Source organism: Pollicipes pollicipes, unplaced genomic scaffold (genome assembly GCF_011947565.3).
Source record: "Pollicipes pollicipes isolate AB1234 unplaced genomic scaffold, Ppol_2.1 Scaffold_4219;HRSCAF=4965_pilon_pilon_pilon, whole genome shotgun sequence".
NCBI classification, from domain to species: Eukaryota; Metazoa; Arthropoda; class Thecostraca; order Pollicipedomorpha; family Pollicipedidae; genus Pollicipes; species Pollicipes pollicipes.
In genome coordinates, this window is record NW_023596448.1 from 21361723 (window position 1) to 21429205 (window position 67483).

The 67483-nt window shown below is 53.3% G+C and overlaps 3 protein-coding genes across 3 annotated transcripts; 1 reads left to right on the top strand and 2 right to left on the bottom strand.

The window, feature by feature from the left end:
- The first annotated feature begins 23001 nt into the window (after window positions 1–23001).
- On the top strand, window positions 23002–43661 carry LOC119095988 (major facilitator superfamily domain-containing protein 12). The gene is made up of 10 exons (XM_037218855.1): window positions 23002–23081; window positions 26639–26830; window positions 28675–28776; window positions 29372–29579; window positions 31740–31938; window positions 34807–35040; window positions 36151–36288; window positions 37135–37409; window positions 38111–38238; window positions 43151–43661. Exons 1-10 carry the CDS (start codon window positions 23060–23062, stop codon window positions 43378–43380), a joined length of 1728 nt encoding a protein of 575 aa, XP_037074750.1. The 5' UTR covers window positions 23002–23059; the 3' UTR covers window positions 43381–43661.
- Window positions 43662–46766: 3105 nt separating this feature from the next.
- On the bottom strand, window positions 46767–50369 carry LOC119095537 (protein LLP). Its single transcript, XM_037218390.1, has 3 exons — window positions 50232–50369; window positions 48286–48470; window positions 46767–47163 (listed from the first exon to the last, which is right to left on the bottom strand). The coding sequence occupies exons 2-3, from the start codon at window positions 48443–48445 to the stop codon at window positions 46940–46942; spliced, it is 384 nt and encodes a 127-aa protein (XP_037074285.1). The 5' UTR covers window positions 48446–48470; window positions 50232–50369; the 3' UTR covers window positions 46767–46939.
- A 1780-nt stretch (window positions 50370–52149) lies between these two features.
- LOC119095515 (pyrroline-5-carboxylate reductase 3) lies at window positions 52150–60606 on the bottom strand. The gene is made up of 10 exons (XM_037218362.1): window positions 60333–60606; window positions 58675–58868; window positions 57968–58209; window positions 57134–57239; window positions 56489–56584; window positions 55639–55790; window positions 55135–55222; window positions 54623–54849; window positions 53725–53849; window positions 52150–52890 (listed from the first exon to the last, which is right to left on the bottom strand). Exons 1-10 carry the CDS (start codon window positions 60521–60523, stop codon window positions 52824–52826), a joined length of 1488 nt encoding a protein of 495 aa, XP_037074257.1. The 5' UTR covers window positions 60524–60606; the 3' UTR covers window positions 52150–52823.
- Window positions 60607–67483: the final 6877 nt, after the last annotated feature.

Here is a 67483-nt window from a genome sequence, read left to right on the forward strand (position 1 = left end):
TACGGGAGAGAAGCTTGGCTGGTAATTATCGGCACTGGTTACAAATCCTGGAGCAGGCACATCCCAGCCTTGCGCGGCACGTTAAAACCCCCGCCTTTCTACCTGACGAAAAGGTAGAGGTTAGACATATCCGTTGAACAAAACGGCACGACTTGGGCAGTGGGCTCAGTGTACACGTAACAAGCTACATTCGGCAGGTATTCGTCATCCAAAGCCACACGCGGCCAACCATTCGGAAAAAAGCTAAAAAATGCGGCCAAGTCCGGAGTTTCTGTCTGCCCGTCCACTCGCCCATCTGTGGGGAGCGTGGGTTTGAGTCGCTTTAAGCGCTCTCTATCTGCCTCTGCCTGCAATGGCCCGCCGCCGGTGGCAGCGGCCCGTGCTAAAGGTCAGGTGAAGTGAGAGGGCCGACAAACGGTGCTGGGCAGTGCGGTAGGCTAAGCTTTCGTTGCGGAATCCCGCCGTTGACCCAGAATCTTACGATCGGATGGTATTGTCAAGGTTTAGGCAACAACCACTGCGTGACAAGGGCTCTGATTCCTGAAATCCGTTCAATTAAAAGTTTCAGATTAACTCGTTAAAACGTCCAGGGACACGAACGTGCCAAGTTGCCTTAAAAAGGGATTGATGATCGGCGTAGAACAGAAATTTAGCTTTTCTCATTTGGTATTCATTGCCGGCGCATTCTCCCCGATAGCCCGTCAGCATGATGGCGCCGTTGCTGGCGCCTACCGGTGCTTAGAACTTCCGATTTCCTTGCATTGTGCCGGAGGCCCTCTCAACGTCACTGCCTCCGATCAATAGACTGAGTGCTCACGCGCCTGAAAGCATCCATGCTGAAGAAGATGGTAGGATGGCTGCCCGCAAAATCATTGTAAATATCCGTTTGGCCTGCTCATACGGCGCTTGTTGCCAACGTCGGCCGTGCGTACATAGCCTTATGCGATCAACCATGTACCCGTCTGTGTCACATTTTTGCTGAGTGCAGTGCAGTGCAGTGCGTATCTTAAAAGCAGCTTTCATCGTTTCACACAGGATATTTGTCTCTCGGCCGGTGACTGGGTGTTCTTTTAGACATGCCACGAAATTTTTGTTTGCGTGTTTGAACACTTAGCATACAACTTTCTTGCACATCTGAATATAAGATTTTATTTCAGCTACGGCTGCTCAGATCTGTGAAAGGGATGTCTCACCTATGGGAAATATTTTAAAAATATGCTGCGGTGAAACCTCAGGACCAGTTACGTGTAATGGTAGCGCTGGATAGTGCCAATACAGCACCATCAAGGTATAAATGACAAGATTGATTTAAATTATTTCTAGTCCATAGTACGTTGTCAACGCTTTGCCATAGCACTAGACCTCCCTCTTGGTACCCACAAAGCGTAACACTAGTCGGCGACGACTGCCGTTGTTGCGACCTGTCAAGACAGGTCACGATTGCGGTCGCCATGGCAACAGCTGGATCTACCTATGGCGGGCGTCAGCTGTTGCGGGCCAGAAGTGTCACTTTTGACCTGTTTTAACCCGTGCATTGCGTTCACGCGGGACTAAAAATCACACTTCGATTGGTATTAATAACGTCCTCGCAAATAAACGTTTGCGATGCGCACAGTGGGTGACAAAGGCTATTTTTCGAGAGGCGTATTGGATGACGCTTGAACCAGTGTCTCACTTAAGACCATGTAATACCCTGTTTCCCAAAGCCCAAGTACGCTTCGGAAAGATGCACTGTGCTTAACACCATGCTACGCCATAACGCCATAGGGAAAAGATCAAAGCCATTGTTTAACGTTTCGTTGAGTTCGCGTGATAATGGATTTATGTTTGCATATTTTGTTGTCTAAGCAGGTTTTTTAGCCTTCGTAGCATTTATTACACAAAAATTGTTGACGGAGAGGTGCGTTGCAAACATTATAGGACTCACGCGGTGAGCAAAGCAAGGCAAATGAAGTATACAACTTCCATTGCGGGGAGTCCAATGAGGTTTCTCTCGGGTGAGCGGCTACTTCAAATAGAAACTGTGAATTCAGGAGCATTTCGAGAAAATTGATATTACTGATCAAATCGCACGTGCCTAAACAATGATTGAAAAGTACAAAATGTGACAAGGTTCCTTGTAACCGTGGTTTCTGGATTTAAGCGAAAATGTTGACCCTAAATATGACTTCCATCGCGACGAGCAAGTCGTTCAGGTCAGTGAAAATGCCTGCCCAACCTGTGAAATTATGCTTAAGGAAATTAAGAAACAGAGGTGCAGTATTAGTAGCCTGGCGACTCAAATTATGTGGATTGGGTGAAAAACCGTTCCATATCGATGAACACTTTTTTTGTTTTTGTTTTTTTTGCCAGACACTATGCCACACGGGACAGAACAGGACCTTAGCGCCAATGGAGGTCAGCAGTGGAGAGGAGGATTCAAGGTACGATGAATTAAAGCTGTCCGTCTGCATATCCGTCAGCTTTTGAAACACACAACTGTTGGGAGATCCCCGGGCAGCAGGTAGTTCCAGGACAAGATCGCACTTTAAGACAACATCCTCTGCAACATCGGAAGCCCAGGAGTGCCAAGCTGTGGGGCTCCGGCTGCCTCTGCGTGCCGGCCTCACGCGCAGCGGCGCTAGGGGTGGCCAGTGAGCGTCCCGCGGCTCACCTCGGCTCGTGAACGCGCATGTGCAATCGGCGAGTGACACCGCGTCGCACGCACGCACGCACGCACGCACGCACGCACGCACGCACGCACGCACGCACGCACGCACGCACGCACGCACGCACGCACGCACGCACGCACGCACGCACGCACACACACACACACACACACACACACACACACACACACACACACACACACACACACACACACACACACACACACACACACTTGCGCCAGACCCGTCCTAGGTCACGGTTGAAATGTGGCTTCGGCCCAGCGCCCCGAGGCGACCCAGGTCAGGTCACTCCTGTGACGTGGCGAACGGTGACCCCGCCCCAGACAGAGATGCAGTGCGGAAAGGCATGGCCAGAATGAGAAATCTAACGGTCTTTGGTGCGAACTGGTGACGATTCGCACGCAGCCATGGGGATGCGAGTGCACGGTTTGACTAAGCTGGATATGAGCTCTCCTAGGATTGGTGACGATCAGTACGTGCATGGGCCTGGGGGGCTTTGTCTGGGCCTGGAGGTGTTCGGTGGCAAATGGAATGCTTAGATGGCAGGGTGGGGCTTTCTTAACGGTCCTAGAGTGACGACGAGGAAGTCATTTTTTGGCGCAGTTTGTGTTCAAGGAGCTAGCAGTAAAATTGAAATGGCCGGGGTTTATTTCAAACGTGAGTTACGTTTCATTGTTGTGAAAATGCCGCGTAACTTAGCACATGCCCCGTTTTCCAGCTGTATTTCAGTTCTTACCGTTAGTTACAGTTCAGTTCATTTCATTTCTGACAGTTCTGTATAGTTCAGTGCGGTTTAGTTCTTACAATTCAGTACAGATTAGTTCTTACGGTTCAGTATAGTCCGGTGCAGTTCAGTTTTGACAATTCGGCACAATTCAATTCTTACAGTTGGGTCAGTCTTATTTTTACTGCTCCAGTTACTCCCCTGCTTGCGGAAGATTTAAGCGTGATGTCTTACTGAGTTTGAGGGATACGTTACCATTTCGGAGTTATATTGTACATTCTGCCCGAAATTTTGTTTTCGTTTCAGCGCTGTTTTGTGTAGAGTTCAGTCATCGGATGCATGACGCCGCAGAAGACGTGGGAGGCATTGGAGATTCGCAAAGGGCTCTCGACAGTTTATGGCAACAACATTTAAGGTGTGTAGGTGGGTGCGGGAGTTCGTGGAGGGCAGGTAGAGCATGCGGTCTGCTTCGCTCGAATAACACAGATGGAGGCTGTGATAATGAAGAATCGTGTGACGATCCACCTGACAGCTCAGAATTGCGGAATGACAACAAAACACCATAAAGCAGGCCATGGTATCGTGCATGATCGTGAACACGATGATGAAGCAGCTTACGGGTAAACGTATTTTTCCGACCATCGCCAAGCCCCATCCGGCGAAGACACGCGGCCTGTTCATTCTTCTCCACGACAACGCCCCACTTCATCGGGCCTCTGTTGCGACTGAGACTCTGCCTGACAACATCGAGATGCTGCGACGTGCGACAACCCTGTACTCAACGGACCACATCACCAATTCGGCTTGTGCTTTCAAGTAAAGGCTAGCCATTGGTAGCGCCGCTTTCCATAGTGGTCCACACAGATCGTCGATACTCCATGCAAACATGACCCGTTCAGAGCCTCGCTGAAGCCACGGGACGCCTGGTGCGCCCCTGGGAGTGCCTCATGTTCAAAAGCAGGGAGATGACGTACGAAATTCGGGCGGCGGTAATGCACGCAAGTGAATAAACGCCCTATTTACAAGCAAACGAAGCGTACTTTTGGAACGCTTTGGTATTGACGGTAGGGACGGTCCCACTTGACGGTGTTTCGAGATGGATTGGTGTCGGCTGGAGCAGGTCCGGAGAATTTTAGTTGGCGTATTCCAAATGGTCGTGTGTCGGGGCGCAACTTGAGGGGCGAATGCAATGAAGAGTCCGGTTGGTTGAATGCGCGTGGTCGGGATAATGCAGAAAAAAACGAGATTGGCAATATGATGACTTGCGGGTATGGTCGTAACGGCATGGTCAAAAGCCTGGACGAGGGGGAAGAGGAGGCGACACGGCCCGTGGTGGCAAAGCTTGCTCAAAAATTACATCGCTGGTTTGGGACGTCTTAAGCAGAGCGGGGAAAGAGAGAGGAGAGAGAGAGACGGAGACAGCGACAAACGGTTTACTAGAAAAGCGCGGTCCTGAGCATCAACTCGTATAGCACTCATGTGAGCAGCCACAGGTAAACATTTAACACCCATAAACGTCCTTCACGGATGCAGTGGTACAAGGTTCGCCTCGTTAACAGCATGTTTTGCTATCCGTGTTTGTGATGGCCGTGCTACGTGGTATGCTGGATGTCTGTAGCCCTTGCACCGCTACCACCACGTGGGTGATAATAACTTGTTCGAGCGAGACAGCTCAGACAGGTAGCGTGCAGCCAGATAGAACAAACGGACATGCCATCGTTCTTGATCAGACAGCATTGCACAAATTGTGCATATCACCGACGCCTGCATAATTCACTACCGGACGAATGGATTTTGAAGTTGTTACAGTCCGTTGTACTCGTCGAGGACTGCGCGACGCGTGCACCTTGTCATTGGCGTGGTCTTGTGATGACCAAACTACACGAAGTGTTTACCTCCATGTTAGCAGTGTATCGAGGGTACATTAGGGGATGTTTCAGGCGGGTCCGAACGAGGTATCTGTAAAACTTGCGCAACACAAGGCCACTGGCGAGTGCAAGGGGTTGAAATGCATTCTCCAGACCTCTGTTAAATGAAACGTGACGGAAAATACAAGCGTTGTAACGTACCGCGTCCACTTAAATGTCCGAAAGCGACAGAATACCTGCTCGTTTTCAGAAGCTTTCAGACCATCGTCACGCACGACACGCTGGCGCCTGCTGGGAGGTTCCCCTGTCTCCCGTGGCGCCACCTATTCAGCTGCTGCCGCTCGGGGCTTCGACCTCGTGAAGACCGGGTGTCTGGCCTCTACACCCGGCCGCGTGATTATCGCCCGCGATCAGGGCGGCGCTACCGTCTACGCGCACATCGGTTTGAGAACCACCGTACTTTAATCTGGGGTATTCATAACAAATCCACATGTTTGTGAATTGTACTGCCCTTCAGATGGGGCCCTTGCCGGCGACTGGACAATTGCTATGGAGCATTGCTATTTGGACATTCGCTATTGCAACTGTCGAAATATTCCTAGATGCCATCTGGTCCTTTACTGTCAGCGAATGGAATGAAGTGTTTAAAACTGGCAGCACCCGCGCATACCTACAGACTGGCGCGCCCGAATTGAAAAATTTGATGCTTGTTTCATGAAGCGGACCTACGACGCGGGGGGGCCGCAACGCCGACCCCGGACTTCGCTCTGCACTGGCGACCCGTACCCTCGGACACTGGATAGCACACGCATTGCCAGGGTGTAGAAGTGCAGGTTGCGATGACGTGCTACGGCAATTCCATGACCGTCGTCGTCGTCGCCGTCATTGGCTCGTCTCGCCCTGCCAGGAAGGGCGGGCGCCGCGGGGAATCGAAACCCATACCTTTGGGTTCTCGGGCGCGCCACTACGCCATCGGCATCTTCGAAATTGTCATGGCCATGATCCACGACGTCTTACAACGGATGCATTATTCGTGATAATTTGACCCATGCCAATTGATAAGGAACTGAATTACAATGAAGCAATGCAAAACGCAATGAGCCGTCCAGGCCGCACAGTGTCCATGTCAGTGGTATCTTCATGCCGGCAACCATTCACTGGTAGGGAAATATTACTTGCTATCCAATCCAATCCGATGGTAAATCATTCACGACCGAGCAAATCCTGGTGTGTGTGTGTGTGTGTTTAGTGACGGCTTGACAGAAAACCACAGAACCATATTTGTTTACCCGTATTTACTTGAGCCGCGATGAACATGAGTAAATATACATTATATTTCCAGAAATTTATGTCCTTGGTTGTATGGACTTCCGCATCATTGGGCATGGCTCGAGAGGATAAAAACTAGACGGCGAAATCAAAGGTAGGGCGGATCGACGCAGCGAATTGGCTGGCCACAGCCCAGCAAAAGTGACATCATGTTCGAGGGGTTGTCGACTAATGATGCTGGTAACTTCGATCATCTGTGTGTTCTCTGTCGTGTGTGTGATCAAGATGCCTTGAATTCAGGCTAAGAGGCAGAACTGCAGCAGATATGATTAAAACAAGCACAAAATGCCGCCAAAAAAACGCTACAAGAACGACCGATAATATTGTTATAAGAATTAATTGGGAGTTGTGTGGCATAGTAGGATTTTAATGGCCAAATCAAAACTTTTCATAAACTAAATTTTCCCTCTGGGCTGACTACGCAATGTGTATTTGTAGCACAAGATAATTAGCTGCCAAATTGCAGAGATGAGTAGACTCCTGCTAGCACATTAGGAGTTTCCTTATGCCTACCCGTTGAAATGAAGCAATGGGGACATGGACTATATGCTGTGGCCCAAAGCCCCAAAAAGCAAAGGTGCCACAGGCATGAATGAAGAGGCTCGTAAAGCCGCAAAAAACGAATGTTTTGAAAGTATGATCAATATTGTTGACTTTTGTTTTGTTTTACCAGATTAAAAGCAGGATTTCACTAAGTAATTTCGATAATTTGCCAGTTGCTGATAGAAATAAGCACCGTCTTGACATCTGTGATGACGTATCAGTACCTTTTGTTGGAGGTATTTCGGTTCTATTTCGTAGACGTTTGAGGAGCAAACGCGTTGATTTGTTTCTATTGACAACATTTATATTGTTTCTGTTGACCACATTGCGGTGTAACAGCACTGATTCAACCGCTCCTTATGCGAAGAGAGCGTCCGTTTAGTTGAACTCTGCCCCAGCTTTGGAAAATCTATGAGCTTTTTAATACTTTGGACTCGCTGCGGGACACCCGGCTGACTGAAGCCATCACCTCAACGCAGCATCATCTTCTTGATCACCATCACCATCACCGCCTGGGTCGCATGATCAGAGCGGGTGCCAGCGGATGTCAGCGACAACGACAGTCATCACGGTGAGCTACGCACACCGATGTCTGAGGCACGGTATCAAGCTGCTGGGAGCCACCGCACACGCATGGTATTAACATGTTGGGCCAAGGGCATGATACCAACAAAGCATACAAAGGCGATGTGGTCGTTCAGTCAGCATGGTCTTGTGTCTGTTCCAGCACGTGGCTCACGCATTCAAGCATAGCACACACGTGGCTAGTGCTATGCTTGAATCCGCTCACTCACTCCGTGCTTCCACTCCATTTCCTCTGCCCCAGCATATAACAGTCAGCCAGTCCGCATGAGGCCCGTCCCAACTCGGCTGGTTCGAAGCCGCGTTTTCGTTCCCCGAGCTCTGTGGCGCGCGTCGCTGGATCAACCCCTGACAGAGGCGGCCGGTTTGGAGGCTCTCAAGCGTTAGGGAGCGTTGGGTGCCGGTCTGGGAGCTCTCAAATACTGTTCTGCCCGAAGGCAACGGTGCTGTCTCTGTCTCTGTCTCAACGGTGCGCGACTGCCTATACAGTCCACGCATATCGAACGCAGCCGGCTAAATATGTCATGAAGGTGGCTGAATAAATGTCAAATGTCGCTTTTATTTCTGTTCTCGATAGACAAAAAACCGCATTCCGCACAGCTTCCGCTTATCGGATGTTTTGGGGGCGCTTGGTTGGTCTTTGTGACATGTCACGCGGTTCCGATCCTTTTTTTCGTCCGTTGAGAATGAACTGCATAGCACATGAGTCATAACGACGCAAGTGCTGACACGACTGGCGCGTGCTGCCGACGCGCCATTGTTGCCTTTAAGCAAACCAGCGGGATCACGCCTTTCCGCAAAGGTCGAAGATCCCTGCGCGGCCGTTGAGAACCGACCAGTAGACTACACACTCAACAGCCGCACTCTCTTTTTTCGCGAATTTACTGCATTTCCACCCCGGCGGATTCGTCAAGGACAGTTGGCCATGCGCTGCGCGGGATTTCCAGTTTTGCACGGCTCAGCCTCCGCGGCTCGTACCAGTGCGGCGGCGCCCGGCGGACGTAGTCTGGCCGGCTGCTGGCGGCCGGCGGGCCGACCGCCTGCGTTTTTTGTGTTTGTGCGGCTGCGCGACCGCACGGCTGTGCCAGCCACGCGGCCGCGCGACGGCAGGCGTAGCCGGCAGGAGTGAGTCACGCTCGTGACGGGCGCAGCGGCACGCGGCCGGTGACGCGTGTGACGCGTGCGGCGCTGCAGCGTCGGCTGTCGGCGGGCGCAGTATCCGCGCTGGGCTGGTGAGTGATGGTTTGTCTCAGCGACCACCGACCCCACAGAGGCCGCCCTGGGCACTGGCCGTTCGTGGTGCCGCCGCCGGCCGACACCGCGGCCGCCCGGATGGCGGTCGGCTCGAGTGGGGTGCTTTGAGGGCGCCGCGGTCGTTGTGATACCGCTGCCTCGGAATCCGCGGGTTTGAGTACGCGCTGAGGGTTGCGGCCGTCCCTGGCTTGAACCCCCCATCGTCAGGGACATGGGATGCTGGGTTGGTGCTCTCCTCGCGGCGGAAACGCGCGCCGCCTTGCAAACCTTCGCATGTGTGATGCCCAGTCTGGTGACGGACCGTTTCGGTGATTTGCCCCACCAAACGCACCGTTTCGTCACCTGTTTGTTTTTGTCATATTCCGAGCGTCACTGGTGACTGACACTGACGCGTGCCCGTTACGTTGCTGGCGGCTCAGGCTGGCATATGACGTTCTTGACACATGGACTCTTGCCAACGTTTGCCAACAGCCGTTTTGGCTGTATGCTGACGGCTATGTTTATAGTGGTGAGAGTGGTTTGTGCACGTTGCTTGTAAAAGAGAACGCGAGACGCCTGTGTATCTGCCGGGACCGGTGAGCGATTGTCGCCAGCGTGAGTCTGACCCGAGCCAGTTTGACGTAACCGCAGCGGCAGTGGCGGAAGTGTGGCCTGATCTGTGTCTGTTCCGCCCGCGCGGTGAGGCCTGGTCTCTCCTGCAGCGTTCCGTCCCACCGCCCGTAGCGGCTGAGTGGGGCAGGGTTCCACGGCCCCGGCCGAGCCGTCGCCGCGGCGGTCCGCCCCCGCCCGCCACCGCCGCGGCTCCGGCGGCGGCCCGCCCGGCCGGCGAGATCAGCCGCTGGTCGGGGATCCCCTGCTACTCCCCGCCGGGGATCGGCGGGCCGCGCGGACGGCAGCGATCGCCTCGCTCACGCGCGGCGTCCCGTTGCAGGGCGCCGTGGTGGTGATGTCCGGCCGCAGCTGAGAGCATACCCAGCCACGGTGAATGATGTCTACCCGTGGCTGAAGGGACACCTAGCCACGGTGCGTGACGTCCAGCAGCAGCTGAGGGAACACCCAGCCACGGTGAGTGATGTCCGGCCGCAGCTGAGGGGATACCCAGCCGCGGTGAGTGATGGCCGCCCGCAGCTGAAGGGATACCCAGCCACGGTGAGTGATGTCCGCCCGCAGCTGAGGGAATACCCAGCCACGGTGAGTGATGTCCGGCCGCAGCTGAGGGAACACCCAGCCATGGTGAGTGATGTCATTCGGTGTCGGGAATCCGCCGGCAGCTGCTGCCCGCGAGGCACAGTCGATTCCCGGTTGGCTGCTGCTGTTGCGCCTCCTGCCGGTGTACCGGCACCTCTCCAGGCTAGCCGGAACGAACTAGTCGAGATTAAATCGGCATTAGGAGGGTCGATTTGAAGCTGTAGGAAACACCGTGCCGTAGAGCATGCCCTCTGCCGGCTCCGGCCAGGTTACATGTGAATGTTGGTGTCCTGTAAAAACTGCGGCTTGCCCTTCCAAAAAACAACTGAAAAATCGAGTAGGATCATCGGCAGGCAATTTTGAATTTACTTCTGCTATTTTTTCGAGAAATGCACGTTGCCGGAATATCAACCTAACTATATCTCCATTTTCGTGGTTTTCCTGAGGAATAAGGCTAATAGTACCGTCTTATCTATGTGACTAATGTTCCTCGCTAATGCACTGAACAACTTACGTAAGTTCCAGTTCATGTATGGCTCAACGATACCAAGACGGCATAATTTTGAATTTGCTGAGCCTATGGCTACACAATATTGTTTTGACTGCCTTTGTAGTTGAGATACTATCGCATCGAGCTTGATGTGCTTTTTGTTGACATGTTGGACTGCCATGCAACATACGATAGCTTACAGAGGCGGACGCAAGTAATCAAGGTAGTCGACACGCCGCAAAACCACAAATATAGATAATAATCAAATACCCCGCCCATTTAGTGCAAATCTGGCTGCGTGTGGACTTCCATGTTTCGAGGGTCTCGAAGTTTCTCCACAGGCCCTGCTCCCAGCTGCTCTGAACCAAGACCGACCGTCTATTTCGGAGATACCTTTTTGATGGCAATGCTGCGAGAAGTGCAACGAGTCCTGATCTAGTGGGAAGCTCTGACTTAGTGGAGGGGAGGGGGAGCCTCCACATTACGCACCACTCAGCACGACTTCCGCTCGGTGGTCTCGCCTTACCGGCAGCGATCCCCCGTCAGTACAAGACCCGATACTGGATACAATTGTGGTGTTAAAGATATAGGCAGTGACGGCGGGTTCGTAGGGCGGTGCGCGCAGTCCATGGTCCGGTGCCGACGGGGGCAGCTTGGCGCGCAGCCCACGGTCCTGCCGACGGCACGCGCGTAGACGACTCGGGTTCCGTCGGGCGATAGCAATTGCAGCTACTGGAGTCATTGTAGATTGAGGGTTTCGTCGTCGCGGTGGTTTTTGAGCGTGGGCGGCGTGGTCCGTGGGTCGGTTTTTGAGCTTGGCAAGCGTGGTCCGTGGGTCGGTTTTGAGCTCGGCAAGCGTGGTCCGTGGGTCGGTTTTTGAGCGTGGCAAGCGTGGTCCGTGGGTCGGTTTTTGAGCTCGGCAAGCGTGGTCCGTGGGTCGGTTTTTGAGCTTGGCAAGCGTGGTCCGTCGGTCGGTTTTGAGCGTGGCAAGCGTGGTCCGTGGGTCGGTTTTGAGCTCGGCAAGCGTGGTCCGTGGGTCAGTTTTTTTAGCTTGGCAAGCGTGGTCCGTGGGTCGGTTTTTGAGCTTGGCAAGCGTGGTCCGTCGGTCGGTTTTTGAGCGTGGCAAGCGCGGTCCGCGGGTCGGTTTTTGAGCTTGGCAAGTGTGGGTTCGAGGGTAGGTGGTAGTGGGTGGCCGCCGGGACATGAGAAAATGCATCATGCATTCCACCGCAGCAAAAGCAAAACAAAATGAAGCCGACGATCGATCGATTGGATGGAACTTTTGGGAGGGTTCTAAAGTGGGGGAAATTCAGGGCTATGAGGTTAAGGTCAATCTTATCCGCTCAGCTCCTCCCCCTCAACCGATTTTAGAAAAGTGACACCCCATTTTCCACCCCAGAAAGTGACCCATCCACATTTGTCGCACGACACGTTCAGCACAGCCCTGTTTGCCTATGACCTTCCCTGCGGCAGACTGGGGCATGTCATGTTCCGCTGCGTCCGGATACCCGTCACTCCGCGGGATACGCTGACCGACTCAAGGCTCCGGTTTGACCTGAAGTTCGGGATCAGGTCACGCTAACACCTCCAGCTCTCCCCGTAGGCTGTTTACTGTTGTCTGTGTAGCTGGGAGGGTCACTATGGCCGTCGTCAGCAAACGCGGAACATCAAACATACGGTCGGTGTATGTTAATTAACAACAGCTGGGCCGGCAGCTGTGCATGTTGATTCATGTGCATATGTACATACATGAGTTATGCTGTGTTACCCGTATGTCCGAACGGTGCAGCTTAGCACTCAGCCCTCATACCCTCTGCACACCAAGCCAAACATCTTAATTGGTCATCAGGGTAGTCTAGAATAGCACCTATACCAGGGGTTTATGTGTTACCCCTGTCTTCCAATGGTCGGGTAGGTGGCACGGCTTCGCAGACTGCCATCCTCTTAAGCGTTTGGGATATCGGCTCCATTTCTTTGTTGCAATCGCATGGCCGCCAGCGGAGCTGAAAGTAGAGGTTGTAGGCGAAACATAGCTTTTGGCAGCACCCAAAGCCACGAGACAGAAGGCCACAATTGAAGCCTGTCGCCAACGCAACACTCGTGTTGCGCTATTTGGTGAGGCGCGGTATGTGGTGTTGTCTGGAAACGCAACATTCGTGTTGCGCTATTCGGCGAGGCGTGGTATGTGGTGTTGTCTGGGGATGTCTGGCTCGGAATCAACCGCTGCGAGGTATGGCTCGTCCTGCAAGACATCGAACCCACGGAGCACGCTCATTAGACACACCGACAGGCGAGGTGTCTCGGCAGCACACGCGAGCTCGAGAGGACCCGGCGCATCCTGCTGTCTGTTCTCCTGTGGCGGGTTTTGTCAGTCTGCCTTCTTTGCCCGGCCGTAAGATGGCAGTTCGCTCAATGTGCCGTTTCTTCCCGGCGGACAATCCGCACGCTGTGCCGCGTTGTCCAACTTCAGGAAAAACACCAGCAGGGCGGTTGATGTTTTGCCCGTCGTCATGGTAGATAGTGAAAGCTTTTGTTAAGTCATGTCCGGGGGGGAGGTGAAAAGAAAGTTTTTTAATGGAGCTTTGTGACTCGTAGCGCTGGTGAGCTATGTCGGGTAATATTTGGCCGTAAGCTGGGAGCCGTGAATAAACGCGAGATCCAAGGCCCGCTTAAAGTGACACAAAATTGTACCAATGTCGACAGATCAACCATCACCTGTTTTTTGTTTTCCAACCGGGCAGTTTGAGCCAACGTTGCCCAGTCTACATGAGCCGCTGCTGAGTGGTACGGATGTTATTACCCGGACCGTACTTTTCACAGCAACGCAGAATATGGGCAGCAGGACGTATTTTGCGACGTGGGCCAAGCGGGGGAGATAGCAGACGTGATAACGATACCATGCAGATGGTAGCCGGCGTTTTAACAGCAGCGAGCGGAGCTCATTTCCTTTGGGCACCCAGTCGGAGAGGAGTTATGAAGTGTAAATACATTGGGGCGCATGATCGTTATGAGTTTAGCAGCTAGAGGTGTATACATTCTTAGCCTCCCTACACGAGATATTTATGTCTGTAATCATGCATGTCCAGCCGAAGGCGGTTAAAGGTTGTTTGGGAAGCTAAGACGGGTGAAGTTGCCCTGCACGGAGCTAAATGGCTGAGGCGGAGTGCCGGGCATTGTTCGCTGTCGGGACTTGGCTAGCAGTCTTTCAAACGGAGTTTAGAAACAGGTTTCCGACGTCATGCAGGAGAATGTGTACGTACGTCCAACAACTGCGCTCACGCATCGGTCTGCCCTGAGTTTAATCCTTCTTTGGGTCGGGGCATTGCCAGTCATACATAATATGTCTTGACGTGTGACTCAAATAAATTTAAAAAACGTGCCAAAGGGCGTCACCATGTGTCGGATATCAGTCATTCGTCGGGTTACTGCCGAATATTTGATGCTTCTAAAGCATGCGAACGTAAAATACATAGCACTAACAATTTCCGTTTGCCGAATTTACTGGAATATACCACGCCAGTGAAAAAATATACTGGTACCGCGCAAACTATAAGCACTGAAATGCAAGGCCATTATAATAGTACAGAAGATCTGTGATCGTCAAGTCGATGCCAGGAAACTTGCTATCTCAGAAGAGAAAGGTCGGCTACGCTTTTGTTCATGGCGGGTTCGATCATCCCCAAAGTGCTTCTTTAAGACGTTGTTTGTCATGGTCTTTACACGTACGGGATGTTTTGCTCACCACGTGTACCTTAGGAGGGATGAAAAAGATGATCCCTGTTGAACGTGAAAGTGAAGCCCAACATGATTGCTGATATCCTCCTTGAAGGCGACGCGGCGATGAGTTAGTAACTGCTCTCCCACACGAAGGTGGTGGAGCGCAGGCCGCAGCTGACTCGAAAAATTACGTTGTCGGTCGCGCGGGTTCCATGGCAGCCTGACGTTCAGGGGATGCACACGCCGTGCTGGATGAGCCGGGTTAGAGTCCGCACGTCAGTGTAACCGAGATGTTGTTTTGGTGGCATTTTGCTCACGCTCAACACGTCCACCTTCGTAACGTCAACGTGACTGGTGTGGACAAAAACGAACAAAGACGTTACCAGTTTGTTTCTTCTGAGTCAGGAAATGGTCTGGCATTGGTCCAAAATAGATGTCGCGAACGTTCCGAAATTGTGTTTTGTGCGCATCTCAACGTTCAGGGTGCGCGCAACACGGCGGGTTTTCGAGCAGCAAGAGTGGGTTTTTCTTCAATCTTGGGGGAATATCTTAGTAGATGTGGCATGTGTTAGGTTTTGGCGTGCTTGGTAGCCAGGATTCTTGTACGTTGTTCGCCTCTAATTATTCGAAAGCCACCAGACGAGTGTTTGATATCCGAAATCTAGCGACGTTTCTCCGGCATATTTGGTGTGCCATGCGTTCTACCCGCCCTGATTGTCGAGACCTGGCAACAATCCCTAAAAGCTCCCGAGATCGGGGGAATCAGTAGTTGAATGATCACATGCCTGCGCGTGTTTGCGTGCCGGAGCACATATCGGCTCACACTTACGGCGGTACGACTATCCGTTGTTTCGTCCGTCAGTGTAGGTTAGTCTCATTTCGCAGCTACGCCAGATCGCCATGGTCATTACCTTTTCCGACCTGCGTTCTTTTTTACCTTTTCACGCTTCAAAAAAATTATTTTTCCATATTGATCGAACGTGGGGGTAAAACAGTGGTGATGTTGCACAGTGGAAATACGCTTCCTTATCATACAGTCTGCTCTTCAGAGACTTGAAAATATTGCCGCACAACTGTTAAGAATTTCTCTGTTTGTTGCTAAAAATGTCATGTCGGTGCCATCAGTGGTTGCAATGATAATGGCCGATCACAAGTGTGAGTGGCCAAGCCACGCCGCTGAAGTTACAAAACTGCGGGTTAGCTGACGGTTGTACTGCTGCATTACAGTACACAGCAGCGGAAGAACGCTTTGGACACAGCACCTGTGTTGCATTGCACTTTTAGTACACCCATAAACGCGTGACTGTTATTACACTAATCGCGACGAACTGGGGAACGATATTTTATCAGATAAAATTGGAGTAAATCATACGATAACGGCAAAGGATAAGGCCCTGGATGCAGCCCGCTTAGCAGGAGTAAGGATCGAGGGCGGCTCAGGAACAGCAGTCTGGTGTAGCAGCCTCGCCGCTACGGAGCACGGTGGAAGTCCCAGGAGCGGGACTGAACACGTGTCACGTTCGCACGCCTCTGCTTGGTGACCGGCGCCGCTTGCTTGTGGACCTACCATAGCTCGGTGTGCGGACCTACCACCGGCACTGTCGGTCTGCTTGGGACGGCGGGCGGAACGCGGCGGGTCGGAGCGTGATATGTGCTGGGGGGAGGCTTTGTGCTCACGCTCGGGAAGTGTGGGCTCAGCACCGTCCCAGCAATCTTTCCATGGCCCCGGTTTCACCAAAAGCGATGACTGCAATGAATATCACAGTGACTTAAACCAGAAAGTAACCATACACATAAGACAGTTGTGGTAGCTTTATTGGTCGTAGAAAAATCAGGAGAATGGAGAGATAGATGCGTTGATATTCCTTTCGATAAAGGCATGTTGCCGAAATATCAACGCATCTATCTCTCCATTCCCCTTGTTTGTCTACGAGGAATAAGCCTGTTACTACTGTCTTCCCTACCTGCATAATGTTCCTCGCAAATGCACGTTACGGGTTACAGTAACTAACCACGCGGTGATTATCAGTTACAGGAGAATGCGTCTCGCCGTGGTGACGCCTCTGTGTGGGCAGGCGTCCTCTGCGTCCATTCACAGCGCGCTACGCCGCTGTCGTTCCGGCTACACATGGGTGTATGAAGTGTCATGTGTCGCCGATAGTTGAAAAGGGACAGAAAACCGCCGCCGCTGGCCTCCCGGGCGGATAAAAAGTGACAGATAACGCGCCCGTGGGTCCACAGCGTGACTGGCGAAACCTCCGTGTTGCATTTTGTCGGGAAATCATTATTACATTAAATTTAAGGTTGCTATTTCATAATAAGTAACCTTAACAATGACTGTTCGTTGCATTATTTGTATGTAAAACGCCATACGCAATAATTTTTATCTTAGTTGGTACGCAAATTTTTGTATGCAAAATTTTATGTGGAGAGCTCCGGTGTCGGAGCTGGTACGCAGATATTCGTATCCGCAAAACTCATCACCCACGATTTTTCGTTTTTGCAAAACTTCGTGTATGATATTTTTTGCATCGCATTGCTCTGTTTACTTAATGTCGCAGTACGTTTTTTAATGCTGACGCGAACGCGCAGAGTGATTTTCGGCCAGGAGGTGAGACCTAAGATGAAGTCAGCTGGTCGGAACTGTCGACCTGCCAAGCATTTCATTTTTATTAGACTTTTCTCTCACACATCTTCCGAATGGAGCACCCGGTACTTGTGAACTCTGTCGTAAATTTTGGTCAACTGCCTCACAAACCATAGGCCAAGCACACACTGCGAACAAAATGCGAACGGAATACCAGCTGTATTATCAACTGTCGGAAACAGATCGCAATGAATAAGCTTCGAACTACGGCGTTGGTCTCTTAATGGGACCAAGCGACGCATTTTAAAACCAGTCCCCACCTAGGCCGAAATCGTTTCCGGGACCTCTGCTGAATTTCCCACCTTCCCCGATGCACAGTTTGGGGCAGAAAAAAACGACGACCTCGGTCCTGGAAAATTATGGCACAAGCCCCGGGTGACACGCGTTTTTCGTACCGCATTCTTCGTACAGCGCTTCTTCTTGTACGCACTTCTTTGTATTGCATTTCTTTGTATGCGCTTCTGTATATTGTATTCGACTTCTTCGTAAGTAAGATTTTTATGCTGTCTTGCTTTGTATCGCATTTCTTCGAGTTTGGTTTTCTTCACGTCGCATTCTCGTCGCCTACGACTGTGCAATCCTTTGTGCAAAACGCGTGGTAAATAAGTCCAAACGTCTCTGGTTTTGGACGCAGAAACGTTTGAAACTCGTTAGCACGTACTTTTTCAGAAGGTCATCCATCGTTATCGTCGCGTAAACGTGTTGCGTCGACATGATTTTGTCGCTAGAGGAAGATCCATGCGTTGTGCATGCGTACAAAAGAAAATGGCTCCGTTGCTTTCGGCATCTGTCAGTACGGCGAGTTCATCGAGACAAGTCTTCTCAGGCATAGTGACGACTTTTTGAAAATCCCAATCGGTCCAAGTCATGAAAAGCACATTACTTTCGTCATCTTGGGGTAGCGTTATCAACGGGCTATCATATTTTGAGCAGTTTAGATTAGGGTTGATGTGGTGTTTTTCCAAACGTGTCTACCAGGCCTTATGGAGGTATCAGAGATAACGCCGTTTTTTGTTGTCATTTGAGCACCGCTCAAAAAGTCAGTGTTCATCCGTTATTTACTCAACCTCCCCGTCGTTTCATCATTCTTACTCGTTATCTTTTTTCTCTCCTTTGTCATACAATAACCTCACCTGGAAAGGCTATTCTATCATTCTGAACTTATGTATATGATGTTCCATCTCCTCGCCTAGTCTAGGTAGTGAATGTCCCGCCTCTTCTGGTGCCTCTGTTCCCGCAGCTCAGTGGAAACATGCCAGACTTCACGATTATCTAGAAACAAATTTCCAGGCTAGTGATACTTTGGAGGTTATCTGATCGTGTGGCATGTGAGTGAATCTGAAAATCACCTAAGAGTTAGTGCGTTAAGTTATTATTGCTATCTGATTAAGAGCATCTAGACCATTCTAGTAAAATATTTGCGAATTCAATTGTTTGCGATGACAAAATTGGACGTTGAAAGTAATGGGGTACCAATAATTGTGCATACCAAAAATTGTGATACGAAAAATTGCATACGCCAAGACATGTGACATCAAGAAACGCGCATGGAAAGAATAATTGCTCACGTTGATAATAATATACACCGAAAGGTTTAAAACATCCCAAAAGCTACTTAAAAGCCCGTGCACGAAATTAAGCGAACAATAAGTTTTGGGTTGGGAAGATTTATTGTAACGGACAAATTTGCGTACGGAATTTTGCATTCGCAACGATTAAGGTTGTGTACAACCAAGTTTTGTTCTGAAGCCTGTCCAGAGTCTACACAGCTTGCAGTACGCAGGCAGCTGTGGCTCCGCCGATCCGTGAATCGCATTCCTCTCAGAACCTTAGAATTATCCAGTAACCTCTTGCTCTTGCTCAACCCGCTTGTGACCGTTGCTACCGTCACGCTTTTGCCACGCTTCAACCTTTACTACTTTTGTACACGCCGTGACAGCGTGCGTGGCGTGCCTAATAAAAAAAAAACACTGTTCTCCTTTGTCCCGGGTAGAGACGAGTGCTGAATGGAAGCGGTGGTCGATTGTGACTCCGGGCTGGACTGCAGCATAGATCCGGGGGTCTGGTCTAGTCTAAAGCCTGCATTGGTGATGTGCGAACACGAAGCGTGAGCAACAGCTGTCGCCGTCTGGACATGCACGCACTCCGGAGACCGGCGCGTGTGCGGCAGGTTTGCCTGCTTGGTGGACAGGCAGCGCAAACCGAAGAAAGCCTGACTCTCCAGCGCGGCGACGCCAGAGGGCGGTGCTGACCGGAGTGCGCTGTCGGCCGCGGGCGGCCCGGCGACCCCCGGCCGCCGGTGGCCAGGTTCGGACCGCGTTATCTGGGGGAGGCGCGCGCGCCCGGCCGCCGCCGGCCGCCAGTGCGGCGTTCCCGGCCAGCCGTCTCGGGTGTCGACATCGGATCCCCTCCAGCGCCAGCGGTGAGGCTTCGTCGGGCCGCCCTGGCGGCGGCGGAGGCCGTGGCGGGACCGGCTCGCGCGAGCGCCGACCCTCGCAGACCGGCGCTGCCGATGCACCGGGAGGGCACTCGTGGGGTTTGGGCCGCCAGAGCGCTTCCAGTCTTACCCTTATCGTGACAGGGAAATTCTGTGATCTCAGGAGACGCTGTCAACACCAAGGAACACAGAACAGTGGCAATATTGTCGTCCTGCTCCTCTGGTATTGGCTTAGGGCACCTTGACGCTACGACATTTATTGTTTTTAACGAGCTTCGCACACCGCTCTGGAAGGAGTCATGTCAAATGCGGTGTTAATTATAGACGAAAATAAGGATTTGCATGTAAAAGCTCACTCAAGAAGTGCATGTCATTTCGTTTTGCAGCTTTGCTCATTAAAGTACACTCGCCATTAAACGATGGCACTGAGGTTCTAATATCATATCGAGACTCTCAATTGATCTGGCTTTTATCCTGCCTTTTCACCAGTTGCGCATCGTTCTTTGTTTGTATTGCCAGGTGTGGGACGGTTAAAAAAGGACTGCCTCCTCAAAATGTGTACGAAGCCTGTGAGTCTGGAGATATATTTTGCATACCTCCAGGCTTGGCGGACGCCACCCCGCCCTTGTCCTGGCGTACGGACGGCATCTCCCCCTATGCTCCCAACGTTTTGGAGAATAAGCTACAAACTTCACTAAATGCATGAGGCCCCATGAGCTAACGATAATGCTTCGTCGCGATGTTTGATTATGAACACGCAGGCTTCAAGGCTGCGTGGCCTTCGGCGCAATGCCTGAGTTGGAAGAACCAGTTGCTACATCTGTCTTTTTTTTTTGGGGGGGGGGGGGCGGGGGTTCTGAAGATTTTCTTTGTAAGCTAGGTCTTGTTGTCGAGCATCTGCACTGCGTCCTTGGGGACTTCCAATTTGAGGAGGCACGTGTCAGCGATTGCAAACAGTTTTTTTCTTCATTTGGCAAATGTCAAATGAAAAGACTAAGACATTTCATATTTTGCTGAGCAACATTGGACCCAAGTGTATATTTCGAGAGTGTGTATGTGGCAAGTCTTTTCTTCAACAAGCACCTAATGAAAATAAATCACATGGCACGTTCTACCCTGAAGTCGCACAATTTTCGTGTGGATTTTGCTTTCCCACGTGGATATTGATGCGCATGGAAGGGCAGTATGAGCGTTATAATGTTTGGCAGTGTCCTTCGGAAAAAGGCTCATTTTGACTGTCACGTTTGTAATAATGACAATTTAAAGCTCCACCTTTGTCTGCTCGCTCTCCTAGTTTTTTGGTTTTATTATGAGCGTATTCAATGTGTTTAATGATCGCTCCATTTCGTGACCTGAGATACTCATCCACAAGTCCCCCCCCCTCCCCAAGCCCGTGGCGCCTCCCCTGCACATAAGTGTAGGGGAGGCGCCAATAACATGTATTTGACTATGTATTATATATGGATACATATATATATATATATATATATATATATATATATATATGTATGTATATATGTACATATATAGATAGATAGATAGATAGATAGATAGATAGATATATATATATATATATATATATATATATATATATGTATATATAGGGAATATATACATATATATGCACACGTACATATATATATATATATATATGTATATATGCATTTATTTGTGCCTTGGAGACAGCTGTGAGATGCTGGAGTGCTGCGATATGACAGGAGTGCACCGAAAACAGACCCGCCGCATGACGTCAGTGCCGCAGCTGACTGCTCCCAGAACACGGCGGTGTTTTCCCCGGCCGTCAGCCACTAATGGTGGGGACTGTTCCTCCCGTCATGAACGGTCCGCCGAAACTGTGAGGCCAGGATGGCTTTCCGAACTGTGTTACGCCCAGGACAAGCATGTCCAGGCTTGGTCCCTGGTGGGACGAGCCTGTCCGGGCTTCGTTCCTGTTAGGACAAGCCTGTCCAGGCTTCATTCCTGTTAGGATAGGTCTGTCCAGGCCTTATCCTTGTTAGGACAACTGCCTTCAGGCTACGTTCTGGTGAGCACAGCTCTGTCCAGGCCGTCCTAGTCAGAACAGCTGTTTCCAGACTGCGCCTGGTTAATGCGACGTTTGTTTTTGGAGGTTTTGCAACTACCACAGTCATTTTGCGCTTACGCCTCTGATCCTTATATCCTTATACATTCAGCACATGCGTGGATCACGCGCTACCCATAGGAACTGTTGTGTTATGGGGAGTTTAGAGGACTTTCGCTCCCTTCCTATTAACATTTGGGAAAATCTTCCCTTGACTTTCGGTGCTGCATGCAATGTGTTACAAATCAGAGTTTGCAATTATACAAAAGTGAACTGTATTCAAGTAACTTACATTTGGGACTACAACATATTTCACTGCCAAGAACGCGTGCAAGTATTTTATCTCGCTCTCAGCGCGATGGTTGGCACACGGGTACCTCCTATGAGGTCAATAAGCGACAGCAATAAAAAGTCAGTGACCGACACAACAGATCGGAAGGCCCAAGGTGTTTTCGGGCCCCTCGCCCCCCTCCCGTACCCTCAATCCTGAGCAAATATCTTGCTCCTCCTAGGCCGCCGGCTATCGCCATGACAGACAACGGCGCTGTGCTCTGATGACATCAGCGCCCAGCCTGCGATTCGTGGAAGTTCGGGCCATTCATTATCACGTACTATGAGACGGGCGAGTATGTGATTGCAAAACTGATGTCCTTCGTAATGTCCAAAAACTTTCCATGTCAAATGGATGCGTCCTCGCCAATGGGGGGGGGGAAGGGGGGGGGGGGCGCAGGGACAGTTCGCGCCGTGTTCCACGGTCAAGGCAGCACCGACGTCCAACTGCAGGGTAGCGACCCTGGGGAGCACGTGTGCAACTGATAATGGGTGATGTCAGCAAGAACCTTGAAGCTCGACCTCTGAACAGAAGGAAACCCTGTGCGCCGTACGTGTGGCCGATAACGAGGCGACTGAGATTGACTCAGCACTCATTCCGGCTTGTGCCCCAGCTGAAGCAGCCCGGTCCAGACTGCGCGTATCACGTCTTAGATCCAGTCCCGCATTGTCTCTGAAAGCGAGGACCGAATGTCATGAACTGGACCAAAACGACGAATCGCGCTGGACGCTGCAGCCGCCAGCTGTCAGCTGGTACAGCTGGTACCCCGCTGCAGCCGCCAGCTGTCAGCTGGTACAGCTGGTACCCCGCTGCAGCCGTCAGCTGCCATCGGGGTACGGAGACCCTGGCCGCGGGCGTCCAACGCTGCGCCCCTGATCGGGCCAGATCCAGGTGCCAGGTGCCAGTCGCTGTCCCGACCGGATTTCTCCTCCGGTCGGCCGGGGGACAGAGCCGCGGCGAGCGGGCGGCCGGCGCCGGGCCTCCCGTCAGCTGGCTGCGCTTAGCCCGGCGCCGCACGGCGAGCCGGGCCGCCGGGCTGGCGTGGCGCTACCGGCGGCGGCCCTGGCCGCTCACCAGTTTTTCGTGCTTGTTTTGGGCGGCGGGCGGCGGCGCTGCGAGCAGCTCGGGCAGTCGTGAGCGCGGCGGCGGGCGGCCGCAGTGAGCACCTGCTGCGACCCTCGGGGCTCCGGCGCAGGGAAGATGGCGGGCGGCAAGCCCGGCGGTGAGTGATCTCCTGGGCGGGGATGCGAGACGCTCGGTGACGGCAGAGTGGCCTCATAGGCTGCGTTGCGAGGCGGTTAGTGAGGGCGATCATTCTGGAAGATGGCGGCAGCGCCAATTGATGCGCCTTCGACTCGCTGAGACCGCCTTGGGTCTCTTCCTGTGGCAGGTACAGCTGGCTGAATGCACAGCTCACCTTCGTCCCGTAGAGCAGATCAACGATCAGCACAGGCCACGCGCGTGCAGTTGCAGGCAGACGATGCATATCGCTAATATACCGCTCGTAGTTTCTATGTTCTGCGCCGACATTCTTTGTGCAACTCCGTTGCCCATCGTCGTGATTGGCAGTTGGGTAAGTCCAGACAGCGGCAGACGGCTCTCGAATGCCGGTATTTAAGATCGATTTTCTGGAATACTGAAAACAGCTGCGACCAAAACATGCATGTGTTTTGCAAGCGAGCACGCCCCACTGCCGCTTGGCGTTTGGTTAGCGTGACGTCATCGGCACGTCACCATTGACCCAAGGCGGAGCAGCAGGGCGGGGTCATGCTTCCACTTCGTATGAATTCCAGCAGTAACCCTATCGGTTATTAGTGAAAAGCCTTGAGTTTTAAACAGGCTGTGGCCCCACTTCTTGAGAGGTTGCCAGGCCCCGTGATGAGTGACGGATATCATTGCTGCAGGGCTGCCAGTCCGGCGATAAATTCCCAAGTTGGAGAATTTCTCAAACCAGTTGAGGACGAGTGAACATGCCAGTTGGCGATCGGTGGTCAAATGAATGTCATCGTTGCATACTGATTAAATATGGCTTGTGGTCTCGCGGTTTTCCTCTTAATATTTCACTAGACAAGAATATGTCGCTGGCTTTGCCTTCAGAGTGCATGCTTGCTGTCTTGCTACCTACTCTGAGCCCACTGTTCAGCACTGGAATTCCAGTTCAACCGATAGCTTTTCTTCCGACTTTTGTACCAGACGGGATTTACGAAGGGGTATTTTTTTTATGCCGCACAGCGCTAGCACACGGTCCCATAGTGTCATGATGACCCTCCCTGGGCAAATGCAAGCTGACCACATGTAATGGTTTGGGCCCCAACAGTTTGCTTTACTCATGTAATTGGGGATTCGAACTCGGTGCTGTGGAACTAGAGCTGAGGTTTCGAACCCGGTGCTGTGGGACTAGAGCTGACGACTCGAACCCGGTGCTGTGGGACTAGAGCTGAGGTTTCGAACCCGGTGCTGTGGGACTAGAGCTGACGACTCGAACCCGGTGCCGTGGGATTAGGGCCGAAGATTTGCAGCATTTTGGATTGGAATCATAGGGTAGTAGACTCGGATTCGACAGTCGAAAATATGATTCATGCACAGAAACCTCGAGCTCATACAACATGACAGGGAGAACGGGCGTCCCAGTCGGGTGCAGAAACCGACATATGCATATTGCATCTGGCTTATCCTAAAGAAATGTATTCATCTCGTCATTTTTTTATTCGGATCAGGTGCATCCGCATTCCATGTGGACATGGGGCTCTTAAGTAACTATGTCAGAATCAACAAAAACCTGCTTGTCAGTTGTAGAGAACGGGAAACACAGATAGAGGGTGAGCCGTGAAGATGAAGTCCATTTAATTGCCCGGCTCAGGGCAGAAGCTGACCCCGACAGTCGGGCAGTGTCAGGGCGGGGAGCTGACTCCGACAGCCCGGCAGTGTCAAGGACCGCTGTCCGGCGAAGCTGTGCAAGCTTTTTCGGGAATTTTTTTTCAAGGTCACCCAGGCATCCATGACGCTATAACCATTCGTCATTCGCCATGACGTCATTCAGATTTTGCCAACCCAATAGCCATGGAGTGATCAAGGCCACGCAAAATATAATTGTTGAGTCGGTCATATCTGGTGATTGTGAGCGCGATTTCCAGATATAACGGCCGCCCATTGGCTCTCAATTTATGTTGTGAAAGGTACGATGACACCATCAAACAATGCCGCATCGAGGAGCAAATTTGCGAAATAGAGGAATCGTGTTTTCTAGAGCTGTCTTTTCCACTTGAAGGATGCTGATTATGAGTTATGAGTTTGTATTATGAGTATGAGTTATGAGTGAGCTTATTTCATCACACCTGATGTTTACTTTACTATCTTCAAATGTGGAACATTTCCTTTAAACGCCCACATATGCACGTCCCCGCGTACGAAAGCGTACACAGCTGTCATTTTAAACAGCCACTGAAGTAAAATAGCTCGAGCGGTTGGCGCTGGTGGCCTCTGGGCTGGTATCGCACCATCACTGTCACTGCTCGCTAACATGTACGCGGCTCTCACGGCTGGAGGTGGAGGAAGTGGCGCTTAAATAGTGAATTCATTATTTTAAACACGCTGAAGGCTGAGAATTAAGGTCCAGGATTGTTCAGATGTTTGAGAGACAGGAAAACATTGCTTTGCAGACGCGGGGCTCTACGACGTTTATTGCAGAGGTCTAAAAACTTGCTTATTGGGCAACACCAGTTGGGGCCATTCTGTGACGCTGCAAAAACCCCAAGAGTGTGAGTAGCATTGTCAAGAGCAAGTCCAGCATCGTGAGCTGCATCCTGTGAGTTTTCAACACAGGGGCGCGTTGAAAAAAGTTCTCTTTCCTCTCCGCGGGCGTGATCGAGCCGTGCCGTCGAGTGTTTGAGCGAATCCTCACCCAAACGAATTCGGTGCCCGGTTTCATTTTTCGGAGACAGCAATAACACGATATCACTTCCTACGAGGTCAGTTTAAAACAAATAACATTTAAAAGAGGAAATGGTTATCAAAATTTTTAACAGACCGTTATTGTGTAAATAAGGAAATGAACGGCCCACTTTTGTCACGATGTTGCACACAGCTAGATGAAAAGCGTCAAATATGGCAGTGGACGTCACAATAGTCTCCCGCGAACCTTAGCTCTTGCTCACAACGCGCTCATCCTTAAACCAGATGTGCGTGCGTGCGTGAGGTATGCGCGCCATTGCGCAGCGGGCTTCGTCGGGAGTCGGAGCGCTTGGCGAGGGATATCAGAATGGTAGATAAAAGATCCTGTCCACCCGTGCTTGTTTGTCCATTGATGGGCATGGACAGGATGGATGGATGGTGAAACCAATTGTCGGGAAGGTTAGAAAACCCTCCCAGTAGAAAACAGCTTTTAGGTACTGTGTATGGAATATAACTCAACCATAAACATTCCAAAAGTTAACCTTGAGAGCCTGTTGTCTTGAATGGGCTGTGGAGACAGACTGCGGACCCAAAAAGGAAGCTGGGAGACAGTCCAGTGTACTTTTCGACCTCGTGTTTATTGCATGTTCTGTGTACATGCCTCTCCATTGAAAATATGTATCTTCCCCACCAGCGAGGCCGTGGATCTCCGACGAGGCCGTCCATTCCCAATGAACATCTGACTGTGGCGTCTTCCTCCCCCAATGAAGGCCCAGCCGTGCCTCTCCCTGGTGGGGTGCGCATCAGTGCCCCCCCCCCCTCCCCAGCGAGCGTCTGATGCTGCCATCCCTCTCCGGCGAGCGTGTGTGACTCCGTCTCTCTCGGCAGCCTCGGCGTTGTGGTACGTGCCGGGCTTCATGATGCGGATCCGGGGATGGAAGCTGGCCTACGGCGTGGGCCACTTCCTCAACGACATCTGCGCCACCGTCTGGTTCTCCTATACGCTGCTGTTCTTCCAGCGGGTCCTGTGCTTCCCCAGCAGCCTGGCCGGCATCATCGTCCTCACCGGACAGGTCAGGGGTCACCGACCATAGGTCACCGGTCACAGGTCACTGTTCACAAGCCCCAGGTCCACCAGTCACAAGTCCTAGGTTCACCGGTCACAAGTCTCAGGTCATCGGTTCACAAGTCCCAGTCACCGGTCACAAGTCCTAGATCACGGGGCACGAGTTCCCAGGGTCCACCGGGTCACAAGTCCCAGGTCACCGGTCACAGTCCTAGATCACGGGGCACGAGTCCCAGGTCACCGGTCACAAGTCCCAGGTCACCGGTCACAAGTCCTAGATCACGGGGCACGAGTCCCAGGTCATCGGTCACAAGTCCCAGGTCACCGGTCACAAGTCCTAGATCACGGGGCACGAGTCCCAGGTCAACCGGTCACAAGTCCCAGGTCACCGGTCACAGTCCTAGATCACGGGCACGAGTCCCAGGTCACCGGTCACAAGTCCCAGGTCACCGGTCACAAGTCCTAGATCACGGGGCACGAGTCCAGGTCACCGGTCACAGTCCCAGGTCACCGGTCCACAAGTCCTAGATCACGGGGCACGAGTCCCAGGTCACCGGTCACAAGTCCCAGGTCACCGGTCAACAAGTCCTAGATCACGGGGCACGAGTCCCAGGTCACCGGTCACAAGTTCCCCAGGTCACGGTCACAAGTCCTAGATCACGGGGCACGAGTCCCAGGTCACCGGTCACAAGTCCCAGGTCACCGGTCACAAGTCCTAGATCACGGGGCACGAGTCCCAGGTCAACGGTCACAAGTCCCAGGTCACCGGTCACAAGTCCTAGATCACGGGGCACGAGTCCCAGGTCACCGTCACAAGTCCCAGGTCACCGGTCATAAGTCCATGCTCACCAGTCATATATCTCGGGTCCACGGTCACACAAGTCTTCAGGTCACCGATCACTAGTCACAGGTCACCAGTCACAGGCCATAAGTTACAGGTTACAGGCCGCCGACCACGGGTCACTGGGTCACCGGCCATCGGTGGCGTCGCGGTGAGGTGGGGTCCGTAGGCTGAGGGAGCGCGTGACGCTCATCATCGTCATCAATCATCATCGACACTCACGTGAACGAGTCTTTACCAGACGTTCACTGGCTGTTGACATTGGCTGTACGCCGCAGGCCGGCTTGCCCATTGGAACTGGGTGGTGATGATTGAGTTTTCAGGCTCGCCGACTGCGGTGGTCCGTTTTCGTGATATAAGCAGGCGCGTGGTTAAGCTAGTGTTTCTTCAGCATTATGTTTTTGGAGTTGTCCTGGCAATGATCGCTCCTCCAATGTGGTGCTGTATGTGGTACTGCAGGCGCTGTCCTGTGGTGTATCCTGTGTCACCCGTCTGTGCGCGTACCTGGTCCGACCGACCCGCGTACCCTGTTTGACCAGTTTGACCGTTCCCTGTATGCCGTCCGACCCACCTGCATGTCATGTCCCACCCAGGCTGTATGTCCGGTCTGAATCGTCGATCCGCCTGAGCCGTCTGACCTGCCTGACCCTCGACCCGTGAGAGAGTGAGGGGAAAGAGCGAGGGAAGAGAGGGGGGAGAGAGAGGGTGAAAGAGAGATAGAGAGGTGTAGGATGAAGAGAGAGGAGACAAGAGAGAGGAGAGAGAGAGAGAGAGAGAGAGAGAGAGAGAGCCAAGAGAGAGAGAGAGAGAGAGAGAAGAGAGGACGAGAGAAGAGAGAGAGCTAGACGTATGGCGAGAGAGACGATAGAGAGAGAGCAGAGAGAGATAAGAGCATTGAGAAAGGAAGAGACTCGAGAGAGATAGAGACTCAGACAGAGAGAGAGACGGTATCATTTTTAAAACATGGTATATTTTTTGGAAACCGCCTGACCCGCGCCCGCGTCCGCTGCGCCGCAGTGGCCGACTGCATCTCCACGGTGTTTGTGGGGCTCATGGCCGACAAGGAGATTCAGTGGGCCATCTGCAGATACGGAAAACGGAAAGTCTGGCACATTATCGGTACGTGGCCGCCCCGCTGCGCTCCTGGGAATGATCGGCTCTTGTCTCGGTGCCACGCACACGCACGCGCGCGCGTTATCGGCGGGTATTGGAGAATGCTGGTGCGCGGATTCGGGCCTAGTGTTGTGACAACTCGGGCTGTTATGAAATGCTGGGTGTGATATGCGTGTGCCATGGCGTACGACGTCTCTTATTTACCTACGTGGTGGCGTCTCGTTAATCTGGCCAAGCAGGAATAAATTCCGCCCACGAAGTACAGCAGTGTACCTGCCGTAGAGATAATGACCAAAGGCATATGTTGGACAGCTTGGATCTCTGCATCCTAATCAGAGATCTAAGCACCGGCCTGGGTCGGATTCACTGACAGGGGGCGGTCCAACTTTATGTTGGTAGAACCAGGTTTTCCTATGTGGCTCGTTGCGCATAAGTTGGATACCATTGCGCCGACAAAAGCACTTAGAGGCCTTTCGCAATGTTCAAAGCGTCTTCTGTGTAATACTCGACACCCGGTGTTGCCCGATGGTGCCCGGATGGTTGTATGAAGGGGGTCTCATGTGCGCCTACTACAGCTGATTGTGTCCACCGACTCCTCCAGGTACCGTGTGCGTCATCTGCACCTTTCCCCTCATCTTCAACAAGTGCATGGGCTGCGACGACTCGCCCAAGCTGGTGCAGCTGTGGTACTTCGTGGCGTTCGTGGTGGTGTTCCAGTTCGGCTGGGCGTCTGTGCAGATCTCGCATCTCTCGCTTATTCCATCGCTCACGACCAACCAGCGCGAGCGGACCGAGCTCAACGCGCTGAGGTAAGAGGGGCGACCTGGCGCCCCCCCCCCCCCCTGCCACCCCTCTGACTCCCTGTGGCGGCCGCTTGGTGGGGTTGAACGACCTGAGCACACTGTCATGTGACATTTTTAGTGTTCTAGGCCGTTCTCAATGTGAAAAAGTCCATTTAAGCCAAATCATTCGCCCAGAATTAGGACAGTGCCTGTCAACCACATCCACAGTACAGTGTGTGTTTACTACAAAACCGTGTCCAAACACGGCCGTCATGGCTGCCTTGCGTGCCAGACTCGCAGCCCACGCACCAGATATCCCAGAAAGCACACGCTGCATCTCCAGGAGCGTAGCCACAACCGGGTCGGGCCGCGGCGGTCGCTCTCCGCACTGTGCGTCGGGCAGTTCTTCGACAGACTCGGAGGACGCTCGGCGGGCCCCACTACGCCCCGGCAGTCCCGCCAGGCTGGTCACTGGCATGAGCCAAGCGCTCCGCTCAACGTTGCAAGTCACTCGGTTATGCCATGCCCACCGTCTGCAATTTTTATCTCAGTTGGGCCAAGTGGAATCCTGATTGTCCAATTCACACCCTTGTCGTAGGAAATCCCGGGCAAACCTACCGTGACTTGCTCGAGATACGGGTGCGTGTGTCACACAGGAGGGCATATCACCGCATATCATCACCCACCCCAGGGCATCGAGTGCTATGTGGCCTCACCCTTTTAATCCACCGCGTGCATGCGTCCTTGAACCGACAAAAAAACGCCGGCGAGTGGCCAGGAGTCCACCTCAAACACCATGACACTGAGAAGCTGCCCTTGCACGGTGTTGCGCAATAGGAGGGGCCTCGGCATTGGCGGCCAATCCGCGGTCTCTGTTCCGGCCGGGGCGCTCTGCCGGACCGGAGCCGCCTCGGTGGCGCCCTGTCAGACCAGAGCCACCTTGGTGGCGCCCTGTCGGATCGGAGCCGCCTTGGTGGCGCCCTATCGGACAGGAGCCGCCTCGGTGGCGCCCTGTTTGGTACTGGAGCCGCCTTGGTGGCGCCCTGTCGGACAGGAGCCGCCTCGGTGGCGCTCTGTTTGGTACTGGAGCCCCCTCGGTGGCTCTGCCGGACCGGAGCCACCTTGGTGGCGCCCTGTCGGACCGGAGCCGCCTCGGTGGCGCCCTGTCGGACCAGAGTCGCCTTGGTGGCGCCCTGTCGGACCGGAGCCGCTTCGGTGACGCCCTGCCGGACCGGAGCCACCTTGGTGGCGCTCTGCCGAACCAAAGTCACCTTCGGTGGGGCCCTGTCGGACCGGAGCCACCTTGGTGGCGCTCTGCCGGATCGGAGCCGCCTCGGTGACGCCCCGTCGGACCGGAGCCGCCTCGGTGGCGCAATGTTGGACTGGAGCCGCCTCGGTGGCATTCGGAGCAGCCGGCTGTTATTCCATATGATTGCGGAAAGCAGTACAGCACCTGCGCGGCACGACTGGCACCGTCGTCGTGCAGGGCTGGGAAGCAGGACTAGCGGCAGGGAGGCGGTTCCTTCCAAGCGGTGTCCTGGCCCCTCCGGCGCAATCTATCCGAGAGGTCCCAACGCTAGTGCGCACGGCGCTCCCGCACGTCCTCAGATAATCGAGAGCAGGCGGAATTTAATCAAAGTTATATTTGATGACAAAATGGATAGGAATGAGTTACCATTGATAATTGAATTGACAGGGATATTTGCAGCGGTGGGACCGCCCGGCTGCGGCGTCCACCGGCCGGCCGGTGTCCGTGTACGGGCGCGCACGTCTGCGAGGACTCCTTCTGGTGGGCTGCCTGGGCTCAGCTGACCGCTCTGTCGGCGCGGACAGCTGACTGTGCGGGGCTTGGTCCGGGCCCGGGCTGGGGCCCTTGTAGGCGCGGTCTGCAGCTGATGTTTTGACCGATGGAGGCTGACGTGTGACCTGGTCTGTGAGACACCTCCCCTCGAGGCTCGTGCGCGGTTTGATGCACTGTATGTGCCTAGTCGGTGTTCCTTGTGAGGGTGGCTGTGTACGTGAGGTACATTTTGCGTGAGGCTTGGTCTTTGCCTTCCCCCGACAGGAGGCTCATACCTCTGCTGACCGTAGGTTCGTCCCCTCTCCGTTCCTCGTGTCGCCCCCTCTCCGCGTCTTCCGCTGCCTAGCCTGACCTCCTGACCTCCCAACTTCCTCACCGCGCCGCAGGTACGGGTTCACGGTCACGGCCAACATCCTGGTGTACATCGTGGCCTGGGTAGTGCTCGGCACAGTGGCCGCGGACGACAGCGGCGGTGACGGTCCCAACAGCACCGGCAACGGCACCGCCCCCGCCAACGCCAGCTCGAAGGCCGGCAACAGCACCACCAGCTCCGGCATCGGGCCGAGCGACGCGCCCCATTTCAAGGTGAGCTCGCCCGCAGACGAGGACACTGGCTGGCTGAACGTCCTGCCTCGCCGAGGACGGGAGAGACTGTGTGTGCGTGCGAGCCTACGTCCGTGCGTGCGTGCGTGCGTGCGTGCGTGCGTGCGTGCGTGCGTGCGTGCGTGCGTGCTTGCGTGCGTGCGTGCGTGCGGTGTGGTGTGGTGTGGTGTGTGTGTCCTGCCGGCCGGTACGGTCAGTCACTGCGGCCGTAATTGCGCCAAAATGGTCGCGTATGCCACTGTGCCCCGAAACGCTAAACACAGATGACGGTCACTCCCACTGAGCTAGAGAAATACGATCCCATACCTCGTCCTCGTCCCTGCGGCTGACAGGAAGTATCGTATTGTGTAAACGTTTGATGTGATCGCGATCAAAACATGAACTGATGGCTACGACCGTTTCTGAACAAAATGGTAAGACGCTCGGAAAATATCCGAAAACAAGGCTCCAGAAAATTCCTCAATAAGGCTGTCCTCAGGAGATGGAGGAGTTGTAATCGACTGTGAGTAAGTGTCGTGTTTTGCATAAGAAAAGCCAGACAGGACGCCCGTTTGCCCTTCTGCTGTGACACGATCATGCCTCTCTTTCCTTCAACCGTGCGAAAGGCAAATAAATCATGGCAATGATGGCGCCCCTGGGCCCCCACTTCTGCCTGTCCGGCTCGCATCGGCGGCTCTCGAGCCGGGTGCTCGAGCGTTATCTGCGGAGCGCGGCGCGTCCGCCCCGCTCCCGGACCGAGAGCATGGCAGATTGGGCAGCCGTGACCCTGGCCAGTGAGGGCACCCGCGGAAGGCTTCAGGCGCTGCTGAGGGGCGTCGAGGGGAGGCCGCTGTCGGTGGTTGTCGCACTTCACTGTCGGCGGTTGTCGCACTTCACTGTCGTTCCAGCTGGTAGACGCATGATAATTACCGGTAGTTGTTGTTGGTGCTGTGCCTAACGCATGATAATTACCGGTAGTTGTTGTTGGTGCTGTGCCTAACGCAGGATTGTCTGTGTCAGGACTATCGACCTGAGAAGATTGAATTCACTTCCCATCCACGACGAGGAGTCGCTTTCTTACGTCTTCTCGTAGACGGCATAAAAATCAAAATATTGTTAATGTTCTTCAATCCAGTGCTACTGGGTGAATACCACCGGTTGCTCTCCAGAAATGGGCGTCCATTTTAAAAACGTCACGTTGTGAGTGGAGAGGGAAGCATTTGGCCGTTTGACCTACCAGCATAGATAAAAGTTTCAGTTTTGTGTGAGACGTTTGCCTTCTGTGTGCGTCATGACGTCACTTGCAATGGTGTCGAATCGAGATGGGCCGATGAGATGGAGCCGGTTTCCACTTCATCATGCACCCCTGGAATCCTTGCTGCTGGCAAGCCATTGCCGAACAGTCTCTGCCTAGTCCTAAGTGCACATAGGTGCGGCTGGGGCTGGCGAGGTGTCATGAGGCTGACGCTGTCCGAAACTAACGACGGTGAGCAGCTACTGTCAACGGACAGCGGTAGACACGCTCTCTTTGGACCCCAAGAGGACTTCAAGACGACTGTTGCCCCCGGGCGGCGCTGCCAGTGTTCGATGCCGCTTTTCGATTATTGTTGGAAGTTTTAAACTCTGTACCTGCGTTTTGAGCCGCGCCTGGCACAAAAATACTTCGAGGCGGTGACAAACTACACATTTCCGCCCTTCGCGCCTGACTGGTTGCCTGCCAACCTACTGGGTGGGGCCGCGGGGGCCCCCCCCCCCCCCCAGGCTGAGTGCTGAGATGAGTGTGTCTGCCTGACTAAGAGGACCGAACAAGTAAGCTCTTTGTATCAGTCCATGATATCGTGTTCGAGCGCCACGGCATTTGTCCTTCGTAACAGATTATTATGTCGCCGACTGAGGCGCGCCGGATGTGCCTCATGGCGTCATACCCGACGTAATCTGTTACGTAAGGTGGACCCAGCTAGCGCGTGCGAGCGCGCTGGGTCAGGGTGCAGGCAGACACCGACAGTAAGCCACCATAAGCCGCTATGGGCCGTAAAAGCCGCTCGCTCCCCTGAGTCAGGTGGCTGAAAAGGACGCTTGTCTGGAAGCTACACATATGTAGAGTGTGGGGAGCGGTATGAGTTGTAGTTTTTTGAAACGTGTGTTGTACATTGCAACGTTATGTTTTTGAAAAGACAATTTCGGTAGAGCATTACAATTGTCGTTACAAAATGTATCAATACAAGTGTAAAAGGCACTTGTAATCATCGTGGAATGAATGGGCCATTTGAAACCAGTAGTTCACGGAGAAGGCAATAGTGTCTCTCTAGTTATTACAGCCGTGTGAACAGAACTGTAGTTAATGTTCGCGTCATCGTCTCTTGACTATGTCACAGCGCACTTACATCATCCCACCGGCAACCGCGGCCGATAACGACGCGCGTGTGTTTGATCAGGATATATCTTGTGCGGTTGTGTGGTCAGGTTAGATCTCTAAACCGCAGCGTGTTCAGATTCCGCATTTTACAGCCCGCGGGTTGTGTTAGGGAGGGGATGGGGTTTGAATGTGACTGATTCACCCGGTTCGTCCGGTGACGCAGCCCGCCCTGTGGTGGGTGTTGGAGTGCGAAGTTGCACGGCCCGGTCTCGAGATCATCTACGGGTCAGCACCCACCGCCAGGTCACTCCCACGCTCCGTGATCCAGTGCTCCCCGGAGTGTGACGTCCCAGAAGATGTTGCACTTGAAGATGATGTATGATGTATGAAGATGATGTATGCGATACTCGCCCCCATTGTCCATTCCGCTGGGCGAGGCGGCAGTGTCGCTGCCGAGCATGGCCCCACACCGTGACCGTGCCGCCGCCCTGCTGACGCCGCCTCTCCGCCGCCAGCTGATCGTGCTGTCGACGATGGGGGTGGGCGTGGTGACGTCGCTGCTCTTCCACATCTTCACCAAGGAGCCGGCGTCGCCGGCGCTGGAGCCGGCGCCGACAGCGGGCGCCGGCTCCCTGGAGCCCCACCAGCGGCCCCACCCGTCCACCATCCGCGAGTGGCTGAGACGCACCGAGTTCTGGATGCTCAGCATCGTGTACATGAGCGTCCGGCTCTACGTGAACCTGTCCATGGTGAGTCGGCCTCGGTGCCATGGGCATCGGGCAGGGCGGCTAACTGGTGCGGGGGCTGCCCTCCCCCCCCCCCCACCGACAGCATCGGCAGGCTAAAAGATATGAATATCGTATTGGGGAGGGCAGGTGTTATTTTACGGTTAGTTGTGCGTTGCCAGGATGGAAGCTAAAATCGCATTCCCGCTGTTCGTGAAAAAAAATAGAATAGGTGTGTAAAATTTTGGGATCTGACGTTCGTACGGACGGATTCATTGTTCGGACTGATCGTCTTCATCCTCGTCAGTCTTGACTGTCCTCGTCCTCCTCATTGGTGTTACTCAGCTTTGTCGTCCTCGTCATGTTCTCATTTATTTTCGTCCCCGGCGTTGGTGTAACTGTTCACACGGCGTTTGCGTTGTGCGACGTGTGAACAAAACCATCAGCGACGAGTACAATCGCCTGAGCCCGTGTTTCATCTGCACGCGACAGAAGTTCGGTCGCCCCTGTCTCTGAAGTGATGACTCGACATTGGTGGAGGACGAGGGTTTCACTGTGTACCTAAGATGTGTTGTGTACCCTTTGAAGTGGCCAAGACTGGGTGGGTTATCCTGCAGTGGCTATCCTGTGTAGTACCTGGCCGACAGGGCTAGGGGCGCAGTCAAACACAATGGGAACCTTGCGGCGGGCAATTCGGATGTAGCCTTTCTCCGTTCTCCTGCCGATTGAGGTGGTCGTGCTTCTTTGAGCAGCATATAATATAACATAACATATAACATAATAAAACAGCATACAACATAACATATATATATATATATATATATATATATATATATATATATATATACCACAAAGCATCCACCTCTATGCCAACCAGAGGTCAGTTTTTTGCCCAAAACACTTTTTTGAGGTTGTCACTTTGGACGTCCCGGGAGTTAAATCACTGTAGGTCCTACGCAATGTTTCACGGTCGTTGTTGGATAGCGGAGCTACAAGTGTAGCATCACTGATTATTACCTCAGGTAAGTGCTTTGTTTTTGGAAGAGCGAACCTTTGTCGGGCAAAGCTCTGCACCTACACTGACGACCGCGTTGTTCTCCACCAGATGCATAACCCTGTGCTGTTTTCCACCAGACATACATAACTCTGTATCTGCACGACTACCTGAAGGCCCCGAAAACGTCGGTGGCTATCTTCCCGCTGATCATGTACATCGGCGGCTTCTTCGGTTCCGTGGGCATCAAGCTGCTGAACCACCAGCTGGGCAGACGGGTGAGACAGGCTCCCCTCAGCCCCTGGACCCCTTTTCAGCCTGCTTTAGCTCCATCCCCACCAGCTCCCCTCAGCCCCTGGGTCTCCTTCAACCCACAGCCACTTCACCCGCCAGCTCCCCTCAACCCCCTCGGCCCCCTCAACCCTCCTCGGGCCCCCTACCCCCATCTCCTTTCAGCCTTCGTAGCCCTCTTCAGTCCCCCCACTCCAGCGGTGTCTGTCAGGCAGGTGCGGGATGTCTGCTGAGAATGTTTCACGATAGCATGGCGTTGCTCGTGGTTTTGTTACCCTTTGGGCCGTTTTGGGTCTACGTGGAAGCCGGCGATGGCGTTGCTTTGTTCGTGGCGTTGGCATGCTCTCTAGTGAATCATTTTTGATGTCTTTATTTGCTTTCATCATTTTTGACGTGTTGTTTCGATCTCATCATCGTTGACGCGCTGTTTTGTATGGATTGGCCGCGAGCGTAGCGTAACCAGGGGCTAAAAAATCGTTGACTTACGCGGTGCGTGTGGAGGATATATTGTCAAGGATACTCAGGGTCTGTTAAAGCTGTCGAGCTTTCAGCGGCGGCACCAGCTACCCCTCAGCCGATGTCAGTCCCCCCCCCCCACGTCTTGCTCCACCTCCCTTATCCTTCACCCTCCTCCAACCCCGTTCGCACCTGTCCTCCGGCAGCCCCCTGCCCACATCAGTAACCTCCTTGCAGCTTCTCCGCGCCCGCGTCAGCTATGTCTGCAGTCTGCAGTCTTCTCTGCAGTCTCCCTCTGTGCGCACCTATCTCTCTGCGTCCCTCCCACCTCGCTTCGTCTGGCTCCAGCCTCACCGCTCGGCCGCCGTCGCCGGCAGATATCACTCGGCATCGGCGCCGTGCTGGGCATCATCGCCTGCGCCGGCATCTTCTTCGGCTCGGGCAGCGTATTCGAGCAGTACGTGGTGTACGGCATCGCCGTCATCCTCGGCATGGGCGGCAGCATCATGCTGGTGACGACGCTCGCCGCCACGTCGGACATCATCGGCACCAGCGTCAAGGGCGCCTTCGTCTACGGCGCGCTCAGCTTTTCCGACAAGCTCTCCAACGGCTTGGTGGTCGAGATCATTCAGAACATCATGTCTTGCACGGCGTGAGTGGACATTGGTGTTAACCGTTTCCGTTGCCGTCACTTGCTTCCTGTCCGTCCCTTGCATCTGACTGCCGGCGCGTTAGTTCGGCTGGTAACCTACCTGTGCTTGCCTGATCACCTATGACTGTCCCTGTGCCTCATTAGGCATAGTGTCAAGCAAGCTTTTGTCACCCGCGCACAATAAGCAACATGCAATGGTATGTGCGTTCTTCCGTCCCGGTACTCTGGTGTGTATTTCGCTGCTTGTGTGTCCCTGTGTCCCATTTCCTCCTCGTGCGGGCCATTTCCTGCATTTCCGAGTATGTTCCCTGCTTAATACGATATACTTCCTTGTGCCTAGTCCTGCTTTGCCTGTGATTTTTTTGTATAGCCTTCTCCTCCGTCTCCACTGAGCCACGTGTCGCCGCGCGTCTCTGTATGCTGTCCCCCTCCCTCCCCCCCCCCCCCCCCCCCCAGTTGGCGGATCCGTGCAGACACATGCTCTGACCCGTGCTGACCTCATGTTGACCGCGTGATGACCGCGCGCTAAGTCGTCCCTGGCCTCATGCCACGTCATATCGGCCCCGTGTGGACCCAATGCTAATCTCACACCAACCCCGTGCTGACCCCATGCTGACCCCGTGTTGACCCCACGCTGACCCTGGGTTGACCCCGCGCTGACCCGTCCCTTTGAACCCACGCCGACTCTCCGTTGCCGGCAGTGAGAACGAGGATGCGTGCGGCGAGCTGTACAAGTACGTGCTGGTGGTGATGTGCGGCGGCACCTCCGTCCTCGTGCTGCTCATCATCGTCTTCTACCGCTCGACGGCGCTCTGGCACCCACGCGAGGGTAAGCGTTCGGCCTTGCCCGAGCGGAGGACGGGCAACGGCCGCCCGCCCGAGCGAGGCATACCGTCCAGCCTTCCCGGGTCCGCGCTGGGGTGGTCAGTGTTGAGAACGTCCGCGTTTGTCTGCGCATGCGCCGTCTGGTAGCTACCGTTCGTGGCCGTGGTAGTGCATTAGGCCGGGTCGTCAAAGCATATTTTCAAAAGTCTGGCAGGAACTGAGTTCTGACTCGATGAGGTATCCTTGAAAAAGAATTTAAAGCTTTGATGCCCCTGAAGTTTCGCTGTGATGTCCGTTCAGATTCAAAATAACTTTTTCTTTCCATTTTTGTATTTTGTCTTAAAGTGGTGCCCTTCGTTTCCAGCGTTACAGCCGCACATTAAAACCAGTTTGCGTATGACTCAATATATTTACAATTTTATCATTCAGAACCACACAGATATGCTCTGACATGGATACGCCATGTTAACCTATGTGAGAGCCGCGTGTATACTTGCTCAATGCTTATAATGCAGTGATATACCTGAATATACCTTATACTGATATGCAGTAAATTAAGTTGTTTCACAACATTGTTTCCCTGGCATCAACCTGTAATGTACAGGGTGTATATATATATATATATATATATATATATATATATATATATATATATATATACTCGTTGTGAGTGGTATAATGGGTGCAGTGGGTCTAAAATTATCATTATCAATCAACAATACCTTATACCTCCGGTGAAAAAGGTATGATTCGGTCAGGTCAGTTCAAAACAACGTTACAAACTGTCGGCCGTGGTGGATATTTGACCCCGGCCCCGTTTCATGGTGATGCGCGCGGCTTCGGGGATGCAGGTCACTTGTGAGCCTGCCAGTTTGTGCTGCGAGCTGCCGTGATACCACTCAAAGCCTGGGTTGTCGTAAATGGCGGCACTGAGACGCCAGGAAATCATACGCCGCAAGCGATTCGGGATTTGGAGCCCATCCCATGTTTCCACACATGATAATGCATGACCGTATCCTGCTGCGGGCTCGTAATACATGTCATGAGCTCATTCAATTCAATCTCCAGGCCATCCCAGGATGCGCCAATTGTTTGCAACATCCACTGACTCCGTGCAGGGTGTAGAGTGTAGACATCTCACGCCCGATGACTCCATGTTTCTTTGTGGATTTCCATGTTTAAAGCTCACTGAGTTGCGAGCAGCGTCTGCAAGACGTGCGTATCTGGTCAACCTGGTTACCCGCAGGTTCTTATGTCGACCAGATACGCGCGGTATGTAGATGAAGTTCACAACCTAGTTGCCTTTTGTGAGCTTCATGTTTCCGCCTTGTCGGCTTTGTTGGGCCTCTGTGTTTTGTGTTTGTGTGTGTCTGCCACCTCTACCAGCATTAAGCGCGCGCGTTGTCTCCTTGATGTCGGTCTCCTTCCCCTGCCATGCGCGCGACCTCAGAATGACAGACCCATGGACGCCCAGCCGACTACCCGAGGACACCGGTACCTGAGAGGTCAACCATCCTTATGACATGTCCCGTTCCTTGTGCCGGGTCGTTACTCGTGTGCTGTTCCTTGTCCCGGGTCGTTACCCGTTTCCCGTCGCTTGTCCCGTGTCGTCGCCCGTATGCTGTTCCCTGTCCCGTGTCGCGACGCTTAGCTTCCGTGGCGTCTGTGGGTCGGGCGCGTGTCGGTGGGTGACCGGGCCGGCTGTCCCTCCCGCTAGATGACCCGCTGTTCGGCGGCGGCGACGACGACCGGCCGGCCTCCGAGCGGACGCGCCTCCTCGACAGCAGCAGCGGGTCCAGCAGCCCCTCCTCGCTGGTCTGCTGACCGCCGGCCGGCCGTTGGGTGTCTGCTGGGTCGCCGGGCGCCACCGCACGTAGAGCTCGTGCCGGGCCGCGCCCAGCGCCGCTGTGTCGGCGGCGCCGCCTCGCTGACCGAGGCGCGAGCTGGGGCTTCCCGGTGTGGTGTGACGCCTGAACTCGGTCCCGCTGAGCCGACTGGCCTCGGCCGGCGACTCGCTTCCCCACGGCAGGGCCGCTGCCGGCGCGCTGTGAGGGAGGCCCGTAAACTGTGATAACCTCGTCTTGTCCGGGTGCTACATTCCACAGACCGATTCGTCTGCGTAGCTATGTGCCAGAGTGGTGGATGGTGCCTGTACTTCCTAGCAGTGTGAATGGTGCCCGCCCTGTCGGTGTGGGTGGGCTGGAGCCGAACCGTTGTGTCGCGCTCGGTCGCTGTCGTCCGTCCCCGCAGAAGTGCGCCTTGCCGACCCCCACACCTACGTGGGCGCCACATCCCCGAGCCGGCCGCCAGGCAGCCGGGTATATGTTTATCCAGACTGTCGGGCCGGTTTTGTTCCCGGCTGACCATGAACCCTTAAGTCACTGTACCCTCGCAGGCGTCACCTCGGGCACCTTGTAACGGTGACGCCCTATTGTGTCGCCGATGGTGTTTTACCGCGCTCACCCTGCGTGTTTTACATTGACGCGGGCGCTGGCATGTTCCACGTGTTGTTGCCGTCTAAGTGCGTTTGGCTTTGTGTGCGGCAGGTTCGACTTTTGAATATCTGGTGTTTTTCATGTGATGACTTCTGATGCTTCCCATTAGAGGACGCGCTTTATAATGGCGTCAGAGGCGTGCCTGCCCGGTGTTAGTGGTTATTCGCCAACGGTAATGTATGGTCATGCCCAGTCACGATAGAGACCTGACGTTTGAGTTCATATAACACGGAATACATGGAATTTATGCGTCTGAGGTATTGTGAACGGCGCCCAACGACTGAGTTGTGGGTAGCACGCGTTAAATGTGCGAAGCTCGCCGCATTATGCACGTGAATATGAACCACAACGTCACGGTTAACTGGTCGTGTCATAAGACATTCGTGCCAAATTTTTGGCATAGGACGGGAATCGCAATATGTGTCTGATCGCCAGAGAGAAAACTCGGGGTAGACATAGAGAACCCGTCCTTTGAAAACCGAATCTGATCGCGGGGTAGACTGACGGCAGCGCTGTCATCAAGATATGTCTGTTATAAAGATAACGTCTGCCTCGCTTGTGGCAGCGCTGTGTGGGGGCCAGCTTCCTACTGGTGGCGGCTCCTGGCTGGGCTGCGCGGCCGCTGTGTGTGCTCTCTGCATGTGTGTGCGCGCACGCTGTGCTATCTCTGAAGTGGGGTGGCTCGGCGGCCGGGGTGCCAAGGCCGGCGGATGCCCCGGCTGTCGGCGGCGCGCGGCGTTAGTGGCGCCCATCTGGCGCCTCCCCGGGAGTTGAGCTCAGACGTATCAGTCTCGATGACCTCATGGCGTTGGGCCCCAAGCACTGTTTTTTTCAGCTTTGTTTTTTAATCCGCTTAGATTGGTGTTGTGCGATATCTGTGACCCTGGGGAACGTTTTCTTCGACGGACCACTTCATTCACATTGGTCAGTTCAGACCCACAAGTGGCTTTGGTTTTGTCGTTCGCGTTATCAAAACTGCGCACATCGCTAGTCTGTTTGATTCATTGTCCGCGCAGAGCATAAAGTATTAGTCATCACAGCGTGTCATGCATGTTTGTTCGTCCTGTGATTACAGCGATTACTTCTACGACGCATCAAACTGGGGCCCGGACACCTGTTCAGCAAAGTAATTGCTTGAAATCGGGTTTGCCTGGGTTTTTCGCTTGGGGTTTTAGCTAAGTCGACAAGTAACCGAATACGAGTATGCCGTGCCCCGATTCCATGCTTCTGGAGTGAGTCGTGTTTGCTAAACATTCCCCAAGCATTTGCCCTCGTGCTAACCACACCCAGGCACCTATTTCCCGCTGGTCCTGTCCCTCCCCTTTCCAGTGGTGCCACGTGCCACGAGGTGTCACGAGGTTACGCCACCTTCAGCAGTGTTTTGTGTTTCAAAGAAACTCCCAACAGTGGGATCCTGCTAACAGCATCCCACCACGACAGTTGTGATACTGACTGCATGTTAACCCCCTTGTTCTGCTGACCACACCTCAACCACCCGTGTTCTACTGACGACACCTCTACCATCCGTGTTCTGCTGATGACACCTCAACCCCCTTGTTCTGCTGACCACACCTCAGCCACCCATGATCTGCTGACGACACCTTTACCATCCGTGTTCTGCTGATGACACCTCAACCCCCGTGTTCTGCTGACCACACCTTAACCACGCGTGTTCTGCTTACATGCCCTAACCGTCCGTGTTCTGCTGACCGCGCCTTAACCACCCGTGTTCTGCTTACATGCCCTAACCGTCCGTGTTCTGCTGACCACACCTTAACCAACCGTGATCTGCTGACCTTACCTGAACCCCCATGTTCTGCTGATCACGCTTTAACCCCCGTGTTCTGCCGACCACACCTTAACCCCCGTGCTCTGCTAACCACAACTTAAACCCGTGTTCTGCTAACCACACCTTAACCCCCGTATTCCGCTGACCACACCTTAAACCCCACGTTCTGCTGACCACGCTCTAACCGCCTGTGTTCTGCTAACCACACCCTAACCCCGTGTTTTGCTGACCACACCATAACCCTCCGCTTTCTGCTGGCCACAGATCACACACAGGCCTGACAGTTCCAGCATTGGTTTCCGGCTCTCCCCAACCCGCCAGCCGTGTTTTGCTTACGGCACCTGCAGCAATGATACTCTGCCGATATCACAGCAGAATTGATGTCCTGCTTACTGCACAAGGTGCCGGTAGTGTTCGCTGTCAACCACACAGTAGCAGAGCTCTGCTAATCTTACCCACGGTCATTACCTCGCCATCCCGCTGTCACCGGTATCCCGCTGCCCATACATAATCCGCAAGTCGCGGTGCGCCCCGCCGTACCCCTCACCCAGCTCGGCCCCACGCGATCACCCGCACCGTTAGGCGGTTGACACACCACGTGACCGCCGTGTGACCGGCCGCGTGGGTCGCAGGTGGGAAGAACAAGCGCGGAGCCCTGCCCGACACCAGCAGCCGGCTCTCGCTGACCGAGAAGTGGGAGAGCGCCGGCAGCAGGCGGGTGTCCGCCGTCAGTCGGCGGCGCGCCTCCTCCATCCCCGAGGGCGTGCTCTTCGACGGCCCTCTGCCCGCGCTCGACTTGCACTCGCTGCACGAGGACGAGGGGGAGGCCACAGCCGCGCCTGACTGCACGCAACACATGTGAGGGCCGCGCGCCGGGCTGCGCGGCAGGGACGGCGGCGCCGCTGTCGGCGCGGCGGGAGGTGGACAGTGGCGGTGGAGAGCAGCGCGTGGACTGTTTGTGGGGAGCGGGGTCCATGAGGAAGCGTGCACATGCCGAGCGCTGGCCTCAGCAGTGCGGCGTCGGGGTGCCCAGTGCCTGTGGGCTGGTCCCAGCTGAGTGCTCTGAGCGCTGGCTCAGTCGGCGGCGATGCCGCGTGCTACCTCAGCGCCCCGATGCTCGTCCCAGCGACCGCGCGCCCGCGCGCACCCGGACCGTGGTGCGCGCGGCCCGGGCGCGCGAGGTGCGCGAGCGGCGCCGCTGCCGGCGATGCGCGGCGCCGTCCGGTCGGACGGCCGCAGGGCCCCACAGCCGGGACTTCCGCCACTCGACGCGTGTCGGCTGCGCCAAGAGTGCTGTCAACATGGTGCGCGCATTGCGCCGGCTGGCAGCTGATATAGCGAACCGGCTGACCCCGCCGTCGTGCGTTGGAATTTCAGCGTTATCGGTCGACCACGGGCCCTCGCGCCGCGCCTCGTGAAAGGAATCGTCCCATCAGGTGACCTCCGGAGGTCATACGACTATTTTTTATTAATAAAGCTCGCCTTGCTATTGACCTTTGTGCTGGTCGAGGTCAAGAGGACGCTGATCATCGGTTGGGCCACGACATTACAACGCTGTCTGGCGCCGCGGGTCGAGTGGGTCACGTCTAGCGTTGCCGCGGGCCGGCTCTGTGCAGCTGAGCCATCTTACCGCGGTGATGAAAAGAAACGAGTTGTCTTGCCGAAAATATATGGGGCTCACTATCCCGGGAGTTCACTATCCCGAAGTTCACTAACACCTATTGACGAACATGTCAGGTCATCATTAGACTCTGTTATGAGTATGATCGACGTTTCGAGGTGGTGACCTTGATCACAAGTGGTCAAGGTTGTGCAAAAAGTCGGATACGATGCTAGGACACATGAAGGAGACCACTGAAAAACGCCTCCAGAGACAGCAGCGCGTCCACATGCAAGAACTGACCAACCATATGCGAGCAGGAATACCGCCTGCCTTCAGATTCATCCGCTCGTGCGGGGTGGGTTCGAGTCACTTTAGGCGCTCGTTATTTGCCCTCGACAGGTATGGCCTGCGGCCGGTGGCGGCAGTCGCAGTAAAGGTCAGATGAGGTCAGCGGGCAGGGCGGACCGTGCCGAGCACTGCGGTACGTTCAGCTCTCGCCACCAAATTTTGTCGTTGACATGTAATTGCGTGATCAGATGGTACGGGTCAGAACTAACACAACAAGCATTGCTTAGCGTGGGTTCTGATCCCAGGAATCCATCCATTCAACAACAGGTTCGAATTCAATCTTTGAAAGAAAAAAACCGTTGAGAGGGGCGTGCGCAAGGGCTTAGCGTATACTATTTCTTTTAACACTTCCCCACGCATTCTTTAAGCCAAATTGAGAAAGTCGGATATCCAGTCATTCCGTCAGCCAGAGAAACAGTGCGTGGTATAACTTAACACCCAGAGACACCTGCTCACAGAGAGCATACGCGGCGTGGAAGACAAGCACATGAACGGAGCATGCCCAGTGAACGCCTTTAAACGGTAAATTTTAACGCCGGTTTAAAACAATGCGGCCTCAACATATTACCATCGCGGCACATCCGTGTTCTTCGTACCAGGCTAAACGCACAAACGCCAACGTGGAGCGTGATCCGAGTGGCTTGTAAGCTAAGATGCATTTAAGGCGAGTAGCGTGCTAGTTGTTGATTTGAACACTGATGTCCTGTAAGCAGCTGCCGCCTATCCTTGTACTCGGTATGGGTCATCTTAGCCTTCCCAGTCGCCCATCCGCGGTTCGGAGAGCCCTTAGGACAATGCCGTGTATCGGGCATTAGGGTATGGGAACCTGAATGATTGCACTGATGTCCCCGGTAGGTGTATTTAGGATCCGCGCGGATCGGGTGTTCGAGGCCGTTCCGCTAACCATTCCTGTTTCGAGTAGTTCTCCGCATAGTATTGTATGTTTTGAGTAAGGATTTAGACGTTTGAAGGGCTGATTATTTTAGTATGTTTCTGGGGTAGTCGGCAAAGATGAGAACTACTTTCCAACCTTCATTCCCTCAGATTTTTTATTATTTCTGTGTGATCGTACACTTACGTCAATCAATACTTTCTTGAAATGCCGAGCTTTTTCATTATATATCCTAATTTGATTAGGTTATAGGTAATAGACCATAGCTCTATATCGATAAAGCTAGACCAGATTAGAGTTCTGGATGTCTTTCTTTAGCTAGCATTTTCTGGTATATTCAATGTACATCATTTCTAGCTCTGGATGTCTTTCTTTAGCTAGCATTTCCTGGTATATTTAATGTACATCATTTCTAGCTCTGGATGTTTTTCTTTAGCTAGCATTTCCTGGTATATTTAATGTACATCATTTCTGCATAAGGACCGACAACGCCGAAACACCAGTGCAATGTCTTTCTTGCTTTCATCAGGGACTCTCACACGGCACACTGGGTAACCTAGCGCGAAGAAATACATCAGATCCAGCCCATAGATCCAGACCCAGACCTTGTGGGCGCCCTGCGCTACCGGCACTGGTGAAATCCAGCCTTCAGGCTGACCTGGTGACACCGACCGCGTGCCGTTCAACCAGCAGACCACAGCCAGCATATGTACCCATGCCGTACGGAGCGTGCCAGCCGTGACCAGTGGAATTTCATGCATTTTATAATTATTACGTCATCGACGCACGACGCCACGTCCCTTAGATGGAGCGCCAGCATCTGCATCGGCCATATTACTGCTCAGGGGTCATATCCACCCGGTCATCACGCCTGAACGGTGTACCCAAATGGGTCGAACCTTATTGCGCGGCTTCACCAAACACCGGCCGGTGGCAACGCGGCGAAGCGTCGGGCGCTGCGAAAGCGTGTCGAAGGCAGTATTGCGTAAGTCAAATGTTTTCCCTGTGAGCTGCGGGACTACGCACGAGGTATGAGCCGAGCTAGGTGTCGAAATTTCATATGAAATGTAACCGAAAAATTAGGGATTTGCCATTTTCTTACTGGAAGATGCCGGTTCTTGCAACCTTGCCGGCCACAATCCAGCCTGCTTCAATTTCTGTCAAATAACACTCAAGACACTTTCAGGATTATCGAACAGTGAACATGAATAGCTCCAAAGCAAGGAGAGCGGCCTTTCAAACCACAGTTAACCGTTTGAATGAACTGAGCCGGTGAAAGACTACATGCTTCTTAAAATCACATTCATTGTTTACTCTACATTGGAAGCGAGATTGCCTTTGAAAAGGTGCAAACCACGTTCCCTTTCAGTTCGTCGCGCTGTTGCAGCTCTCCTAGAAAACTACGTGGGACCTGCGGGTTGTATTTGTCCAACATCCTCCACGAATGGCATGACATGGTGAGAAGAGCATCCCCCAGCGGACTGGAAAAACAACTGTAAATGGTCCTATGAAACCAACAACTCTGTCCCTATCCAGCATCAAAAGCAGCGGGTCACATTCAAAAGGAACAGAACACTCCTACAACTTCTTCCGCTTCTTGCCCTTGGTGTAGCCCTCGGCTGCGTTTTTGGAGGTGAGCTTCTTGTGCCGCTTGATTTGTCGCCGGTTCATCCAGACGGGGTAGTTGCCGTGCTCGTTCCGCAGCGTGACCGGATGGAACTGGGGCTTCGCCTTGGTCACCTCCATGGCCTCCTCGCCGTCGGCCAGCGGCGCCGGCCGGCTGGCCGCCTTCCGGGCCTTCACTGCAGAGGGCAGGAACAGAGCGGCGTCATGGACCGGCCTGGTAGCGGGTCGCCGGCGGTGGTGAAGAGCCCCACCAACGGCGGTGAAAAGAGCCCCGCTAGCGGTGGTGAAGTGAAAAGAGCTCCGCCAGCAGTGGTGAAAAGAGCCCCGCCACCGGTGGTAAAGTAAAAAGAGCTCCGCCAGCAGTGGTAAAAAGGGCCCCGCCAGCGGTGGTAAAGTAAAAAGAGCTCCGCCAGCAGTGGCGAAAAGAGCCCCGCCAGCGGTGGTGAAAAGAGTCCGCCTTCACAGACGCGGACATTCCTAGGACGTGTAATCATACATGAGTTTCAAATAGCATTCTACAGAGCTGGTGCTGTGAATGCTATTATCGTTCAACAATAATAATTCTATCCGTGAACGTGTCGATTTTGTCCAGGAAACCGCGCCCTTGTGGGCGTAACAAGCAGATTTGTGGTGCATTTTGTGGAAAAATGCGGTTCTTCAGGTGTTTTGAAAATGTTCACGGACCCTGCCCGCTTTAAAGGCAATGTGAACGGGGTCGGGCACCAAGGTACCTTCGCAGAGGACACCAACGGCATAGTGGCGGAAAAACAAAGGAAGAAACCAATTAAACAATAACGCACGGACTCGTGCCATGACCCCGCAATGCAATGAGTCAAGTCAAAGCAAATGGTATGCAACGCTTCGAACATTCATAGGAGGAAATCACAGGGAAATCGACACATACGCTAGAGTGGCCTGTATAAACGTCGCATGGTTATATCATCCATGAGTGCATCGAAGCAAGCTCACCAATAGCACGCGTCCTTACGTCGTTTAGGAAGGTGCGTTACAAGACCCAGGTATTTTACGACGATGACTTATGCAATGAACCAGAACATGGCGTGGATGAACTCCTTCAAGCCTGCTTCCAATGTGCGTATTTTACGAGCATCATGCGGCCAATGAACATGGCGTGGGTTAGAATATCAAAAGCTTACTTGACGGTTCCATAAAATCACGATACGCAAGAGGAAGAAAAATGCCTCAAATAGCTCAATCCCTCATCTGAACAACACTCCATCATTAGCCCCGCACGGACGATCTGAGGACGATCGCGGCCCCCCAGCCGGCCCTCTTACAGGTTTCGGCGTCGGTCATCACTGCCTCGGTGGTGCCGTCCACGTCCTCTCCCGCCGCGCGCAGCATGTCCTTCAGCCTCTTGACTTCCTTCACTTTGAACTTCTCCTTTCTCTCGCGCTTCAGCTTCTGCTTCCGTTTACTCCGCATGCTCTTCCCCATGGTGATTTAAAAAGTGGGGCTGTGTCTGAAACATGAACACATTTCAAGATGACAGTCTGCATTCTGTTATGAGGAAGTACACAAAAAATCCAGTTTGCTGGCCATGAGCCAACAGTCAACAACTTCTTCATGCTATTTTCACAAGCAAATGCCAGCTTCAGAATGCTGCTGAGCACATAGCTGCCATTTGTACAGAAGGTGCAGCAGTGGCTGCAGAGCAATGGGGAAACATTACTGGATCAAATGATGATGACTTTGATTTTCTACAGCACTTTGAGTGCTGAGGCCATTTCACATTTAATGGATTGAAAGGTGATATACCAACATGGTGCAAAATCGGCCAGGTGCTGCACAGCAGCATTCCAAAATACAGGTAAACATGACCATGGATGGCATATGTACACAGTACCCAGAGGCAGGCCAGTATCCCCTGTCAGCAGCAAAATATGATCTGATGCAAAGACAGTATGATGTATAGATGGTGACCCAAATGTTGCAGAGACCACAGCAACATGTCTCGCAGGTAGCAAAGCAGCCTGTTTCCATGGCATGCATATCATGCAAACCATTAAAACATGTTTCACAGGCAACACCTCGTATGTCATAGAAACCATGTTGACACACTCCACTTATGAGGATCAGTATATGCCTTGCACAAGTCAATGTACATAACTCACATATTCTAAAAGGAGAAAAGGAGTGTTCTGTATAACTGGTAAGTCCCTTTGCTCTCAATGTTTACAGTGATAGGGCCCCCCTAAGAAAATCACTGTTCATGTCAATGTCATACATTTTAGAGCATTTTCCTAATTCTTTAGCTTTTCCAGGCCTTTTTTTGGTTACTATCAAAATATATACCCTGCATCAGAGTAAAATTGTTTATGCAAAGTAACTAATTTAGACCACATAACACAGGCATTAATTAGAGGACAACAAAATTGTGTTATCTTATCCTTTAAATGATATAATTTTCAACTCACTGATGAGCTACTTGGAAGCCACCAATGCCCAAACATTTTCAGGATGGTATACACTGCACTAATTGTGTGACATGATAAAAGTATGATAATTATTGAGTTAAACATGTTATTACAAAAACAAATACCTCCTAGAAAACTTGTGAGGAAAACCACTGTCATTGCAAGAGCAGGCACATGAGTGCTACATATGGTCACTGTCCAACAGCCCATGCTTGACTGGTGCATTAGCACACATTTCCTGTTGTTGACATCAGGCAAGGAATAATGAGTCACTCTGAACAAATAATTAACTAATGCAGATAAGATAATGTCAAAGTCAAATAATTTCTTACCTTCTAATGAAACTGCAAACAAATATATCCATCACAGTGGACTCACTCTCTTCCTTGATGTGTGCTGAGCCGGAGCAGACTTATGATGAACTCGGGCCAGGCCAAATTGTAATGAATTTTCAACATAAATTTACCTGTAAATGCTTGGGAAGTATGTTTTCTTAAAATTACCTAACAACACAATTCACTGAAACATTAGGTCAGTGTGTGCGGAGGCTGATGGCTGTCATGCTCAGTGGTGCCTGCACACCAAGCTTCAACACTCAGAATTATGGATTGCACGCACTGAAATTTTTGCTGTTGTATCGTTGCCACACCGGACAAGACTGGCGCAACACGCCTACTCTTGCAGTCTGGTCTACCAATACAGTGTGTAGTGCTCCCTTCAAACCGCAATAACACTTGATGACTCGTTTCTCACCCAAACTTGTTTCTTTTCCGCATCTGGCGTAAAAAATACACATAGAAACTTACCTGGCAATGGTGCAACTGTTAATGAAGTTCTAGATGGTTGATTTTGAGGGGACCAGACCCCCTCAGTCAAACCCCTAAGGTCTCGGAAACTTAAAGGACAAGCTCACGTGGTTCTGTAGACGATAAGCTGCGCATGATGACCTTGGGTGTCAATAGTCCTAACTGGGATTAAAGTACTGTAAAAAAGAATTGCGCAAACTTCACCAATATAGGTTCAGGACGCTGTTCCCGATGCAGTTCTCTTAAGTTTTCACCTTAGCCTTTCACCATGTTTGTCCGACATGCGATCCAGCAATTTTCCTATGCATGTATGACAACAGGAATGTCCATTACAAGAGAACAAATGTTATCAAAAAGCTGCACTTGGCTTATGTCAGACCACGCCTAGAGTATTGTGTACGGGTTTGGTTCTCATGATTCCAAAAAGGAAGCTTCAGCAGGTAGGCTGGAAAGAGTGCAGCGAAAAGCAACTACGATGATAAATGGGACTCGCAACTTAGAATATAAGGATGCGCTTAGGGCCTTGGATTTGTATTCACTGGAATATCGTTGACTTAGGGGGGATCTGATAGTTATTCAAGATTGTGAAGGAGATAGACAACGTAGATCTGCAAAGAGCATTGGAAATGAGGCCGAGACTTAGAGGAAATCAGCTTCAATAAGAAAAAGGCAGGAGTAGAACTTTGAAGAGGCAGGTATCACTTCGTCAAAGAGTAGTGAATCACTGGATTGAGGTGTCAAACGAAGTCGTCGAAAGTTCCTCTCCAGTGGCATTTAAAAGTCGTTTGGGCAAGTTGTTTCGGTCGAAGGATCTCATGTACGGCTAAATTCAGACAGATCAGGTGGTAAGATCAGAGTCGGAGTATGTTTGGAGCATGATGTTGGCCAAACTCGACAGGCCCTTATGTCTCTTTGTTGGCCTGATTTCTTTATGTGGCTGTGTGTTTCTTGATTTACTGAAAATCCTTGATGATATAATATGATCTCTGGACGAAATATAAAAAAACGCGCAGTCCGGAAGACGTCTTGTTCAGGACAGCTCAGAGCAGCGGACAGCTTTCCGCATCCACAAGGACTGCGGACCCACGTGGATCATGCCTTTATAGCCTTTGTGACAGTAACTATGTGTAGTTTTGACACTGATCCTAAAAGAAACATAGAAACATCTAGCAACAATCAAAGGGTTTGGCCCATGGGGTAGCTACGCTGGAGGTTGGGGAAAAAGTCTCCATTGGGGTGATGGCACAAAAATATTGAGAACGACCTAAACTGAACATGGCATCTTTGAACGGAGACGAGTGATAATGTGCATCGTGTAGACAACATTAGAAGAAACAAGATTACACTGACAAATTGAGTACATGTCCCTTCTGCTCCCTTGCGGTTGCACACATGGTTCAGCCAACAAAGCTTTTGGGGCGCTTGTACGCATGTATACGATATTAAAAGCCTCTGCATTCATTCTAGTTGTTGTCCTTACAACTGGACTGCCTTGGGCTACCAGGACTGTCAGCGCGCCATGCAACGACATGATCCAAAACACCAATGCATGGGCATGGGGTCCGGTGTATCGATGCAAGTAGACGCGTGCCCGGACTCCGAACGTGGATCCAGGATACCATAGGCTTTTATGTTGATCGGATCCCGTGATCTTTTTGAGCTCCAGGCGCATGCCTGGATGTAGTGCGGCCCCGCATTTCCCAACGCTACATTCCTGCTTCGCCATACATGATATCATCCGAAGTCATTACGCAAATGACGACATTATGCCGAATTCTTCAAACCACACCGCTGGCATACCACTAGGAGAGTATTTTAAATGTATTTTTCAGCGAAACTTTCGATGCTTCACCAGCACATGAACATAAGGCTTTCATTTCCGGGGTGCTCCGAAGGCCGGCTCAAAAACTTCCAAGTATATGTCAGGCTCCACCAAACGAAAAAACGCGGTTAATGTCTCCAAGAACCTCAAGCACACATATCGCGCTGCTTGTTGAAATAAGAGGTCACCGATTGCTTTGAGAACACGTTTGGAAGCGCAGTATGAGCCAGAACGTTCCCAAAATAAGCAAATGTGTGTTCACAAGTGCGTTTGCAAATGTGATGTGCTTTAGCAGCACACAGCCGGAAGTGCAAAGCCAAGGCTGCATGAGCGCCAAATGACCGCCCAGACAATTTTTGTGATCAGCCAATCCAACACACGGGCAGCAAACATTCGACACAACCAAACCCATATTTGCAAGTTCATTCATTCCGTCCTTTCCATTTCGACGCCTCCAACGTACAACACCGATTCTCTCTCCCATTTATTTCGTGCATGAAGCAAAAGTGGTCTGGCAACCAGAGGAAACATGAATGGATGGCTCTCGGCTGGAGACAGTCGACAGTGGAACGACCACATCGCCCGCCACGCCCTCGCAGTGGCACGGGACGCGTCAGTGCCGCCCGGACGCTCAGCAGACGTCACGCGCGCGCGCGACGACAAGCGGCGTCCCCGGACCGCGGGCGCCGGGAGCGTGGCCCGAAGCCGGCCGCTGCAGCACCGGCTGGCCGCGGCGGCGACTCCCTCCGTGGCGCAGAGACGGCGGCACGCTACTCGCTGGAGCCCAGCTCCTTGGCCTTCTTGGTCGCCTCGTCCACGGCGGACATGACGGCAAACCTGCCGAACATGGCGGTCCACGTCACAGAAAACACGGACCCGGAGCAGAGATGCTGACCTCGCCACAAACACGGATCAGGAATACAGGTCACCACAAACAGGGCCACCGCCTCAGATGGGCATCACTACAAGCACAGATCTGGGGTAGCGCCACTGGCATCACCAGAACCAGGTGCCAGGGGCACATGGATTAACGTCACTTCAAACACGGGTCATGGAAACATCATGAAAACAGGGAACAGCGTAAAAGCAAGGCCCACAGACGCACGGGTCCAGTGAATACAGGGAACAGCGTTAGAACAAGGCCCAGACAGGGTCCACGTCGTCACGAGACGGGGACTCAGGGACCAATCGCCACCATACACAAAGACCAGGGACACTGCGTCAACATCACCACAAACAGGGCCCACGGAGCCAGGTACCAAAGGAAAACCGACCAAACGCACAACAGTCATCACCACAAAAACGGACCGCTATGAATGACTGCCGTGAAGGTACACCCAGGCGCCGCTTGAACGGCATTAATCAATGGGCCCACACCCGGCTCTGCGGCTCGTGGAGCGCACGTTCGACGTAGTCGGCTGGGATTTGACCGCAAACTGAGACCGTTAGCACGGTGACGTCCGCTCCTTCTCGTGCGTACCGCCAGACCGAGCGCCGCTCAGGTCCGCCAGGTGCCGCGCCTGGGGTGAGCACCTCCGAACGGACCACGTGATCGGCAGCGAGGATTGCGTGCGTGCGGCCCGGCTTCGGCCGCGCGCAGCCCCGGCGTGGCGGTTCAGACACCAGCCAAACCGTCATCACCACCAGAATCCCCCGGCTCGGGCTACTCACTCCATGCCGGCCTTGTGCAGGGCCATCATGCCGGCGATGGTGTTGCCGCCGGGCGCGGCCGCCTCGCGCCGCACCGTGGCCGGCGTCACGCCCTGCGTCAGGATCATGGCCGCCGTCCCCTGCGTCTGCAGACACACCAGCATAGTACACCGCCGCTCATACGCACCAGCGCCGCACACCGCAGCTCAGACACACCAGCGCCAAACACCGCTGCTCAGACACACCAGTGCTGTACACCACCGTTTCGACACACCAGCCTCGTACACTACCGCTCAGACACACCAGCGTCGTACACCGCCGTTCCGACACACCAGCCTCGTACACTACCGCTCAGACACACCAACGCTGTACACCGCCGTTCCGACACACCAGCCTCGTACACTACCGCTCGGACACACCAGCGAGGGGAGGGAGCGGCGAGAAGGTGAGGCATGAAACAACTCGCATTGGCTTCAACGGCATTGTCTACAGCAACTAGAATTGGGCAGCTAGCAATGCATCTTTACATGTATGATTTATCTCAAACATCTTGTGCATCATCACTTCACAGTCTTTTATGCTGCGTTTTAACCATTCGTGTTGACATTTCATGCTCTGGAATACGACAGCATGTTTACTTAAATTGCGCTAATCAACAGACACACAAAACAACAGAAAGGGGAGATAACAATGCCCCCCCCGCCCCCCCTCACACGCACACGCACACGCACACGCACACGCACACGCCCACGCCCACGCACAAAGTCCAGGCACAGAAATTAGATCCATACAGCGTAAATGTCCCGAACCTGATCTTTGTGGTCGCCCTGAGGTCCGATCTCGTGCGCAACCATCCGAACGGCTTCAGCCACCTGGATGGCTTCAGTCCCCTGACCCGAGGTCACCCGAGGTCACTCACCACCTGGGCGGCCATCTGGACGGCGTCCTCCCAGCGCACGCCGTGGTTGGCTGCGCCCGTGGCTAGGGCGTCGATGAAGGCAGCCACGTACGCCGGCCCGCTGCTGAAGGCGCCGCTGTGCACGTTCATGAGGTGCTCGTCCACCCGCTGACACAGCCCCAGCGCCGAGAACATCGTCTCCATGGTGAGAAGCCAGGTGTGCGGGAGGTCGGCCGGCGCGCTGTACACTGCCGGGGCACGCGTGTGTCAGAGGCTGTATTCCTGGTGCCCTGACTTAGGCGTACCACCGGAAAGGCGCCTGGTAGGCCGACCTGACCTCGGCCACACAACGATGTACCAGACGGTATACAGTCCGTGACAGAGGCTTGCGTCATTGGCCAGTTCCGTTGTCAGTGTTCAACAAGTCATCGTAAGCTAGAATCGGCATTGCGACTCAGGAAATCGAGATTTAGACCCGACACAACACAACACGAAGACGGTAAACGACCGGCGGCCACGCGTCTCGGACTCACCGCATACTCCCTCCCCGATGGCCACCGTTCTGGAGGGCACGCAGCGGATCACGTACACGGGCTCGTCCGGCATCACCTCCGAAAGCATCTGCCGGCGCCGGGGGCGGCGGGGCTGTCACGGGCCGCCACAGCCACACAGGCCACTCCCGCACGGATGGTGCAGAGGTGGCGGATGCTGGGACGGGACGGGCCGCGGTGGGCGCGGTACGTGGTCAGCGGTCTCTACGGCGCCATCGTTTTGGACGCCACGAAAGTCAGCCAACATATGACTATCGTTGGCCTTTTCGCAGACGAACGTCATTAGTCATTGACCACACTAAGGTCATCAGCGTTATCACCTTTGGGGTGAAAACCGGGCGAACGCAATATTCCTGCCGCAGAAATATGATCATGATAAAAATCGCCTACCACACAGCCTGCCAGCAACGCACGACCGCATCCTGCCGATGCCGAGGCCGGCAACTTCAGCCAGCGCCGGCGGCTACACTCTCGGCGGCGCCTCACCTGGGTCAGCTTCTCCTGCGAGACGCCGGAGATGGTGGAGATGAAGCAGCGCTCCACGTTGTCGCCGGGCGGCTCGAGGGCGGAGATGACCGCGTCCAGCTCGACCGGCGCCACGGCCAGGAACACCACGTCGCACTGGCGCACCAGCGCACCTGCCGCGCGCCGTCGCACGGCGTTACACACGCCGGCGTGGGATGTTACAGGCTCGCGCGCCTCGGGTGCGCAGCGCCAGCGTGTTGCGGACGCTGGCGCGCCATGTTGCGGACAGTGACACACCACAAGTGTCAGGCAGCACGCCTCACAAAAAGCATAGCACGTAACACGTATTTAAGATCTAGTTCAAACATTTTCACTGGCTGAATTTTGTAATTAGCGGCCACGCCAAGCGGTGTTTGTTGCGTAAGCCCTGACCCCACCATCCGATCGCGACATTCCGGTTTCACGGCAGAACTTTGTGTGGAAAGCTTAACGTGGCAGTGTTCGCCGCAGTGCGTCCGGCCCTGTGACCTCATTCCACCTTAAACACGACCGTTACCACTGCCCACAGACCGTCCCAGTCCGTGGCAAACAGCGAGCGCCTGAAGTGACTCGAACTCATCTCGCCACGAGTGGTTGAATCGGAGCGTAGGCGCTTGAGCCCACCGAGCTAACTGTACGGAGACTGGGCTATCGTGACCAATGCATCCTTCTGTTCGCTCACATCTTCAATGACAGATAACCCATTAAGCTGTGTGACAGAAACGCCGCCTGGTCCTCCAGCGATTCAGACAGGAGATGCAGACTCTGACCCGCCTGACAATGTGTAGGGAAGGGGGAGGAGGGGGCGGGAGGGGGTACTCAGGCCACTCACTGTTGTCGTGCATGGTCTTGCACTTCCAGCGTTTCCAAATGGTCTGGTTGCGGTCGGTGGGAGAGCTCACCATGATACAGCTGGACGACGTGAGACCTGCGGAGGCGTGACAGGTCACGGGTACGGTCACACGCAAGGTTTCCAGAACGACAGGTCAGAGTGCGAGATACACAGCGGCGTCACAACGTCAGGTCACCGTAGGTCACCTGCGGATGTAGGCATTACTGGTATGATGAGATCGAGCCGGGTCGGGTCGGGGGTCGGGGGTCGCGTCGCGCCGTCGTGTCGGTTCGGTTCGGTTCGGTTCGGTTCGGTTCGGTTCGGTTCGGTTCGGTTCGGTTCGGTTCTGTCCGGTCCGGTCCGGTCCGGTTGAGTTGGGATGGGATGGGATGGGATGGGATGGGATGGGATGGGATGGGATGGGATGGGTTGGGTTGGGTTGAGTTTAAGTTGGGTTTGGGTCGTGTCGGGTTGTGTCGCGTCTTGTCGTGTCATGTCGTGTCGGGCCGCATCGTGTCATGTCGTGTCATGTCGGGCCGCGCCGCGTCGTTTCGTCTCCAGCCCTCCCTCCGCAGCCCCCAGCTGACGCAGACCGCCCCAGCGCCGGCCGGCCTGCAGCGCCGCTCTGCCCGCGCCACCGCTTACCCTTGTTCATCATGCCGGTGGCGATGGCCTGCGCGATCTTGCCAGCGCCGATGAAGCCCACCTTCTGGCTGCCGAGCCCGATCGAGTAGGTGACCCGGTCAGTGTCCTGCCAGCGCGCCCACCGGTCAGCGGGCATCAGAGCAGGACGGCACGCGCGCCGGCCGGGTGCCGAACACCGGCCGGGCGACGGCGGATTGGAGTGGAGAGGCGCACGGCAATCTACAGCAGCCGCATTCGCCGAACTCGGGCTGAGGTGATTCAGTGCATATGCAGGCTCGATTGGAGTCGGGGCGATCGATACATGGCTCAGGGCATATGACCCAAGACAGACGCCAGGCGGATCGATTTTCGACCGGGACGACAGACACACAGCTGGGCTGGCGTTCGACTGAAACATGTTGAGTGCCAACGACGAGAGCAGGCTGCGAGGGGTGCAAGACTGGGCCGCGTCACACGAGCTTGGCCTGTGGATCCCGGACGTACGACACGGCCCCTCGCCACACAGTATAGCACTCCGGGACCGGGATGCCCTCTCGCCAACCCTGCACGCGACTACGAACGGCACGTGACGTGGGGCCGTAGAAGTCCGTGAGTTTGCGATCGCCACGACACGGCAATTACGACAGCGCCAACCAATCCAACAATCGCACTCTCTCTGATCCGCAGCCACGCTTGTGGTTGGCGCCAGTGCGGACCCCCGTCGATACCACGCGCAGCTACCCGCTACACCACCTATAAATACCGTTACCGCTGCCATCAGCCGCAACACAGCGCTTGAGCAAAACCTGAGTCACCACAGAAAGTTTCCAGCGCCTGGAATCGAACTTGCCTCACCCCGTATGAGACGTCGAGCTGCTGCTGGGCGTCCCAGGCGGAGCGGCCCCAGGTGCCGGCGGGGCGGGCGCCGGGCCGGCCGGTCGTCTGCGCCGGCGGCTCCACCATGGGCCGCCCCTCGCGGCGCATATGCTTGCGGCACCGGCCGTGGTCCATGAGCACCTTGAGCTGCGTGATGAGCGGACAGCCGCACTGGCGACACCAGGCCCGGTACGGGTTGCCTGGCACCATGGTCAGCCAGTCTGCCGGACGGCGGCGAGCGCGTCAGTGGCGCGCCGCGTCTTTCCGGCGCGAGACGCCTCGGCCTCGCTCACGGAAGAAGCGGAACTACGGTGGCCGTGTAGGAGCCAAGCGGGAATCCAGCTTGCGCCGGACACGAGGAGGTTTGAAGTGCTGCTGGCTGGGCTATTTCACTCTCTCGTGACCGGAGCCTGCTGGCGACGGTCGGGGATGGGGTCGCGCGGTCGGTGCCACAGGTCGACCCCAAGGCAACAGAAGGTAGCGATGATTCATGGGTACAACAGCCAGCTTAGAAAACGGTACCCATGGGGCTACACCTAACTTGATCACCAGCTGATAGGGGTGCCGGTTTGCCATGGGACAGCAAAACATTGGCTAGCACCTCAAATTGAATGAACAGCTTTCTGTGAGACAGTAATAGTACCTTCTAATACACTGTGGCCTTTCCATAGACACAACAGACTCACTTTTCAGGGCTGGATGGCTTTCCCATTGTTCTCTATACTTCTGTGGTTTTTTCGCATAGTTGGTTCGGGGAGTGTCCAGTTCAGTGGATGCGTCATTCTGGGAAGACTCTTCTTCCTCTGCTTTTGGATCCTCATGCTCAATCACAAAGTACTCCTCTTCAGTATCTAGTTTTGCAACCTTGGATGGGCGCTCTCTGCAAAATAACACCATTCACAGACTTATGACTTCCTGCCAAAAGACAACCATGCAATAGCACATCTACTTTCTAGTCTGGCTTTACCTTCAGTATTTCTGTGAATGCAGCAATGATGAGGGTAACAATTAATGTTGATGTGAACTAAATGCCAACCAAACTCCACACTATGCAGGATACTTTTGCCTTGTTTTCATGACCAAAAACAGGTAACAAAAAGTACAATGTTTTGAGATAGAAGCTTTACACTGTTTTTAAAAGCTCCCTGGCAATGACTGAATCATTTTTCATGAATCATAATGAATACTTTGCACAGCTGGACTGGCATCTGTAAATCTCATGTCATTAATAATGCACTCATCACATGCATCCTGCTATGGGTCACTGTTAGAGGTTCATTTTCAATGACATGAATGTATTATCTGGATCTAGGATAAATGGTGCTATCTAGAGAGCATGTGATGCATAATGCCAACCTGATATCAACTATCATCTGTAACATAATTTGCTACAGCATATAACATAGTTAATATGATAATAATATATCATAGCTAATGTGATGTCAATTTCCAGCTGTGGAATGATGCATTGCTAACATGTGATATCTCAGACATGCTTATTTTATCACATATGCCATATAATTATCTTAATAAGACTTGGCATGGCCACAGCTCCAAGACAGAACATGTACACTGCATGGGATAAGCTGTATAGGACAAAGCACTGGATATAATCATAGATATAATTTTAAAGTAGCTTGTCTTTTAAATAATACTGCAATGCTCCCGTACACACATTTCCCAGTGAACTTTAGTGAAGTGAGGTAACTGCAGTCCTTGCAGTCTCTCATTCACACAACTTGTTACACTAACAAATTAAAAATGACCATGCTCTTAAATAATTGCATCATTTTGTCTGCCAAATTCAAAACACTACAAAAACTGTATGTATATATAGTGATGCTGATGGTCCCATGCTGATGATGGACCAGTCTGTAAACCATGGCAGATCTTAACAATATCTTGCTATGAAAAAGATGAGGCACAACTACAAAAGTTGGTCAGTCCACCCAAATCTTCTGGTAGAAATTACTCCATGGGATGTTAAGGCACCATAATTCCCTTCCTCACACAAAACTGGCAAAAACTCTGAAAATGACAAAACCTGGTCACATATCATGTTTTGGGGTAAGAGATGTCAACAAAACCTGCTCCACATGGGGAAACCCTACTATTTTACTTGGGGCAGGATCTTGCATGTTCCAACATATTGTTGGAATGTTTGTCACGGTTTGTACGCTGGATGATGTACATGACATGTTTGATCTGATGATTTGCTGATCCAATGTACAGAGACTTGACTGCTAAGTTAACTGCCTTTGTGCACAATGACTTCCGAAATGTTACCTCAGTTCAGCAAAAGTCCACCAACTGCTAGCGGTTTATAGTTCAAAATTATACTAACCCAGATGCAATAATCTGCACGTGAGAATCCCGCTTGACTTCAACAGCAGATACAGCAGGATCGCCTTCCTCTTGGACGATCTCCTCTTGCACAGTCTCTGTGTCAATGGCTTCCGTCACAACTTCAGAAGGCCGCGTCTGGTCCTTTTCCTTAGACCTCGCGTGACGGGTCTGAATAATACTTGCAGACATCACACTTGAACAGGGGGAAAACAACCGGTGAGAATTTCGGCAATGCACCCCGGCAGATAGAACAGAAAAACCTTCAAAATGGAGGAGAGGTGGAAAGGGAAAATCATGGATGTGGTATCCATATTAATGCTTAAATACGGTTAGGTTTCAGTTTGATGATGTCATGAAAATATATAAGAATGAAAAGTACAAGGTTTATCCAATTGCTCTAAAAAAAGATTAAAATATTTGATTATTTAATAATGAATATCAATAATGCTTTTTTCTCTGAAAAACTGCAACTTATTTCTTATTACGTCATCAAATGATCAAAGTGAGTTTGCGCCAAAACCGTGAGTAGACACCAGCATTGCTCGCCGTTGCGCAGTGTTTTGTTTGCCTTCTGTATGCAATACGGTACGTGCGTGGTAGTTTCCTGTGCAATCAAGTATTACAATCATAGTTGTAGCAATACCATTGCATGCCAACGTTCTGATTGCCAATCACTGCGGTCCATGTCGCCATTCGCTTATCCGTGCTGTCCATTGCCTGCGATCTTTAGTGCCCTCTGACGGCTGTTATCAAAGTTAGATTTCGTGCATTCGCTACTAGGGTCCGGCTGGTAATAAACTTTATATCAAATGGCCAAATGAAGCTGGGGGGTGGCTCGCCGCTACGCCGGAAGTATCCCGAAGTCGTCCGCAGTTTGATCACAAAGGGGCGCCGGTGTGTCTTTGCTACCCATCCTACAGAAGTTTACATGTTCTTAACAGTGCTGATAACAGACACTGCCGGCTCTCGCGCATGGTGCGGACGTCCCGCACGTTTGGTATTTGGGGATCACCAGGGGCATACGCAGGATTACATGATGGTGGAGGGGTGGGATAGTCCGGGCAAAAACTCGCATAGAAAAAGTCTGGCGAGAAAACTCGACAAGGATGGAAGTCGACTGGAATGAATGTCGAATCGGAGAAAAATCGGAAAACATTAAGTCCAAACGATTGAAGTCAACAAGAAAAAGTCGAAGCAAAAAAGGCTGGCGCACAGAAAATTTGACGGGGTTAAAAGTGAAAATATTTAAGAGGTCGAATCCAAAAGAATCCAAGGGCAGCACATCGATGGGCTTTAAAAGGAGTGTGCAACCTTTTGTACTTTTCGGTTGTTATTAGATAAGACGTGTCATATTTGATATCACCAGTTTGCTCGAAACCCCTCTAAATATCTGAGCGTTTCGATTTCAAGTAGGTGTTTCTGCAGGGAAAATATCATCAATCTCCCTGCTTACCACTTTGAAAGAAGCACATCTAAAGTGCTTTGCTGTTTCCAACGGATGTGTTCTGTTATGCTTGTAGCACATTAATTTGTCAAAATGCTTGTGTAATGAATACTACGAAAGCCTGAAACACTACTTGGAGAAATATGTATGCAGTCATAAGGCTATTATCCCGCGAATTTAAGGAAACTTAATACTATGACTTCGATTTATCTGTATGGTGCTTACCATAATGGCTCTTTTCGAAGTACACTTTAGTTTGGTGAATGGGAGTATCTCATGGTTCACAGTAACGAACTGGTTCAAATATCAGTCATAAATGCTCATTTATACTGCTGTCGTCATGACGACGGCCATTGTCATGATGACGATGGACGCGACAAGTTTCCAAGGAAGAACTGTGGTGCTCTTACAAAGCGTTGACAACGTAATTTGGACTCGAAAATAACTAAAATTTTCATCCTTACTACATCTTGATGGTGATTTAGGGGCACTGGGCAGTACACAGTGCTTTTTTAGACGTAACTGGTCCTGACTTCCGCCAGAGCACGTTTTTGAAATATGCCCTAAAGGTGGGACACTCTTTAACACGATTCGCGTGTGGGGTCAATTTGACTCTCCGCCGAAGGTTTTTCTGGTATGATTTTAGGACGGTGTGGCGTAGCCGCGCTAAATTTTGCATAGCTGTAGACAATTGAAAAGCGGATCGTTTGGTATCAAAAAGTTGGATGCGCCTTGTAAGGTGCTGACCTGCGACAGGTCAAAGTCAGGTCATGAACTCGGCAGACAATTTCCAGGGAATTCCTTAATCTCATGCAACAGCGGAGTGTTAGTGTGGTAAGCAGCTAGCGGATCTCCAAAATGCTATGCATTTGAGCCACGCAGCACGTCACTCCTGCTGGCCTCCACCAACGTGCACAGCTCGGTACCCTGCCCTTCAAGCTACGCGCCCCCTCGCTGTTTTTCCCTGCCCACCACTGCTGTCGCAAAAAAAAAAACGCTTCTTTTTCGCTGTACCTCGTCCCTTGCACCCACTTCGCCGCTTCCGCCGAGCACCAGATGAAGGTTTCCCTTCACACTCCCCCCTGATCTCCGATCACAAACTCAATCATCAGCTCACACTCTCCCCAGATCCTGCGCGAAAGCCGCAGAGTGGATCAACGCTCGTCGCACAAGTCGCAAACGCGTGGTCTGACCAGCCGGCGACTCCTCCTGGGCTCTCCGACGGGAGTGCCCTCTCTTTCCTCTTCCCTGTAAATCTCTCTGCTTCCTCGGGAGACCGCCCGCTGCCTCCTCCTGTATCTCGTCGCGGACTGCTCTGTCCGCCGCAGCCGGCGGCGCTTCGAGTTGGCCGTCGCTTCCCCGCCGTACCAGCCAGCAGCCTCAGTCGTCAGCGTCTTCATCGCCCACCTGAGTACTCGGTCCGGTCTCCTCAGCTGGCGTTACACGCGTCGGGGCGCCGCCCGCTCGCAAGTCACGCACGTGATGCGGCACCCTGTCCACTTCTACAGATTGAGGCGATACCACGCGGGTCACGGTTCCAGTCGCGCTAGGGGCTCGCTTTTGCGACTTGGGTGGTGAATCCACACCTGATCGCCGGCACTGAATCGACGGCGCCGTACCGGCGCTCACGTCGTCCTTAGGCGTGACGCTATATCAGTACACGGCGTCCAGCACGGGGCAGCTGGTGCGGGTCACTATCCGCTTCACCGTGCGGTGACAGAGCTCCACTACGCCGTTCCCGGATGGCTGATGCGGACTTCGGAGCCGCATTACCACGCCCCACCGCTCCGCAAAGTTTCCAAAAGCGTGGTTGTGGAAAACTGTCGCGTTATTGGTCAACAGTTCCGTCGGTACTCCTCTCCCACGGAACACCTGCTCCAACTGTTCGATGACGCTGGCACTGTCCTGCCTCCTCAGACGTCGCCACACAACGAACCTTGACGGTCCGCAATCAACGATCGTAAGATAATGCGCGGCGCCGACGTGAGTTATATCCATACTTAGTCGCCGCCAGTTGTCACTCACTGCCAGTTCGCCCCGCTCCCACCGTACGGGGCGGGTCGACGGATTGACACTGCTGACAGACCCGCACTAGATCGCGTACCACTCGCTTCGTCACACTCAGTCCGGCTCGGCGACAAAAGTACAGAGTGCGCTGTACACGCGGGTGCCCAGCGGCCTCGTAAACTTCGAAAATTTTCTCGTCGTTGACCCCGGCTGACCCGTCGTCGCCGACGACTACGTCGCCCGCAGCGGCGGTCGCCGGAACGCCTGTAGCGCCACCTGCGGTTCCCGTAGCGGCCGCACCAGCGTCAACACCGGGGCCGGCGTCGTCACCGCCGCCGCCGGCCGACATTCCCTCCGCGCTGGCCATGCCGGCCTCGGCGGCAGCGCCTGCGACCGAGGGACCTTTGGCACCGGCCGGCGCGTGTGCCTTCAGCCACTTTGCCGGTACTCTCGTGAGTGCGTCCGCTCTGTTGGCTGCGGACGGGACGGCCTGTACGCTCACTTGTAGACTGTTTTCCTCCGCCAGGGCTTTTAGCGTGCTTAGTCCTCGTCTGATAAGCATTTCTGACGCAGGTTTCGAGCGCAAGCGTGCCTTGCCGCTGAGATGATCCGTTATCCAGTGACACACAGTCCGGGAGTCCGTCACCGAACCCGAGGTGCGTCAAGCAGTAACGCACGCCCCGGATCACGACCGCTTGGTACGGCCACAGTGACTCGTCAACCCGGATCTGCAGGTATGCTCGGCGGAGGTCGATCAGCGCCGCAGCACCGCCGCGCCGCCGCCACTCTCGTAGCTTCTCCGCACACACGTCGGCCTCTGCGGTGTGCGCATCCACGTGAGAGTTCAGAGGGCGGAAGTCAGGCACAGGACGGACTTTGTCCTTGTTGCGGTTTACCACCGCCATAAGAGGAAGCGCACCCTTCACGGATCCGAGTTGTTTGTCGTCATAGGGCTGCAGCCAGCCCTTCTCGATCCACTGCTGGAGCTCCTCTTCATATTCCGCGCGAGACGCCGGAGGAACTCGATATTCTGTCACGTCGTTCCCTTGCAGTCCCTCCGGTTCGATCCCGTCGGCCCACTTCCACGCTACTGTCCACTGGCGCGTTTCCTGATCGTAACGCGCGCGAAAGTCTGCCGCTTCCACTTGCGCCGTGCCAGATGCCACGGCAGCACAGTCTGACTCGACAGCCGAACTGCGACCCCGCCGAAGAAGTAGTGACGCCACCCAACGCTTTGATCGCATCCATGCCCAACACCACACTAAATCCCAGAGGCCTGGCAGTTACCACCAAAGCGCTGACGTCAGCGCGCGCGCCACACTCGAACTCTACGCACGCTGGCTCGCTATCCGCGCATAGAAATCGGTTGCCGTTCACTGTGAGCACGCTAACGCGTTCCCTCCGCCAGTCTCGACACAACGAGGCGTGCGCGAGGCTACGGGAACAACCTGTGTCCACCAGCGCAATGCAGACGGATCCGTTAACGCGTGGTTGCCGAGTTGGGAGAACACCAACGCCGACCATAGAGAGAAGACTGGCGCCCACGCCTCCCCTCCTCCTCTGTTTCCCGGGCAGCGGGCCGCTACGTGACCTTGTCTGCACCTGAAGCAGATGATGTCGCGCTGGCGCCAGCGAGCTAGATGGCCGCCGCGCTTGCCGCAGCGAAAGCAGGATGCCGGCTGCTGGGCGCAGCCGCCGCCGCGCGCTCCTTGGCGTGAGCAGCCGACCCCATTGCTCGGTGCAGCTGCTGTGCCCGCCGTAGCCGCAGCGGCCGCCGCCGCCGCTGCCGACTCCTCTGCGGCCAGGGCGCGTGCCCGGCCCAGCACCTCAGTCAGGCCCAGGACCTCCACGCGCGTGCTGGCCCTCAGAGCATGCCGCACGGTCTCTGACAAGCCAGCTACGAATGCGCAGATCAACCCCGTCTCAGACAAACCACCAAACAGATGACCAGCCCGCGCAAGTTTGCAAGAAAGACGTCGACGACTTCGCCCTCTCCGAGACGCCTAGCGACGAATTCTCGTATGCGTCAAATTTGCCGACGGCGAAAGCCGTGGTCAGGGCGTCCTTTACCTCGCTCGGCCTCTGCTTATCCTCATCGGAAAGTTGCTGGTGCACGCTGAATGCCCCCACCAGTGAGCCGGAGGGGAATCATGTTTTGCAGGTCGCTCACTTCTTTCAGTCTGCACACTAGGCCCACTTTATCGAGCCACTCCACAACGGATGCCTGGAAACTGAACTCCGGAATGATTCTCAAGTCCAAATTCCCAGGTTCCGCCATCCTGAGCGCATGTGCCGAGATAGCTTGTAAGAACCAGCTAGCGGATTTCAAAAATGCTATGTATTTGAGCCACGCAGCACGTCACTCCTGCTGGCCTCCAACAGCGTACACAGTTCGGTACCCTACCCTCCAAGCTACGCGCCCCTCTCGTCGTTTTTCCTCCCCAAGACTGCTGTCGCAAAAAAACGTTTCTTTTTCCGCTGTTCCTCGCCCCTTGCGCCCACTTCGCCGCTTCCGCCGCGCACCAGAAGAAGGTTTCCCTTCACATTTAGAAAAAGTTTTACATGTTTCATATATTTCTTAGGCAACAAAACAATTGAATTAACAAATTCCATTGACATGGGATCAAGCGTGAGGGTCATATAAAGGTCAAAACCAACTTTTTAACTACTCTAAAGCTTGCTGTATGGGATAGTTTCTGGTGCTCATTTTTAAGTTGTTAATTACAGGAACGGAACTGTGCATCTTCCGAGAACTTTTTGAAGGTCGAGATAGGTAACTGACCTAAGATGACCCAGGTCAACATTTTGTTTTTAGGAACAGTACTGCCAGGCATAACCCTTGACGCTTATTGAAAAGTAAAATCAAGGCACTCTTGCATGATTTTGGTCACCATGACCTTAAAAAGGCCAAGATAAGTTACCCACCCTCAACTGCGTAAGTGACCCTTTGCTTGGAAGAAGTGGGGCACTTTGGACACCAATTTTGAGCTTGGCCTTGTTTGCCCTTACTTCACCTGAATGTTATGGCCTAGGAACCTCAAGTTTTGGCACAAATGAATTCATGTACAATCTAGCACACCCTGTGAATTTGATGACTGAACACACTTGATTGAAACACAATGAAATGAAAATGGACACATCCTGTCTCTCGCTCTCTTAGTTTCTGAGTTCTCAGAATCACCCACCCAAGAGAAAGCACTCACCCGGCCACCCGGACACGTGTTAAAGTCAACAGGAATAAAAGTCAGAAAAAAAATAAAACCTAAGGACTAAAAATCCAAATGGGCAAAAGCTGACAGAAATTCCACGAAGCACTAGTGATCAATTGCCTATGAAGACGGGCTTGTGACCATACTCACTGCTTAAAACGCTGAGTACTGACAATGTACACAATGTTTGCTATTTAGCGTCGTTTTACGGTACCTCCTGATATAATGAATGTCGATTACTTAGCATAACAGCTCTGAGCTCTAATGAGAGAGAGAGAGAGAGAGAGAGAGAGAGAGAGAGAGAGAGAGAGATAGATAGAGAGATAGCGAGAGATATATAGATAGACGATATGACATAGATCTCGCTCTCTCTCTCTTCCTCTCTCTCGCTCTCTCTTCTCTCTCTCTCTCTCTCTCTCTCTCTCGCTCTCGCTAGAAGAGAGAGAGAGAGAGAGAGAGATAGAGAGAGAGAGAGAGAGAGAGAGAGAG

Excerpts from the sequence above, each read along its gene's own strand:
- LOC119095515 (XM_037218362.1), bottom strand. The coding sequence starts at position 60,523 with ATGTCTGCAAGTATTATTCAGACCCGTCACGCGAGGTCTAAGGAAAAG. Across the intron at positions 54,850-55,134 it reads CATCGGGGAGGGAGTATGCG|TGTACAGCGCGCCGGCCGAC; the intron begins GTGAGTCCGAGA and ends GTGCCCCGGCAG. Across the intron at positions 52,891-53,724 it reads CTGCACAAGGCCGGCATGGA|GTTTGCCGTCATGTCCGCCG; the intron begins GTGAGTAGCCCG and ends CATGTTCGGCAG.
- LOC119095988 (XM_037218855.1), top strand. The coding sequence starts at position 23,060 with ATGGCGGGCGGCAAGCCCGGCG. Across the intron at positions 31,939-34,806 it reads GCGACGCGCCCCATTTCAAG|CTGATCGTGCTGTCGACGAT; the intron begins GTGAGCTCGCCC and ends CTCCGCCGCCAG. Across the intron at positions 35,041-36,150 it reads TCTACGTGAACCTGTCCATG|ACATACATAACTCTGTATCT; the intron begins GTGAGTCGGCCT and ends GTTTTCCACCAG.
- LOC119095537 (XM_037218390.1), bottom strand. The coding sequence starts at position 48,445 with ATGGGGAAGAGCATGCGGAGTAAACGGAAGCAGAAGCTGAAGCGCGAG. Across the intron at positions 47,164-48,285 it reads GATGACCGACGCCGAAACCT|TGAAGGCCCGGAAGGCGGCC; the intron begins GTAAGAGGGCCG and ends TGCCCTCTGCAG.